Source organism: Camellia sinensis, chromosome 2 (assembly GCF_055761805.1).
Source record: "Camellia sinensis isolate YWXY chromosome 2, ASM5576180v1, whole genome shotgun sequence".
NCBI classification, from domain to species: domain Eukaryota; kingdom Viridiplantae; phylum Streptophyta; class Magnoliopsida; order Ericales; family Theaceae; genus Camellia; species Camellia sinensis.
In genome coordinates, this window is record NC_138962.1 from 228,753,362 (window position 1) to 228,817,554 (window position 64,193).

At 36.9% G+C, this 64,193-nt stretch overlaps 2 protein-coding genes and 1 long non-coding RNA gene across 14 annotated transcripts; 2 read left to right on the forward strand and 1 right to left on the reverse strand.

Annotated features, from left to right (window-relative positions):
- Positions 1-40,522: 40,522 nt before the first annotated feature.
- LOC145819470 (uncharacterized) lies at positions 40,523-42,233 on the forward strand. The gene is made up of 2 exons (XM_082913471.1): positions 40,523-40,801; positions 41,628-42,233. The coding sequence occupies exons 1-2, from the start codon at positions 40,523-40,525 to the stop codon at positions 42,231-42,233; spliced, it is 885 nt and encodes a 294-aa protein (XP_082769597.1).
- A 1,865-nt stretch (positions 42,234-44,098) lies between these two features.
- Positions 44,099-60,687, forward strand: LOC114319660 (uncharacterized). Of its 11 annotated transcripts, none has more exons than XR_014362779.1 (10): positions 44,099-44,536; positions 44,733-44,816; positions 44,948-44,997; positions 47,553-47,639; positions 47,828-48,008; positions 54,425-54,496; positions 54,671-54,780; positions 54,941-54,991; positions 58,965-59,056; positions 60,258-60,687. XR_014362779.1 is itself a non-coding variant. In XM_028266695.2 (10 exons), the coding sequence occupies exons 2-7, from the start codon at positions 44,750-44,752 to the stop codon at positions 54,773-54,775; spliced, it is 453 nt and encodes a 150-aa protein (XP_028122496.2). In that variant the 5' UTR covers positions 44,099-44,536; positions 44,733-44,749; the 3' UTR covers positions 54,776-54,780; positions 54,941-54,991; positions 58,627-59,056; positions 60,258-60,687. The 11 variants fall into 11 exon arrangements, 8 of the variants coding, with proteins under 8 accessions (XP_028122496.2, XP_028122497.2, XP_028122502.2 ...); XM_028266695.2 differs by lacking the exon at positions 47,828-48,008 and adding an exon at positions 54,252-54,307 and having other exon boundaries at positions 54,425-54,512; positions 58,627-59,056; XM_028266696.2 differs by lacking the exon at positions 47,828-48,008 and adding an exon at positions 54,252-54,307 and having other exon boundaries at positions 54,425-54,512.
- On the reverse strand, positions 49,934-53,277 carry LOC145820704 (uncharacterized). Of its 2 annotated transcripts, none has more exons than XR_014362781.1 (3): positions 52,813-53,277; positions 51,140-51,251; positions 49,934-51,040 (listed from the first exon to the last, which is right to left on the reverse strand). It is a non-coding gene; the product is annotated as an uncharacterized LOC145820704 (long non-coding RNA). The 2 variants fall into 2 exon arrangements; XR_014362782.1 differs by lacking the exon at positions 52,813-53,277 and adding an exon at positions 51,341-51,474.
- Positions 60,688-64,193: the final 3,506 nt, after the last annotated feature.

The following is a 64,193-nucleotide window of genomic DNA, read 5'->3' on the forward strand; positions in this document are numbered from 1 at the left end:
TTGCTATTTTATCCTCACAACCAGTTCCAATGTCAAACACACCAACACCAACACCAACACCACCAAATGCAGCTGAATGACCCCTGACATACCCATTCGCGTTGTCCACAGTCAGATCTTCTACTTCATCCACGTTTTCAACAAACTCTAATGCAGGCTTCGCGCTAGCCTTCACTCGAGCTGTAGGAGATGATAGATGCTGTGCAATTTCCTCACTTGTGTCGTTGCCTGTCCCATCCATTTTTCTAGAATGACTGTTAGAAGGTGTTTGCTGATTGGATCCTTCATTCGCAACGGATTGCGTCACCTCGTACACCTCACGATCATCAAGATTGTCCTCCAACTTGGCTATTGTATCTTTCAACTATTCGACCAGGGTGTTAAAGTGTGCAATTTCAACATCCTTTCCAACGATAACGCTGTCAAACCCTATAAACAAATTAGCAGCTTGTGCCCCAAGCATCTTCTCCATCGATTCGACCCGATGTTCCAATTCATATACCCGTGTTGTCTTCAATTTAATTTCCTTTTCCAACTCATTAATTCTCTCATTAGCTTTTCCCAACTCATTCTTCTGGCCCTCTGGTTCGATGTTCACCTTATCATCCTCTAGTGTGCATGACAAGTCTAGCAGATCTGGAAACAACACCGGCCATGATTCTCCGGTTGCAAGGGTCTTCCTACCTGTACTTTTCTTAACATCCGGCGGCCTACTATTGAAGTTCTCATTTTCACATACTCCATTCATTTCAACGTTACCACCGTTAGGTGAGTCAGGCTGCCACCAATCAAAGCTTTGCTCCACATCAGTCATACCGACATCAGCCCCATGTCGTATCCACACATTAACTGGATCCACATCAATCACAATCTCCTCACTCCGGTTTGCCTCATTACCAATCTATGCCGGTTTAAATAAGTAACACTCATTACTTGTCCCAATAATTTTATCACAATTAACTTGTAAAATGTCAATAGTATCGCACACATAATTATTAACTTATGGGCAATTAAAACAACCATTTTGGAGATGTTTCGTGCCATACCTTAATTGAACCTTTCGCCGTCAAGTTTACCCCTTTCAACCTCCCTACGAGTGTGCAATGTTCCGTTTGCAAAATCAAGGTGTCACATTACTGTGCTTCGGCGTCATGATGTTTGAATGCTCACAAATAAGAAACTAGAATAACAGTGACAGGGGAAAAACATTAGATGCAGAAGCAAGACAAATACAACTGTGTTTTTGGAGAAATAGATATGTCTACGATTGTTTATTTGGTATACGTACCAGCAACGAAACCACACATCCTGTAACCCTCTCTGGCCTGTCGTGCATTTCATTGAGTGAACTGATCAGGGTGTTACGGATTGCTGCAGCTCAGTCGTATAACCTTAAGCTTTCCAGTTTGTCAATTACACGCACAAACACCCATCATATATGCTCACTCGTAGTTTCGAAAAATAATTTAGCACAAATATAAAGGGAAAGCAGCTTCGCTATGTCTTCTTCGTCTCATTCCGTACGACCACAAGTTGCCTCCATGAGCAAATCCTTAATTACTTTTGAAGACATCTGACCAACGTTTGGACACCAGCTTTGTATAAAATCTAATGAACCTTTCACACCTTGAGCCAAATCTAATTTGTCTTTCCTACATTATATTCCAAACATGAATCGAATGTCATTGTTTTTCAAGGGAAGTCCACTTCCACCAATGTAAAATTTCTCATCCTTCAACTGGTACGTTTGAATTATCCAGCACACCATGGAATCACACTTCATGTACGCTCTTGGATCTAACTTGTGGACACGGATAGCATCAATCATTGGCCAGAACGGTGTTTTCTTCAATTGCTAAATATGCCTATCACCCAACTCTAACTCAAACACATTCTTGATAACCCCCGAAATATTGGACCAGTACATTAGTCTCGCCAAGTCGATTTCAAAATTTATAACTGCAACAATGTTTACTTTCTATTTCTTCAATGGCAGTCTAGTTTGCCTCTTTGTGGCCAACCTAGTTGACGTGTTGCCGGTATGTTGCGAACATGGTGGGCTGTTATTCACGACCCTTTTCCCATGTTGCCGGCCAATGCTACCTACCAATAGTGTCACACACTAGTCATCATTACAATAAAAATTAACAAATTGTCACCACCAATCACAATATCACACAAACATGCAACTACAAATGCAAACTGAATTAAATTCGCAATGGTGACACAACGTTAGTAGTTAAACCAAGTACACATGATGTACACACCCATCACACATCAACTGTCACTATTCCAATGCCACAGTACACCCTACCACTTAGTCACAAACCAACATGCACAAACCCATCGTGTGCAAACAACAACGTACCCTATTTAAAAAAAAATAAAATTACATGTACTACTAACAACTCCACCGAATGTCAACACAAGTCAAAACAATATAATTACGTCGGATATGTAAATATTGTTTTCATTTGCCATCGTGTAATTCGTTGTACACATTTTTCTACATTAATGTAATAGAGTTACGCCGCGTTCATACAACGCGCATCTATGTCATATATTTTCTAAACAACTCATGCACAAACATAACCACCAACCAAAACCAAGTGCTTCTAATGAACATAACATCCAACATCCACTGCCACTACTACAATACCACATTGCACACTACCAATCAGTCACAGACCAACATGCAAGGGACAATCGTGTTCACACAACAACATACCCTCCCCAAGACAAATTAAATGTTCTACAAATAAGTCATCCGGATTTCATCACAGTACAAAACAATGTACTTAAGTCGGCTACATAATTCTTGTTTTCATATCCTGCCTTATAATTCATGGTATACGTTGTTGTAATTGAGTTACGTTCCGCTCATGATGCATGCATCTACGTCAAATATTTTCAAACCAACTCCTGTTCAAACATTGCCGACAACCAAAATGCAGTCCCACCAACATCACAACACACATTCCCACCAGCATAACCCCACAACAAAAACAACTACTCAACCCTCACACATCAAGCCTCCTAATTATATTATGACACGGAATATGATAACGTCCCAACATTACACAACGCAATAAAAATGCTCCAATCTCCTAATTCTACAAAAACCATTTACAATACAAAATTACCATAACCTAATTTATACCAAACCAAAAACAAAGGAATTCTCCCCCTTGTCCCTACAATGAGAAAAACCACATCAATTGCTTCTAATGTAAATTACCTCCATATCGAAAAACCCAAACCACACCTTAATATAACTAGGTACCAGAAGACAACAACAAAAGAGAGGAATCAAAATGAACATCTAACTAGCCCCACCATCAACACTACCCATTAATATCAACAATCTGTACACTTGGATAACTTACTACACACTTCAAACAAAATCCACAAATCAAACTAAACAATACGGACAATATCGTGAGTACACATACATAACGGAGCAACTTACCTGTTGCCATTTGCTGATGACACAACCATTGGCGATGACTTATGGAGTTTTTCCTCATCACACGAGCACACAACGTTGCAATGGCCTCTCCACCTTTACGATGCAAACGTATAGCCAAAATATAAGGATTTGTATGTTTCTAGGGTTTACGAATAAAAGGAATGTTTAAATTAGTGTACCAATCCACATTGACTCAATGTTATCCCTTCAAGATAGATCACTAACACACCAAACAAAATCCCATTAACATCGGAACGCATCACAAATTTCCTTATACGACTCTTCTGTTTTGATTGTTTTGGAGGCAAATCAAATTTCCCCAAAACGAAATATTTAGGGCAGAGACGTAAATTCAATATAAGCAAAACCCACAAATACCCTTACATTACTGTTGCTCGGCTTTTCGTGCTCCCTTTCGGAAGAATGAATAGCCGTTACAGTTCGGACTCCACTTGTGTGTTGGTTTTGATTCTGATTTCACAATTGCAATGTGAAATAGTGAAAGCATAAAAAGAGTCCAAATCCAGCAATTTCTTTTGGAAAATTAATGTTTGAATCAAATGCCAAAAATAGACTACTTTGCCAGATATCAGAGTCGCCACCTAAATATTTATTTTGAGAAATTTAGGAAACCCGTGACTCAAGCCAAAGGCAATTAGTCCATCGTTATCAAAGTGTCTTGGTTCGGGAACTTAGGTATGAGAGGGGAAGGTCAATAATTGAACACCCCACTCACCCGATCAAAGATCGGCCTCTACTAATCATGATATGATTTTTATGTACAGTATATGTTCTTGTTCTATATGTAACATACAAATATAGACCAATTTCACGAAAAGTTGGAACGTTTGATTTCATGTTTGTTTTGACAAAAGTGTTTTGAATATGTATCACTTAAAATGGTGATCTCATATATACAAGAATCAAGTATCCCAATTCAAGTGATTAGCCTTCATCCACAGGCATTGAAACAGGTATATCAAATAAGCAGTTAGCCTCATGGTAGTATGTTTGATATGACAACATTTACACTTATGCAATATGCTAAAGCAAAAATGCTTACCTTAACGTCCGAAGGCGAGTCCAAAAAGAAAGCAAATAGTTAGGAATAAAATGCATGATCCTAATTTTAATGACTAATGCAACACATGCAATGTGCAATTAAGGTTCAGTTACTAGTATGGCATGTGAGTCAATTCAAGCCATGTAATAGCGCATGTGTGCAAGTAAGGAGTTAGAATTTGACAATTGAATAATATGATGAGCCGAACTTTTATGCATGTAAACAAATGGATGTAAATCATGGAAGATACTAATTAAACATGATGTCCCTAATCTAACCATCATAAGAAGTGAAATAAAAGGGAGAAAGAATGGGGGTTGGAAGACATACAACTTATTACATATTTGTCCTCGCGAAGGAGGGTCTGAATGTCCAAATGTCCAAATGTCCGAATAAAAAATTATTACAAAACCGAATGAATAATAAATGAAAGGGGTTGTCTAATTTATTACAATAAGCCCTGACTCAATAAACTCAGTATAACGTTTGACCGAATTCAATTAATCATATTGGTTCTTTATGTCGGTTATAATATAATTTTAACCAATTTTATTAGCCTTTTTTATTACCTTTCCATTTCTTTATCTTTTCTCCTGTTTGTGAAAAAGTGATATTTACGTCCACTAAGTCCAAAACGCAATAAAGAGAAACAAGCATGAACTTAACCCGAGAAAATTTTCTTCGGGGGAAATTACAAAGGAAGAGTCAAACTTATTTACACGCGATAAGGGATTCCAAGTCAAACTCAAGATGCACAACAAGGACTAGTCAAACTCAAAAGAGTGATAATGACATAGAAAACCCAAACTTGAGTGATAATGACTTGAAATCCAAATGTGATAATAAGTGATAATGACACTTTCCTTGGTGATTTCCAAGGGTCAATTAGTCCCTTAAAAGTAAGCACATTGATGAATAAAGAGAACTGAAAAAGAAAAGATTGTGCTTTAGTATAAGAACATGTATACATTTGGGGTAGTGAACCTCCAAAGAATTTAAACCGTTAATTATAGAGCGTTTTATGCTTTTGGTAGTAAATCTCCTAAGAGATTAAATCAGTAAGCATAGAGTTCCTTTCTTATACTTGAACCACAATCTTAATTTTTCACAACTTTTTAATCGAAATAAGCAAAACAGGGAGGGAGGTTGCAGAGATGATAATGCGAAGTTGATTAATTGGTTAGCACAGACAAACTTGATATTTAAAATATAAATTATTGAAATAAATTAAACAGCCCCCTAAATAGCATACAATAGTGCTGAAATTAAGCTATAGAAAGCAAGCAAAATGAAATAACCGGAGGTACTATTCACCACCGGAGGTTACTATCCACCGCTGGAGGTACTATTCATCGTCGGAGGTTACTATTCATCAGGTGGGGTAGGTTATTTAAAGTAATAAATTACAACAGTTTATATATAATATTTAAATTATAGCAGATATGTGGGTGGTGCAGCCATCTCGTTAAAGCGATAAAAAAAAACAGTTATGAAAAGAAGTAATTGAAGTATTTAAACAAATATATCACACTTTAAAATTAAATGAAAATTTGCAAAAACTCACCTTTTAGGAAATGATGAATTTTCTGAGTTACAAATTTTCTTTTGATTACTCTCAAGTCTGTGGAATGCGTTCTCAATTCTTAGTCTAAAATTTGGAATTAGAGTCTTAGTAGTTGGTTTTTCAATAGTGTATTGATGAAATGGAAATAAAAATATCAAAGAAAATATTTTATTTTCCCTCTCTCTCTTTTCAAAGTCTCTCGCACCACTTCTTTTTTCCCTCTCTGATTCTCTAATCTAATTCTCAGACCCTTCCCATTTTTTTTCTTTTTTTCTCTTTATGATAAGCCTCCCTCATCTCCTTTTGATTCTCTCAGACTTTTCCTTTTTTCTTCTCTGCTGGGACTCCTACTCCTATGTCTTTATATAAGGGAATTATAATAATATAATAATATAAATCTTATATAATGCAAAGCAATGCAAAGTTTGATTTGGATGTCGGTTGCTGACATCAAAATAATTATATATTTTTTTTATAATAATACAAATCTAATAATATATATATATATATATATATTATAATTAATGGTATCAACCTATTTAATGGTTTATATATATATATACATATATGCAAAGTTATGCAAAGTTTGATTTGAATGTTGGTTGCCGACATCAAAATAATTTTTTTATTATTATATTTTTTTATAATATATATATATATATATATATATATATAATATAACATATAAAATATCTAAAATATATAATTTATACCAATTTATATAAAAACGTCAAAAATATGAACAAACACATAAAATTATGCAAAATGACAAAATACTAAACTAATGAAATATTTAATAGTTTAAAACAATTTAGCCATCATGATGAAAGTTAGGATTAAAATTCAAATTCCATCTCTTTTACTAAGGATTCTGTGAGAAACACATTCTAATTGTCATCATCGGGTAATTAAAAGAAAGCGACCAAGTCTTAGGGCCGGTCAAAATTGGGGTGTCTACAATTACGTGATAAAACATGGGCCAATTGGTCTTTAACACTGGGGTGGGACTTATTGGTTCATAAGATTAAAGTTAGGACTAAATGGATCAAAAGATTGGAATTTGGGATTTGTTGGTGCATCTCCCCAATTATAAATTATAAAAATTAAAAAAAAAATTAAAAAAAAACATAACAACCTAAATTTGCTATTTTTTTTAATTTTAAAAATATTTAAAAATAATACTATTGGCTAACGAAGTAACTATAGATTTCAAATAATAAAAAAAAAATCGAATTATAAGTTCCTAAAATCTCTCCCTTAATATTTATCTCACTAGAGGAAATTAGGGATTTAACGGCGTTTTATTAAACGTCACTTTTTCTAATAATTAACGGCGTTTTTTAAATGTCACATTTGATATGAATCAAAACGACCCCATTTTATGAATAGAAGATGCTTTGAAATGCCTCCAAATTCTGTCTCCCTCCAAACCCTATTTTGTCTCTCCAACCCTTTATTTTCAAAACCCACCGCCGTCTAGTTTGAATCTATCACTCACTCAAATCTCTCACTTTCTTGCTCTCTCTCGATTCTTCTTCAGAGCGATTGCGATTTTGAAATTTCTCAGAGCCAACCTATCTGCATCCGTATGGCTTCAATCTCGTAGTTTCTCAGAGCGATTGCGATTTCAAAGTTCGATTTTGAGCACTGCCATCTATAATCTTAGAAAAACCAATCGAATCCTTCAAAATTTGCTTCAGCTCTGTGATATCTCAGAATGACATCTCGGCGATTTCGATTTTGATTTTGAAGCTCTCTCTGTCTCTCAATTTCAAAGGTCTCTCTCTCTCTCTCTCTCTCTCTCTCTCTCTCTCGATTTCGAAGGTCTCTCTGTTGATTTGATTGTTGATTTTCGTTTGTGCAAATCAAAGCATTGCATTTGCGGAGATCAAGATATTGAGAGAAGGCAGAAAGGTTCAGATCTATCCCTTTCTCTCTCTCTCTCTCTCTTTCTCTATATAGACATGATTATTGTAAATCTGATTCAATGATTTTATTTTGTTTGTGTTGGTTCAGTGATTCTATATATATACACACACTATAACCCTCTTATGTTTTGTTGATTTGGTTGTTGCCAAGTAATTGTATAAATGTGTATATATTTGTATCTACTACATAATCAAAATACCACATCATAATCTCTGTTTCAGTGATTGATGTTTTGTTTGTCTGAAATGTTTTGATGCTGCTAGTTAACTTGGTTTATCATGAATTTGCCAATGTTCAATGATCCACTAATCTAGTTATAGTTGGTTTATCATGAATTTGGAGACTATTTCTTTATTGCCTTGTGAATCTTCTTCTGTAGGAATGGCAATCCAAGTCCGATTACTTGAGTACCTGCCTGCTCTTCCATCTAATGTGTGGGTTTAGGACTACATAACCAAGCCTGACTCGGGTTTGGGATGGGATCAATATAAGGGTTGCTTGCCCCTCCACACCCTATTATATTTCTAATTTATAAGAATGTGTATTTACTTTAAAATTTCAAAGTCGTGTATCGGTTACCCAAGTGCACATGAATTTGTGGCATCGATCAGCCCCTCTTCTCCAGAGCCAATCAAGAAGAGGCATCGCAATGAGAAGAAGAAGGCCCAACGCAGGAAGATATTCCACTTCCAATGCGGATGTTTGATATTCCATACGAACGGATGTATCGAATCACATCCACTGGAGAGAAAAGATGCTGTCAGGGGTCTTCTACGACACTTTGAGCAACGCGATGTGGTTCAGAGCCATAGACACGTCCCGACCTGGGAATCACGGGATCTACAAGATAGAATGCCTGTTCAATTACAACCTCCGGAAAACACTGGGAGTCTGGACGTTCACTGCGACAATGTATACATGGCTGACATACAGTGGTCTCAGAAGCCTGACGGAGAATGTATTTACCCAGCTTATTGCACGCAGGATGACGAACAAATTATCCAGCTTTGGAATTATTAGCCCTGTAAATTATTGTCTCACACTGACCATTGTACTCGACGAGCTTGCATATTATGTAAAAGATTGGCGGTGGAAAAATATTTATGTACATTTTCACGATTAAATAATAAAATGTTAAGATATATTTAATTAATGTGATTATTGTTTTGGATCATAAACAATAACATAAATGGGCCCAATTACACTGTTGCAAATTAAGAGGCCCAGAGGTCCAACGGCCCATATAACATGACAAAGCTTATAACATATCCAATGATTTTCATAGGCCCACTATACATAGGCCCATCAACACTATGAAAGAAGTGGACACTAGAATGGATCAACGCGGCCCAGTAATGCAATATAATACACAACAGGATAGGACTTTGAACAAATTATTTATTTTGGAATAGTAATAATTATACAATTATGATAATTAGGAAATTGTGTCACTATTCCTATGTGTGTCTGCACATCGCTCAATCGTCTGCATGGATGGAGCCATCGCCTGGGTTTCTAATTCGAAAACCGCTTTCAGACCGGCGAATAGAGCATCTTCTTGCCGCTATAAGGCGTTGATGAGCCGAATTAAATTTTTGGCGTTGTTTTCGCCGACGACCAACAAGGACCAGTGCAGCAGTAAAAGATCCGGCTCGTATTTTGAAATCAACTGCCTAAATTGACCTAGATCTCCGAGATCCATTGCAAAATAATATAAAATCCCCAATTATTTTGGTTTATATAATTTCCCGCTTGCGCTTGCCACCGTTTAAATTAAAATTCCCACCAGCGCTTGCCTTTTTAGATCTTTTAATCTTGGCCGCAGATCTGGGAGCGGAGCGGAGCCCCTACTCAACAACTGATACACAAATTGGTTTATCATGAATTTGATGTTGCTAGTTGACTTGGTTTATCATGAATTTGCTAATGTTCAATGATCCACTAATCTAGTTATAGTTGGTTTAGCATGAATTTGGAGACTATTTCTTTATTGTCTTGTGAATCTTCTTCAGTAGGAATGGCAATCCAAGTTCGATTACTTGAGTACCTGCCTGCTCTTCCATCTAATGTGTGGGTTTAGGACTACATAAGCAGGCCTGACTCGGGTTTGGGATGGGATCAATATAAGGGTTGCTTGCCCCTCCACACCCTATTATATTTCTAATTTATAAGAATGTGTATTTACTTTAAAATTTCAAAGTCGTGTATCGGTTACCCAAGTACACACATGACTATAACTTTGTTGACGTTAGTTTCTTGCAAAGGCTAGCAAATGCAACTCAGCTGTGGGGATCAAGAACAAGCATTTGCTCAATTTTTATGCAGTAACCTTTTTCAAAAAAAAAATTATTTATTATTCTGACTTATAATGTGAAGCTTTTACATTTGTTATTCTTTAGAGAAGCTTCCTAGAAACTTGTTCATTTGTTTCTTGTGAGGTTTGGAGCTTGACTAATTTCTACTTACAGAAATGCTTTAGAGGAAGAAAGGCAGTGGAAGCTGAACGTCTGAGGGTGAGGGAGCATTTCTTTATGACTTATGGGAAGCATTGCCAAAATGTGGACAGGTATTATTCTTGGATCCTCACCCTCAAGTTAGTACATGGTTTTACTTCTCTACTTTTTTATATTTTTTTTTCTCTCTTTGTAATTGTGGCTTCTACTAATGTCCACATGGTAACTTGATTTGGTGATGTGCTTGCTCCAAATTGAATCTCCATTATCTTTTTGAATCCACCTGATCTTACATTTTTGTTCGATGTCTCTTTACATCCAAGCATTCTTTTGGACTAGATTCTGATTTTCTCTGCCAGTTACTTTTCTTCTTTAATCCATAAAAAAGATATATGCATTAGGATTTGAAACAACAAATTTTAATTGAACTTAAGTGAACTTCAAAAAAGATAATTACGACCTAATAGACTTGTGAACGTTATGACCATTAATTATATTTGTGAATCAAACTAATCTAATTCAATGCATAAAACTTATATGAAGAAATCAAATATGACTCAGGAACTCTCACATCATGCTACTTTAGTAGTGAGACTACAAGAATTATATTGCATTACTTTAGCTTGAACAATCAGCTGCTAAAGTAATCCTTTAGTCAACTTGAACTTTCTCCTCTTTCTATATTAATACAAGTAAACTCTTCTTTGTATGATACCCAAGGCTTCACATTGGGACTTTTCCCCTTGACCAATTGGTTTCCTGATAAGCATTTGGTGCGGAACTGTGGTTGTAAACTTCTAACTTCTGTTTTTTTCTTTTATTATCAAAAGAAATAGAAAGAGAAATCTCATATTTAAGCAGTTGATATCCATGACATTATGGCCACTCATTCCTCATTATGGATGATGGCAGTCATAAATTTGAGTGGTTTTGTGGTTCAATCTAAGTTGGATAACCTAACCTTGTTACTGATAAGGTTTAGCTTGGACTAGTTCTTTGATTTTGTTGTTTATTGAAGCTTTGACCCCGTTAAACTTGTTAGCATATTTCATTGTAAGGTTTGTTGCTTGCATACATTTTCAGTCAATTTTTTTTATTGATTATAGAAGTATGAGGTAGAATTATATCTCTGTGCAAATAATCAACTTGTTGAATCTTGTATTGATGTTCAATTTTTGTCAACATACATAGCTAAGTTTCTAATATTGAAACATGTTTAGCTATATTTGATATAAAGCCATTAGAAATTGTTACTTTGATCACTTTGGTGTGGAACCATAAACTTGTTGATGCAGTTTTTATGTTTTAGTTGCTTTGAAACAGAAACTTGCTTACTAGAGGTTTTTCTATTAGCATAAATCAGTTGAAGGATCAACTGTTTATGATGTCTGATAAATCTAGTACATCAACAATCCTCTTATTAGAGGCAGTCGTTATGTTGATTGACTACTTTGATGCTGTGTTCTCAATTTTGTAGAAAGTATAAAATTTCAAGATTTTGTTGGGAAGATATCTTCACTGGAGAGTATCCTTGCCCTCATTAGACCTCATGTTGGTTAGAGATCATGTGTTTGTGCTAATATTGATCCCCGATGGAGTTTATCATCACAAATTCTTACAATTCCTTTCTTGTGGAAGCTTTTTCCATATCTAAAAGTGGTAGTTTGGTTTTCTCAGTCCCCACATTGCAATATTATGCTTTTATGTTTTAGATTTCACTAGGGTCTAGTGGGGCAGAATCTCTCTTTCTCCTGTTAATTTTGTTGCCAAAAAGTTTTATTTCAAACATTTATTACCTTGTTATAAAAACTTTAAAATTTTCTTCCTTTATTTATCCAAATTTTTGCGACACAGGGGCTGAGTGTACATTGCATTCATCAGATGGAATTATGTGTGCAAAATCATGCTAATGTTTTACCTAATGATATAGCAACTAAATTTCCGGGTTATGCCTGCCTTCTTGGAAATATATTGGAAATGGCTGGAGTTGCTTTTTGTCAGTCTGACTGTTCATTTGATATGGTAAGGAAATGATGTGATTTCATAATGTACTAGTATTGTTTGTTTGCTTCTCATTTAGACTCTTTGGATTTGTATTAATAACGAGTTTGGTGAAATGTTTATTGTTGTTTTTTTTTTTTAGATGCCAAAATTCAATAAAGTCTTGTTCTCCCCTTGTTTTCTTTTCTTGATCAGGCTATAGACTTTGTAGCTATTGCGACATTTTTGTTGAAGGCGCTTCCTCCTATGCAATCATCAAACAAAGAAAGTAAAGAAGGTATTCCTTTAACATAATATACTTTTCTTTTTTTGTCCTTGTTTTGTGTATGTTTAGGGCATTTTTTTATACTTAATTCTCTTATTTTCTTTTGATTAATTTGTGTGTATTATAGAACCCGATTAAACTATGCAATTTTTCTCAATTGCTTATTAAATTGTATATTTGTGTGCCCATGGTACTTCTGATTACTTAGTGAACGAGGATGAAATAATCATTGGTGATGAAATGATGGAACTAATTTTATGGGTTCATTCAAAATAGGGAAGATGGAGCAGTAAATTATTAGAGATTTTGTGAATAATGCTGGACATCATATATCTATATAAAATGATGCTGCTAGCTATTCATATATTTATAGGCAAATCAGCCACATAGTTTTATATAATAACCTAGAGAATAGTACCTTGAAAAAAATCCAAATCTTGTGGGATATTTGGTAATATTCTGTGCCTTTTGGTTGATGCAGCAAGTAGCTGAGTGGGTAATGACAATGGTGCAAGGTTTAGGTGGTAAGACGATGAATTATTTGAATACTTTCACATTGTTAATTATGTAAACCTTGTCATCATATTTGGAGTCCGCTTTTTGAATAAAATTATAGTCAATTGAGTTTAGCTTCATGTTCTAATTGTAACGCCCCAAAATTTTCAACATCATTTAGGTACATCAACCAACATTCATTCAAGAATAATAGCAATTGTCCAATCATCATATCATTGATCATTAAAGTTTGTACAAAATAGTCCCACATGCAATTTATACATTTAATGATATCAAATACATGAATCTATAGCATGTAGAACATCAATTCCAAAAATAAATAAAATGCCCTCAAGGGGCTTACATATTCCAAGGCTTAAGCCCGGTTACACAAAAATGGTCTCTCGGACCCAAACAGTTATAGCCCTAGGCTTACAAAAATACAATCACAACAAAACAAAGCCTTGTGCTCTAGATACATACATCCACGCCTTAGATTGGCCGGTTCATCACGTCCTTTCCTGCACCAAAATCTTATAGGGGTGAGCATAAAGCCCAGTAGAGAATTCTTAACAAAGTATATACATTTTATGCAAGCTTCCCAAAAATGAAATGCACATGCCATGTTATGCCTTTTGAAAGAAGATCACATCTACATCGTTTTAAATAAACCATCATGCTCAATGATAACTTGAAATCTCAACAATTCATAAATTTACAATTTAATTCAAAGGGGATGGTAAATACGACTCAGGTAATCCCTAGGTTAGTGTCTGCAAGTAGGCATAACTAGCACTACCAAAACCCCACTTTACCAGTTGCTAACTGGAAGGGAAGTGGTACCTCCTCCGCGCGTGTTTTCGGTCTTTCACCCCAGACACTCAGGCCAACTTAATCAATTTCATTTACACCTCCTATCCGGACTTACCAACGTATTTATCCCAAAACAATTCCATGAAAACTTATTTCACAATGTGCTTTTCTCAATGCAAAAGTTTTCAAATCCAATAATCAAAATTTACCATAATCAAATGAATTGAGATGAAAATGCAACAATCATCAATATAATGCAATATCCCTTCCATTTACAATTCCACCCAATGATTCAACCATGAAGATCCATAACACCAATTTCCTCATTTCCAAGGTGATTTCACAAGATAACCATCTATCTATCCAAGTTCATCAAAAATAACAATGTTTCCACGTTTCTCGTGTTTCCAACAAATTAGTCATTTCAAGACTAAAATAACATTTGAACAACAACTTCCAATATCAAGACATTTTCATTTTTCATGAAACTCATCACCACACACACACACACACACACACACACACACACACATATATATATATAAGAAATTTCCTCATCCTTTACTCTTTTTGACACACAAAATAGTATTTATACAATGTCAACCATGTATCTCAACATATTTTAAAAACCCCTAAATTCTAGGTTTTTCTCACCACAATAACACACACCCAAATCACTTGTAGGAATTTCTTCAAAAACAACTCTTCCTCAATCAATGTAGTTCAAGGCCCTCAAGAAATTATTTCAAAAGAAACATGAAACCAAATATACTCCCAAACTACCCACATTGTTAAGCCAACCATCAAGTTTCAAAATTCATAAGAGAAAATCTGAAAATTCAACCAAAATCTTGCAAAAATATATATATAACTCTAAGAAATCCCTTATCTTAAGTTTTGATGAAGAGATGAGATGAAACCCCAAAATCAATAGTGTAGAAATTCGATATCCACCACACAAAGTGAAGCCCTCGTTTAGCTCTCCAAAGTTTGTGAAGGATGATGGATCAAAACCCCAGTGGATTCGAAGAGATCAAGTGTTTATGGTGTTTGGTGGGTGTTTTTAGAGAGAAGTGAGAGGAAATGATATTCTTAGAGAGAGAGACGTGTAAAAAGTGAAATGTGCACAACCCCAAAAGAGAAGAAAAACAGAATTTTCGGACTCAGCCAACTCCTACACGTGCGGCACCCATTCCCGCACCTCCTTTTCGCACATGTCTTTATTGCAGTAGCCAACCCTGGGCCTTCCCTGTTTCCCGCACATACGGCCCCTCTCATGCACGTGCGGCCCAAGGCCCCGCACGTGCAGCTCTATCCTCCAGCCCAGAAAATTTCCAGCTCAACACCGAACACTCCGGATCCAAACCCATACCTTCCGAAACATGTGGATCTTGACACAAAAATGAACAAAGACAAGGATTTTGAGAAAAACTTTTCAAATGCAACAAACCTCAAACTGCCAACTAGACTCCCGGTTAAACCCGATACTCTAACAAGGCAAACCCAAGTTTAAACAAAGGAAACAAGGCAGACAGCATATCTGGTCATCACACTGATTGTTTTGACTTTATCAGCCAGTTTATGGACTAGTCCTGATTGTTTTGACTTTATCAATTTCATGTTCGAGCTTGTAAATGAGTGAGAAACTAAACTCAAAGTGGCTGTACTAATATTTATCTAATGTTGAAACATCTCTATTGTAAATTCTCAGTTTTGCTTGTATGATACTTGGGAGCAAATGATGTAGAATAAAAGACAAACCTAGCAGCTATTATTGTGGTGACAAATGAAGATAAATAATTGGCAATTTCTCAACACAGAAATGAGCCCAAATGGAGGTCACTTGAGTAGAGGATGTAAATAACTCTGCTAGGAAAAGGACTTGGGAGTCTCTTCACTTGAGCAGACATTTTTTTTTAATAGTTCTGTTTGGTCTCTGCAAATGCCCCACTTGGGAGTCACTTATGTAAGATCTTTATCTTTTTAATAGTTGTTGTTGCTGCTTTGTGTTTGTGTTTGTTCATCTTTAAAGAAGGAGCTAAGATGATAGCCTTGAAGGTTGTGATTACTAAAACAACTTATGGGGTTCTATGTAAATTTTTTTGGCAAATCACCTCTTTTAAATGTTGTTCATCTCACATTGATGAGAGCTACTGTCACGACCCCAAACCGCCCCTAGTAGTTTGGTGCCGTGATGGCCAGTAATCCGAGATTACCGAAGGCCAACTATAAGAGCAGTGCATAAGTAAAATGGAATGGCATACATCTTTACATAGCCTTAAAACTTGAATACAAATAAAATGAAGTACAAAAATACATATTACATTTTAACAAAAGGGCTTCACAAGCCGACATGAACAAAATACATGAAATACAACTATAAGCATTATCTTCAGGATTGCCGACGTCCTCACTGCCGACATAACATACATACAAAACACACACACCTCGGCGAGGTCGACTTCTCTCTTGTTACCTACATACATACATAGGGAGGGTGAGCTTGGATACTCAGTGAATGGTACAAGTAATAAAGGGGTTAAATGAATGATACCCGAGATCTTTTCAAAACAATACATAGTGTATCCTTGTCAAAACCATACATAACGAAGCTTTACTTGGCTTGAAACAAAACATCAATCGAACCTTGGTCTTTCAAAACTTACTTACTTAATTAACACACGTCAAATCTTAAAACATGGGGTGATGACATTCCGACAAAACAAAAGCATGACCTCGGCATCGAGCACACCTGTTCATAGTTCGTCGGTGGCCGATATATTAACAAGGGTGCTACTTAGGCTTAACGTCCCCTAGCACGAAAGGATGGTGCTACCTAGGCTTAAAGTCCCCTAGCACGGAAGGACCCTCAAAACAAGATGTGCAGTTGCATTATAGTCCCCTGACACTAAGGACTTTCAAAACAAGATGTGCAGTTGCATTATAGTCCCCTGGCACTAAGGACCCTCAAAACAAGATGTGCAGTTGCATTATAGTCCCCTGACACTAAGGACTTTCAAAATAAGATGTACAGTTTCATTATGGTCCCCTGGCACTAAGGACCCTCAAAACAAGATGTGCAGTTGCATTATAGTCCCCTGACACTAAGGACTTTCAAAACAAGATGTGCAGTTGCATTATAGCCCCCTGGCACTAAGGACTTTCCGAGAATGTCATCAAAACAAAGCTTATACTTGATATACAAAATAGGGGTAATCATTCATGCTTGATCAAATACTTTTATCAAAACGAAACATGACTTTATCAAATCTTTATAACATAACTTTATTAAAAATACCACACACTTAGTTCTTGGGACATCGGGGTCAAGGCAAAGGTCCAGGTCCTACAAACACATGGCAAAGCATACTGAACGTACTTCTCAAAACAAGTCTTACATGCATGCAAATGATCTCGGGAAAACATGCTGGAAGTCAAAACACTGTTTTTCATGTCAGGAAGACATGCTGGGTACCAACCAGGTCTTTGCCGAGGTCCCACACCTCCTGGCCGAGGTGTGGCTACCTAGGCTTCAGCATGCTGCTGCATGCCGAGGTGCGCACAAGACAAACTAAAGGTGTAAGTGATCATGCAAGGTAGGCCACAGTGAAATATGATGCTTGGCCTAAGTGTGAGGTCTAGGTAAGAGTGATCTCGGCGACTACACCTCGGGAAGTGAGGTCTGGAGATCTGGGTTTCCACCCGTGAAGAACAGGAAGAACATGAACATGAAGAACATGGATGCCAAAATCATAACTTCTTTATTTACAAAATCTAGGATTTCATGCTATGAGTTCGAACACATGGACCTGGGTATCCATACTTGAAAATCATATGAAAACAAACACAAAAACATGAATCTTGGCATGAGGTTTCGGATCAAAACATGACTTTTCTTGAAGAACACATGAATGCTATTTTCTCTTTCTAAAACCGAACTTCAAAGCAATGCATGGCTTACAAATCATATTCAATCATGTAATGCAATAACATAAACATAAAGAACGACAAGAGCAGATCAAGAATCTAACCTGAGAACACGAATCTAACGGCTCGATCTCTAGGAATCAAGCTTAGAAATCCACTCTCCCTCAAGAACTCCTCTCCCTCTTCTAGAGCTTCTCTCTCCTCTTCAAAACAAAGATATAGAAATGATAGGTTTTCTCTCTCTGCCGGCTGACTTAACACTCAGCTCGGACACGTGGCAACGGCTGGTTGCCTCTCCTCAAAAAGGTGATAGATTGACAAGACAAGACTATGACAAAGTATATCTAACAAGCTACCCGGTAAGGCACTCCGGCAAGGGGTGACATCAGGTAAGGACAAAGCTTCGGCAACTAAGGTGACAATGACCTCGGCTAGGAAGGACAACACTTGACTAAGTTGTGCCACACCTTGGCCTAGATGTGCCATACCTCGGTCTAGATGTGCCATACCACTCCAGGACAAGATCACTTCGGTGCAAAGGTAACATCTCAGCCTAGATAATACACATCTCGGCCTTGGTGATGAACACCTCGGCCTAGATAATGACATCTTGGCCAATATGTCAAGGCGAAGGTGGAGGTCAAACAAAGTGGTTCCAAGGCAATTTCTAGACTGAAGGTGACCTCGGCTCGGAATGATCTAGGCTTAACATAACTTAGGCTTGAGACACCAAGGAAGGAACAAAGCATGCACACAACACTTAGGCAAATCACATAAACACAGAACGAGACAAGATTCATGAATGCACACTTAACAAGGCAAGGTTATGTAAATGAACATGAATATGACTACAACATGAATATGGGTTGTTACAGCAACTTAACATGGCAAAACATATAAACGCAAGCTTAACGAGTCATAATCATACAAATGCTCATGAACATGACTAAGACATAAATGTGGGTTGTTACATCCTTCTCCTCTTAAAGAAGTTTGGTCCCCAAACTTCGCTTACCTTGTTCCCAAAACGACACCGGATGTCGAGTTCCTTATCTCTTCTTATCTTTTCTAGCTTTTACCCTTGGACAGTCCTTCACACGGTGACCCATCTCGCCACATTCAAAGCAAGCCCCTGATGTCCAATAACAACCTCCAAAATGTCGCTTCCCGCAACTTGTACATGTCGGCTTAGCATTACCTTCCTGCTTTGAGTTGCTGGAACTACCCATGTTCGCATTTCTCTTAGCATTGAACGGTACTTTGCGATTCTCGTAGTGCTGTCTCTTTTTCTATTTCTCCCTCCAGTTCTGACTCTTGTTCAAGTTGGTTTCTGCCAGGATGGCCTTGTCTAGCACTCCGACATACGTCAGCATGCTGAGCAATGTGCTACCTCCATACGAGGCCAACTGCGGTTGCACTTGTGGTACTGGAGGAGGTGGAGGTGGTACTGCTTGTCGGTCATCTGTCTGCTCGGCCTGAGTGGATGCGGTATCAGTGTTCTGTTGTCTCACCTACCTTAACTCGTGTGCTAACCCTTCGACCAGTCTTTCTAATCTGTTTATTCTGTCCGCGGATTGATCTCGGCCAACTGGGGGTCTACCTCTTCTCATGATGCTAAGAGTATGCAGGATGTGACTCTTAGAACAAAATGAACAAATGAGCATGTATGCAAGTGAACATGATCATGCCGATGTAACAAATGCTCATGCCGAGATGATGCACACCTTGTCAAGTAGCAAGCAATATGATGCAATCCTAAGATCATTCTAAGGGACATCCTATGCTCTTTAGGACTCAAAGTGTGTGAATAACATACTATAAGGAACTTGTGCTCTGATACCATTCTGTCACGACCCCAAACCGCCCCTAGTAGTTTGGTGCCGTGATGGCCAATAATCCGAGATTACCGAAGGCCAACTTTCAAAATTCACACACAATCAGAGTATAAATATATGGGGCTCACAAGTGCGGAAGCAATAATTTAAAATACAAGTGGTCCATAAGAGCAGTGCATAAGTAAAATGGAATGGCATACATCTTTACATAGCCTTAAAACTTGAATACAAATAAAATGAAGTACAAAAATATATATTACATTTTAACAAAAGGGCTTCACAAGCCGACATGAACAAAATACATGAAATACAACTATAAGCATAATCTTCAGGATTGCCGACATCCTCGCTGCCGACATAGCATACATACAAAACACACACACCTCGGCGAGGCCGACTTCTCTCTTGTTACCTACATACATACATAGGGAGGGTGAGCTTGGATACTCAGTGAATGGTACAAGTAATAAAGGGGTTAAATGAATGATACCCGAGATCTTTTCAAAACAATACATAGTGTATCCTTGTCAAAACCATACATAACAAAGCTTTACTTGGCTTGAAACAAAACATCAATCGAACCTTGGTCTTTCAAAACTTACTTACTTAATTAACATACGTCAAATCTTAAAACATGGGGTGATGACATTCCGACAAAACAAAAGCATGACCTCGGCATCGAGCACACCCGTTCATAGTCCGTCGGTGGCCGATATCTTAACAAGGGTGCTACTTAGGCTTAACGTCCCCTAGCATGAAAGGACGGTGCTACCTAGGCTTAAAGTCCCCTAGCACGGAAGGACCCTCAAAACAAGATGTGCAGTTGCATTATAGTACCCTGACACTAAGGACTTTCAAAACAAGATGTGCAGTTGCATTATAGTCCCCTGGCACTAAGGACCCTCAAAACAAGATGTACAGTTGCATTATGGTCCCCTGGCACTAAGGACCCTCAAAACAAGATGTGCAGTTGCATTATAGTCCCTTGACACTAAGGACTTTCAAAACAAGATGTGCAGTTGCATTATAGTCCCCTGGCACTAAGGACTTTCCGAGAATGTCATCAAAACAAAGCTTATACTTGATATACAAAATAGGGGTAATCATTCATGCTTGATCAAATATTTTTATCAAAACGAAACAAGGCTTTATCAAATCTTTATAACATAACTTTATTAAAAATACTACTCACTTAGTTCTTGGGACGTCGGGGTCAAGGCAAAGGTCCAGGTCCTACAAACACATGGCAAAGCATACTGAACGTACTTCTCAAAACAAGTCTTACATGCATGCAAATGATCTCAGGAAAACATACTGGAAGTCAAAACACTGTTTTACATGTCAGGAAGACATGCTGGGTACCAACCAGGTCTTTGCCGAGGTCCCACACCTCCTGGCCGAGGTGTGGCTACCTAGGCTTCAGCATGCTGCTGCATGCCGAGGTGCGCACAAGACAAACTAAAGGTGTAAGTGATCATGCAAGGTAGGCCACAGTGAAATATGATGCTTGGCCTAAGTGTGAGGTCTAGGTAAGAGTGATCTCGGCGACTACACCTCGGGAAGTGAGGTCTGGAGATCTGGGTTTCCACCCGTGAAGAACAGGAAGAACATGAACATGAAGAACATGGATGCCAAAATCATAACTTCTTTATTTACAAAATCTAGGATTTCATGCTATGAGTTCGAACACATGGACCTGGGTATCCATACTTGAAAATCATATGAAAACAAACACAAAAACATGAATCTTGGCATGAGGTTTCGGATCAAAACATGACTTTTCTTGAAGAACACATGAATGCTATTTTCTCTTTCTAAAACCGAACTTCAAAGCAATGCATGGCTTACAAATCATATTCAATCATGTAATGCAATAACATAAACATAAAGAACGACAAGAGCAGATCAAGAATCTAACCTGAGAACACGAATCTAACGGCTCGATCTCTAGGAATCAAGCTTAGAAATCCACTCTCCCTCAAGAACTCCTCTCCCTCTTCTAGAGCTTCTCTCTCCTCTTCAAAACAAAGATATAGAAATGATAGGTTTTCTCTCTCTGCCGGCTGACTTAACACTCAGCTCGGACATGCGGCAACGGCTAGTTGGCTCTCCTAAAAAAGGTGATAGATTGACATGACAAGACAAGACTATGACAAAGTGTATCTAACAAGCTACCCGGTAAGGCACTCCGGCAAGGGGTGACATCGGCTAAGGACAAAGCTTCGGCAACTAAGGTGACAATGACCTCGGCTAGGAAGGACAACACTTGACTAAGTTGTGCCACACCTTGGCCTAGATGTGCCATACCTCGATCTAGGTCATACCACTCCAGGACAAGATCACTTCGGTGCAAAGGTAACATCTCGGCCTAGATAATACACATCTCGGCCTTGGTGATGAACACCTCGGCCTAGATAATGACATCTCGGCCAATATGTCAAGGCGAAGGTGGAGGTCAAACAAAGTGGTTCCAAGGCAATTTCTAGGCTGAAGGTGACCTCGGCTCGCAATGATCTAGGCTTAACATAACTTAGGCTTGAGACACCAAGGAAGGAACAAAGCATGCACACAACACTTAGGCAAATTACATAAACACAGAACGAGACAAGATTCATGAATGCACACTTAACAAGGCAAGGTTATGTAAATGAACATGAATATGACTACAACATGAATATGGGTTGTTACAGCAACTTAACATGGCAAAACATATAAATGCAAGCTTAACGAGTCATAATCATACAAATGCTAATGAACATGACTAAGACATAAATATGGGTTGTTACAGCTACTCTTGAAGTTTAAGTAATTTGACTTCTTCTTGACATTTTGATTTTCATTGATGTATTTAAATTGTTTCTATTCTTGGGTATGCAATGCATTGTTTCTTATTTTTAATTTTGTTTTCAAGCTTAGTTTATTTATTACTTTAATATACATCAATTATTAGTTCTTAATAATTGTTTATGACAGGTATGAATATATGTCGCTATATTTAAATGTCAACCTTAGCACAATAAAAAAAAAAGAGGCTATGGCGGCGTTTTTTAAACATCCCTATATTCCAACCCCAATTGCTAGATTTTTAAAATGTATAAATATCTATGACGGCGTTTCAAAAACGTTGCTAAATATCATAGTGACGTTGTAGTACCATTAGGGTAGGACATTTGGCAACATTTATAAAAATGCCGCCTATACTAATATAACGACGTTTTTTAAACGCCGTAAAGCTATAGCGATAGCCGCGTTGTCAGTGTTTGGTGCTAAACGTCACAAAAAGAATTAGCGATGTTTTTAGTATCTATAGCAGCATTTTTTAAATGCCAATAAAAGTGCATTTTCCAACAGTGTCTCTTTCCTAAATCTCATAATCTATCTATCTATACTATATTATACCAAAGTGACTTTTCATCTTAGAGGCTCTAAGTGTTTCAACACCTTAAATCTAATTTTTTGAACTTTTGATTTATAAAAAAAAATTAAAACATTTATTGGCTATTCCAAGGACATAAATATTAACCTTCAAAAAAATTTAATGCAAATATATTGCCGGTCAATACCCACAAAAAAAAATTTAAAAAAAAAAAAGAAAAGAAAGAAAGAGAGAAAGAAAAAATCACACAATTCTTAACCTCCCTCTCCCTCTCAAAATAAATCAAACATTTATTTAAAAAAAAATATAAATCTCATACAATCTTCTCTCTCCTAAATCTAATAAAAAGAATACTTTCTCACCTCCTATAAAATATATACTATTAATATATTTCATAATTTGTGTGATCTATATAAACCTAAAATTACGGCTAACAAAAAATAAAAATTAAATCTCATATCTAGATTCTCTCCCTATTCCATAATTAAATACAATTTTATTCCCAAATAAAGCATATCAATACTATATATAATTTTTTTAAATCTCATAATTTATTATTTTTCATAATAATTTCATGATTTTTTGTGCACTCTTCTTTAACCAATTATTTCTCCTTTCCCAAAAACCTAACCATCATACATTATAGTTTTTTAAAGTCATTCATATCTTCCTCGCCCTATAAATATTGCATTCATGGAACAATGGAACGATGAAACTCATATTGTTTTTTAACTTTCTTTACGAGACAATTTGAAGGTTAGTTTATCTTTAGTCTATTGTATTCTTCAAACATATTGTTTCATTCTTTAGGTACACTATTTTTTGTTTTTATATCTCATATTTTGTGTGTCATTTCTTTCTCCTCTCTACCAACCATTATCTGTTTTTTGTTTATAACTATTTTTTGTTGGTTAATATCGTTTTACTAGAATTTTTATACTAAAATGGCCTGACAGAGTCATTTGTATAATAAAAAATATATCACTCATTATAAAGTGATAGATCAAAATGCAAACAAAATCATTATTAATAAGTTTTTTGTATTGATTTTATATTTGTATATAATTACTTTGATAAAAAAAAAATTACTTTTAATTTTTTTTGATATCATAATGTGTTAATTGATAGTTAGTGTAGATCATTACTTCAAAAGCATATACTAATAGTTTTTCAAAACTATAAAAAGAATATATATTATTTTTAATTTATTTTTTTAAAACTATTAAGGGTGATAGTCAATTATTTAATTATTTATCTTTAATATATGTAGCTCCTCCCTTTCTTTATGGTACTTTTCTCCCTACTCAACTGTGAGTTTTGGGTTTGTTTGGTTTGTATCTCAAGACATAATTTTTGAGAAAAATTTTCAAAATTTTTTTGGTTCAAATTTTTTGAAATTTTTTTCTAAAATCACTTTCTCTCTCCTGTGCATCATTTTTTTTTTCTCTCATTTCTCATTCTCAAACACTTTTTCTCTCACACATGTCTATTCAACTACAACAAAATATTAAATCATCTCAAACTTTCAAACTATTTTCAATATATACAACCAAACAAAGCAAAAAAATTTCTAAACTCTCTCTCTCTTTTTTTTTTTTTTGAAAGTTTATTTCAAAACACAAACCAAACACAATGTTTTTAGAAAAAAATCATATGTAATTTAAAATTTTGAATCTTTTTCTATAGGAAGTTAAAAAATAAATTTTGGAATTTAAAATATAACTATACAAAACCATATCCTTTTAAATATAGCTATATTTATAATTAATTTTGATATACCTTTACCTATCCTTATTTATATTATTATATAAATAAAAATATTCTACGATAATTGAAATTGAAAGTCCTAATCTATTATTTTTCAAAATTTAAAATTGTTGAAATGCATATGTCGCAATATCATTATTTTCTTCCTCTTATAAATTTTATTTTAAATCTTATGAGATTTGTTCAATGACTAATATTCAATTTTTGTAAAAAAATTCAATATATCCTTCCAAAAGTTAATATAGCAAGTTTACAAAATCATATTTTAAAACTCAAAATTATTAATATTTTTATTTATTTTTATTTTTGTTTTAAATAAGCATGTTAAAGTATAAATAGATATCCAAATAAAATTATACTTATTAATAAATATGGCATTAGTTTTAATTGTAATCACATCTTTTTAAAGTCCTAATTTATTTTTTTAACTTTTTGTTTGATATTTTAAATTACATGTTACGATAATTCTTTCTTACTCATTAAGTTTTTAAAATTTCTTTAATTATTTCCCTCTTAAAAACTAATATGACAATTTTTTAAAATTCATATATTTTTATTCTAAAATAGTGAAGTATTAGAACTGTGTGAGTGATTTTCTGACCACACTACCCGCTTAGTAACTAGCTGGAGAGCACCGGCAGAATAGATGGCACCTGGCTGACCTGCAACAGAAAGAGAAGATTCTAGCGGTGGTTCGTCCACCCGGGGGCACTCCGACGATCAAGTCAGTATATTTCTCAAAGATAAATCAAGTGCTAAACTCACAAGCTTGAGTATCAAAAGCATACATTAGACCCATAGGGATGCCTCCTTTTTATAGCCAACACAATCCTAGTCCCAATAGGAGCCTAGCTCTAATGGACTTAAGATTACTGCTAATCTTGGACTCCCAGTAAAATTAGGATAAACTCTCTAACAGTCTCATCTTTACCCAAACTGAAGTCTTCTCTCATTCTAGGACTCTTGTCCCTTATCTGCTTATCTCGGATTCCGGTATCTTCGGAGATAACCTCGGCCTTGCCGAGATCACCTCAGCTTCATAATCAGGACACGTGGCACATCGGCTGGCACTTCGGTGACACCTCGGCCACGTGTCGTTATTCAAAATTTTATGTCCCCACAAGAACAATGTCATTTTTTTTATAACAAAGCATAATTTTAATTATTAATTGTCAATACAAGAATTTTAATCTATCTATACTATATATTATGGTAAAGGAACATTTGAAACAAAACTGTTAAACTTATATATAAAATTTTATCTACAAAAGACAAAATACAAAAAAAATAAATATAATTATTGTATTTTTAATAAATAATATATTATTTTATCCCGTGCATAGCACAGGTGACATACTAGTAATACTAAAAATGAAAAGTTTTTTTTTTTTTAAAAAAATAATAATAATAATATGATTAACTGATTAAACCATTTAGACATCTGGCCAACTCATGCGCTGGCTTAATTATGGAGCAATGAACCTTCGATACAGTTAAAAACTAAAAAAACTTGCTAAAATACTTAATATCCGAAACAACATTAGAAACTTGCCAATCCAAATGCGAATAGCCGAACAAAGTATCTACCAAAACTTGACTATATGTGAAAATAGGTACTCATGATAGTCTTCATGTCGCAGCCCATTTGGTAGCCCTCAAATATGCCTGCGATTCAGCTACCAAAGGGGACGACAGATTCATTTGACTGGCCTACTGTGCTACCTTCTGTTGATTGCTGTGAATACACAACCATGCTATTCCTCCCAATTGCTATGTTGCTGTCCATGATCCATCAATGACCATATATAGTCCATATCTGAAATTATGAACTGTTAGTGAGTAAACTACCCAAAATGCAACAATTCGCTTTCATATGATTTGTGTACGGGAAAGAAATACACCTTCTCGTATAATCCTGTTGACAAAGTCTGCGCTCCTTCGTACGACGTCGCTTTTTCACCTGAAAACACAAACGTGAGCTAGCCGGCGGGTGTGTGCCGGAAACCTCTCCGATGCCTAAGTCAGTAAGCTTGACAAATAGACAAGAAGCTCTATGTGAAAAGCAAAGTTATGTGTTGTATTCTGTTACCTCCTCCGAGGTGATGTTTGTGAGCTTTTATAGGTTTCGAGTGGCACAATCCTAGTAGGACTCATACTCATCCATGCAGAGTCCTCCTAGGATTCATACTCCTGAAAGATAATGCTTATCCTTCAACACCCCCCTCACTGCTTAAACCAAGTGAGATGGTTTGTACCATGGCCGAACTATAACATGACCGAAATAAACTTGACTATGCAGAGCCACTAAGTAGGCCGAACTACCTTAGTTCGGTTCTGCTTTTACTCCTCCTTATCTCGGTCCTCTCTTGCTCAACCCATGGCACGGTTGGACCAAACTTAACAAAATTACGACCGGTATAACTCCTAGGTCGGTCTAACTCAAAGGTACTGCCAGACCGACCTATTCAGGATACATCATGACCGGACTAACTCAGACCAGCCTAGCTCCAACTTGCCCGGACCAAAGTAACTTTACTATTCTTGGGCCAAAGTAACTTTACCTCTTTTGGGCTGGAGTAACTTTTACATTTCTTGGGCCAGAGTAACTTTTACATTTCTATTGGGCCTTTTTGCCTAGTCCGTCGTACTTTGGGCCACAAAGTCCATCTCACAGCTCGGCCCAATTTTTACCAAAAATTACCCTCTCAATTGCCCCTTAATTCCATCTGCACAGCATGATTGGGATTACCAGTCTATCAGCCGAGCTAGAGTTTTTTAAGCATTTCCAGCCGAGCTAAAAAACAGTTTAGCCTCTCCAGCCGAGCTAAAAAACTCTTAAGCCTTCCAGCCGAGCTACTTTCACTCCGGGCTCTGCTTGTCCGGTCAAAACGTCTCTTCAATCACAGCGTCTGTAACGCTTCCCTTTCCAATGACACGTGGCGGGCTCTGATAGGCTGGGGGCAGCTGTCACGCCGCCCTCGTACTACGAAATTTTTGAACAGTCCCGCCCTTTTTCCTTTCATCCTTCTCACAAAACAACCCTTCTATCCTCGAATCATTCACCCACGTTTTTTACCTTCTCTCTCTGTGCCTCTACTTCTTCAATCCTGAGTTCGTGCTCTTCATTTGCTGCTACTGTTTCCAACTCCTGTCCCCTTTTCTTCAATCTGGTAAGCAAAATCCATTTCCCTTCCCTGTTTTTGCTTTCGTATTTGGTCTATGCATTTTGTTTATTGTATTTTTGCAAAACATTTTCTTCCATTTCTGATTCGCTTCTGTACTTTTATGGAAAAACATAACCATAGAACACTTGAATATATGCAATATCCTGTAGAAAACTAGCTTTCGATCTATAATCTTGTCCCAACCGAACTAGAGTCTGTTTGTGCTATATACAGATTAATTCAAACAATAACCGAACTAGGACCGTAGAAATAACAAAAGTTTCAACGAGTCACCAACCCCTGATTCACTTTAGCCGAGATGAGATTCCCCAACGAAGTTTAGACTAGGAACTTCGATCTTCAACCGAGCTAAGCCTTTGGGGCAAAGCCAGCTTTCTGTTTCTGATCCAGAATTCAGAAAGCTGCCCTTAGAAGCTCAACCGAAGTAAGAAAACACATAGTTTAGCCGAATTAGGCCTTTGGGGCTAAGCCAGCTTTCTTAGTTTCTTAGACCGAACTCAGAAAGCTTCCCCTAGACGATGAACCGGTCTAATAAGAAACCTGCTCAAACCGAGCTTACCAAACCTTTTGATGATCCGAGGTAGAACCAGTTCACAAGGCCGAAGTAGGGCTGTTATACCTTGCTTTTTAATTTGTAGCACGGTCCAATGATCTGTGCTTAACCCCTTTGTTTTCTACTTTGCAGACTTAGGTTGCCCAGGCACTCCTACGTGCGCTCAACCGAGCTACTAAGCACAACTTTTGCACTGATCTAACTTATTCTTAATTTATACCAGAAATGGGTAAGTATAGGTATCTAGTAGATACTCCGGGCGGCCTGGCCGAATTTAGAAAAGATTACAACATACCCGACGACGTCCACTTGTCTTTAGCCAAAAAAGATGTCATTCCATGAGACAATGAAGGCTTTGTCCCCTTCACCCTTTTATCCATTATAGAAACCGGACTACAGTTTCCAATCCAACCATTGATCTGTGAATTTCTTAGGCAAACTAGGCTATGCCCAACCCAACTATCCACCAATTCATACCGCATAATAATGGGAGTAGCCGAACTGAACCGCCAAGTCGGACTAAACCTTGGCCTTGCTGAAATCTTTCACCAATACTCCATTGGTTCAAAGGAAGATGGATGGGTCTATTACTTAAGAATACGTCGCCACCGAGAGAAAATAATAAAACATACACTGGATAAGGACCTAAACGACGACGATTTTTTCTGAGTCTTTAGAAACTTTGAGGATTTTCAAGCCCCAATTCCTGGCCGACCTATAAATTGGAAAAAAGGAGAGCCCGGTAATTTGACTTCGGTCTTCTTCCTTGTATTTTTTTTTTTATTTCGGTTTGTTAGTCTATCAACCGAACTAACAGTTTCTTCTTTCGCAGATTCTACCCACCTTCATTCGTTATACAGCTATCCAAACCTTGCAATTTTGCGAGCCGCACTACGATATCCTGAACGTAGTTGGGCCAAATTGCTGAAATTCGAGCCGACCTACCGATACAGTGGTCGCCGTAAAGCCAGAGTAACTGACTTTCTTCTCGAAGACGCCCCAGAGCCGGACCCAACCTTGCCACAAATAAGATTAATTCCATTAACCGCTGAAGAGGAAATGGCCAAGAAGAACAGACTAAGGGCGCTTCTGACCGAGACAAGCAAGCCCGAAGTACCGTTACCAAGCCAAACGCAGCCTGCCGTTGTGGCCCTCCCCTCTCAACAGCCATCTTCATCGCGCTGAACCAAGCGCGCCCGAACCACCGAGTTTGAACCAAGTTTGGTAGAAGATGAGACTGTTGTTCCACCGATTCTGCCACCGAGCCCCCAACCGCAGCCTACCGACCGAACTATCACCAACTAGGCACCAAAGCTTAGCTTCAACGACCGAGATATCCTAGATACTGATTCGGTTGTCGCCGAAAAAGATCACCAGTTGGCCTTTAGCCTGGCCAAGAGTGTGTGCCTCCCCAAGGATATGGAGCACCACCAAGTATTGCAATGCTGCCAAGGAGCTGTTCTTCAAGTGTGGCTGGAGGGCGGCTGTTGAGAAGCTCGGTCACAATCCACAGACCGAGGTTTTCAACCCTCCAGCCTACTTTATACCGAGCTCCCTTGCGGAGTACGCTAACGTCATGCAACAGCAGTTTCTTGAAGGCTCAGACTCTGACTCTGACGAAGACTCTGCTTCTGAAGATACTCCGGTTGTCAGTGTGGACCAGACAATTCGGTTGGAGCCCACGGTGGAAGATCTGACTACTGATCTTCCAGGTGAAACCGTGGTTCCAACCGAAACCACTCTCTCAACCGTGAGTGAGCTCCCGTCTGAAGCCGGTCTTCATGTTGATGCTGATGCTGATGCAGCTTTTGATGCCGAAATTGAAGACCTTTTTAACTGAATTTGTACTTTTTCCTTTGTAACCGGGCTGCGGCCCCTTCTTTGTACCTGTTTTGATCTTAAATGAAAATTTTCTTTTGTGCATAACTCTTATTTCGGTTGCGATTCGTATGCTTGCACTTGTAATGTCTTGAATGAAAATTTTGTTTGAACTCTTATTCCGATTTTAGCTAGTTAAACTATGCTTACCAGCCAACCACTCCTTAGCCGATATATTTACTTCGGCTAAGGAGTACACAGAATTTGTTTAATCCAGCCAACCACTCTTCAGCCATAACCTTACGTCGGCTGAAGAGTAACAAGAGTTGGGTTATTCCAGCCAACCATTCTTCAGTCATACCCTTACATCGGCTGAAGAGTACAAAGAGTTGGTTTATTCCAGCCAACCACTCTTCAGTCATACCCTTACTTCGGCTGAAGAGTACAAGAGTTGGTTTATTCCAGCCAACCACTCTTCAGTCATGCCCTTACTTTGACTGAAGAGTAACAAGAGTTGGTTTATTCCAGCCAACCACTCTTCAGCCATACCCTTACTTTGGCTGAAGAGTAAGAAGAGTTGGTTTTTCCCAACCAACCACTCTTCAGCCATGCCCTTACTTCGGCTGAAGAGTAACAAGAGTTGGTTTATTCCAGCCAACCACTCTTCAGCCATGCCCTTACTTCGGCTGAAGAGTAACAAGAGTTGGTTTAATCCAGCCAACCACTCTTCAGCCATGCCCTTACTTCGGCTGAAGAGTAACAAGAGTTGGTTTATTCCAGCCAACCACTCTTCAGCCATGCCCTTACTTCGGCTGAAGAGTAACAAGAGTTGGTTTAATCCAGCCAACCACTCTTCAGCCATACCCTTACTTCGGCTGAAGAGTAACAAGAGTTGGTTTATTCCAGCCAACCACTCTTCAGCCATACCCTTACTTCGGCTGAAGAGTAACAAGAGTTGGTTTATTCCAGCCAACCTCTAAGTTAGTTTTTCCAGCCAACTTAGAATAATGTTTGGTTGTTCCGACCAAACGTCCTGCAGCCTGGATCCTTATCCTGGGCTTAGGAGGGATGTTGGTTTAATCCAGCCAACCTCTAAGTTTTTCCAGCCAACTTAGAATAAAAATGCTTTGCAATGTACCTAATTTCTACTAAAGCTAACTTTTACAGAGAACAACTCATGCTGAAAAGAATTGTTTGTTTTATTGAAAAAAGAAAAAATTACACATGTTTTGAAAAAAGAAAAGCTAAAAGTAGAATAACTTGAGATTGGCCGTGTTCCATGGCCTAGGGTTTGCTTTGCCATCCTTGTCTTCTAGGTGGTATGCCCCTTTGCCTGCTAACCCAACCACCTTGTAAGGACCTTCTCAGTTTGGCCCTAACTTGCCGTCTCCTGGTATCAAGGTGTTCCCCATTACTTTGCGTAGTACCCAATCCCCAATCTTGAATTGTCTTGGATGCACTGTTTTGTTGTATTTTTTGATTAACTCTCGTTGGTATGAGGCAATGTGAACCAGTGCTTTTTCTCTTCTTTCTTCCGTAAGGTCAAGTTCCAATGTTATGGCTTCTCCATTTAAGTCTGGATCAAAATTTTCGGTTCGAATTGTGGGGAGGCCAACTTCCAGTGGGATTACTACTTCCATTCCATAGGCTAAGGAGAATGGTGTCTCTCCTGTTGATCGTCGAGGTGTGGTGCGGTAAGCCCATAAAACATGAGGAAGTTCGTCCGCCCATTTGCCTTTTGCTTTCTCTAATCTTTTCTTAAGTCCATCCAAGACGACTTTATTTGATACTTCTGCTTGGCCATTTGCTTGAGGATATGCCGGTGTAGAATTGTAGAACTCTATCTTGTATTCTTCACAAAAGTTTCTGAAGATTCTGCCGTCGAACTGAGTACCATTGTCTGAGATTAGGGCTTTTGGTATGCCAAACCGAGTGATGATATTCTGCCAAACGAACTTTTTTATATCTTTTTCTTTGATTGATGCCAATGCTTCTGCTTCCACCCACTTTGTGAAGTAGTCTGTGGCTGCGACAAAGAACTTCCTGCCGCCGGGTGCTGTTGGAAGTGGTCCTACTATGTCCAAGCCCCACATTGCGAAAGGCCATGGGCTAGTTAATGGTAGGAGTTCTCTAGCTGGTTGATGTATTTGGTGCGCGAATTTTTGGCATTTTTCACACTTCTTCACATATTTCTCTGAGTCTGCCTGCATATATGGCCACCAATATCCTTGCGAAATGGCCCTGTAAGCTAGCGATCTTCCCCCTTGATGGCTTCCGCACACCCCTTCATGTATTTCGAACAAGAATGCTTCCACTTTGCTAGGATGAACGCACTTTCGGTAAGGTCCTGAGAACGACTTTTTATACAATGCCAAGGATAGGGAAAGCCAAAATCGCTGTGACTTTGCTCTTATTCTGTTGGCTTCTTTTTTCTCTTCTGGTAGGATGCCGTCTTTTAGGAACAGGATGATGGGATCCATCCAAGAGGGGCCCAATTCTGCGCAACATACCTCTTTTGCTTCAGGGTCTTCTATGCTTGGTCTTGGTAAGTAATCGATGAGCAATGGATGAGGGATGGATGCATCTGCCATTGAGGCAAAGCCTGCTAGTTCGTCTGCTCTGCTATTTTCCTCCCTGCCAATTTGTTCTATCCTTACTACATCAAACTTCTTGATCTCTGTTCTGACCAGTTCTTGGTACTTGGCCATTCTGTCATCCTTTGCTTCGTAGTCGCCAGAAACTTGGTTTACCACCAGCAGTGAATCGCTGTATACCATTAGTTCGGTGGCCTTCATGTAGTATGCCGATTTGAGTCCTGCAAGAAGCGCTTCATACTCCGCTTCATTGTTGGATGCTGGGAAGCCAAGGTTGATTGCTTGCTCTATAACCAGGCCGTCTGGAGAGATGAGGACTATGCCAAGTCCTGCACCATGCCGGTTGGATGCTCCATCCACAAAGAGCTTCCACACCTCTCCAACGAACAACTTCCAGCAAGTGGAAGGGTCAGATGATGTCGTGGGGACAAGAGTGGTATTTTCTTCAATGTCCATGCTTGCTGTCTGCCCCTCGGCATCTGATTGGACTGTTGGTGAGTCTAGGTTTGCTTGGTTTGCTTCTTCCTTGCTGTCTTTAGTCTGGTCTGCCTTAGAGTCTGACTGAGTGTTTTCTGCTAGGGGTTGCGCTATTCCGGCGTCAACTTCCATCCCTAGTTCGGTTGTGTCAGTTAGGTCGACTGGGCAGATATGATGACTTCCAGGAGTAAACTCTGCGACGAAGTCTGCCAAGGATTAGGCTTTTACTGCGGTTCTGGGTTGGAATTTGATGTCGAATTGTCCCAACTCTACTGCCCATTTCAAGATTCGCCCAGAAAAGTTTGCCCTCTCAAACAAAGCTTTTAGTGGAAAAGCTGTGAGGACAACTATGGTGTGGGCATGAAAGTAGTGCGCCAATTTCCTAGAGGCCATCATTAAGGCCAATGCTAATTTTTCCAAGGGCAAGTATCTTGTTTCGGCTCCCAATAATGTCTTGCTGACATAATAGATGGGGAGATGTTGGATTCCTTCTGTACGAACCAACACTACGCTGACTGCGTGTTGAGAGACTGCCAGGTACAAGAAGAGTTCTTCACCAGGTACTGGGGTAACAAGCAGTGGTGGGGAAGACATGTATTCCTTCAAGCTTTCCAGAGCTTGGTCGCATTCTTCATCCCATTCAAACTTGGCCTTTAAGGCCTGAAAGAATGGTCGCAATCTGTCTGACGACTTGCTTATGAAACGGTTGAGCGCAGCCACCATGCCGGTGAGATGTTGCACTTCTTTGACTGAGTTTGGTCTCTCCAACTCCTAGATTGCTTTGATCTGGGAGGGGTCAGCTTCTATACCCCGGTTGGTCACAAGGAAGCCCAAGAATTTGCCAGATCCTACACCGAACGCACACTTGGATGCATTGAGGCGCAACTTGTGCTTCTTCAAGACTTCAAACATCTCTCCTAAGTCCTTAAGATGGTCATTCTCATCCTTGCTTTTGACCACCATGTCGTCGATGTAAGCCTCCATTGTTCTGCCTAACAATGGTTCAAACATCTTGGTGACCATCCGTTGGAATGTTGCCCCTGCGTTTTTCAGGCCAAAGGGCATGACCTTGTAGCAGTACAGTCCTCTTGGAGTTGTAAAGGATGTGACCTCCTGGTCTGGTTCATGCATAGCGATCTGGTGGTAGCCTCTGTATGCATCCAGAAAGCTAAGTCGATTGTGCCCTGCCGTTAGGTCTACTAGTTGATCTATCCTTGGTAGAGGAAAGCTGTCTTTTGGGCACGCCTTGTTGACTGTTTTGTAGTCGACGCAGACACGTCACTTACCATTCTTTTTCGGCACTACGACTGTGTTGGAGATCTACCTTGGGTAGTGCACTTCTCTAATCGCTCCTGCCTCCAGCAGGTTACCTACTTCTTCTGTCACTCTTTCGGCATGGTGAAGTGCCGATCTGCGAGTGCGCTGAATGACCGGTCTGGCTGATGGGTGGACATTGAGTTGGTGACAGATGAAGTTTGGATCAATGCCTGGCATGTCGTAGGGCGTCCAGGCGAACACTTCGATGTTAGAGGTTAAGAATTCTAAGACCTCTAATCTCTCAGTGCTGGACAACGACGAACCGAGCAAAAAGAACTTATCCGGGTTCTTTTTATCTATTTTTACCTCTACCAAGTCCTCCACTTCTTTCTGATCCGCTGCTTTGCCGACATCTACGAATAGCTCATTACTTTCTGGTTCTTCCACCGAATCAGCGCGGCTGCCATTCACCGTGGCGAAGCATTGTTTTGACATGATCTGATCTCCATAGACTTCTTCAATTATGCCGGTGTCGTTGGGGAACCGCATTACCTGGTGGTAGGATGACGCCACCGAACGCATGGCGTGCAACCATGTTCTGCCCAAGATGATGTTGTAAGTGGAGGGGACCTTCAATACCCAGAACTCCACTTGTTTTGTTACACTTCCTGCTCTGACTGGAAGAATTATTTTGCCGACAGGCCACTCTGGCATGGAGTTGAATCCAATTAGGGGAGATACTGCAGGCGCCAAGTCTTTGTCTTGTAGCTTTAGTTGTTTAAATGTGTCGTAGTACATGATCTCACATGAACTACCCTAGTCAATCAGAATCCGCTTGACGTCAAAATCCTTGACTCGGAGAGTGACGACCAGAGCATCATTGTGAGGATAGTATATTCGATCCAAGTCCTTATCCGAAAAGGACATAACATTTGTTGCCTCTGTCTTTCCCTTCTTGATGGCAGGTTGGGCACTTAGCACCTCTCTAAAGTGCTCAGCCTTCTTGATTAATCCCCTGAGCTCGCATACACGCTCAGGTTCAAAGACTCCATGTATTACATTGATAATGCCTTGAGGTGGGGCGTCGATTGGCATTCTGTTGGGGTTATTGTGATCCTGGGGGGCTGGTTGCGTCCCTCCTTCAATGTATTTGTCCAAGTGGCCCGCTGCCACTAATTCTTCCAGGTGTTATCTCAATGGTGTGCAATTCTCCGTGCGGTGTCCCTTTTCTTTGTGGAAGGTGCACCGTGATCTTTCGTCATAGTCCTTCTGGGCTTCTCCTAGCTTGGCTGGCCACTTAACGAAAGGTTCATCTCTTATTTCGCTAAGAATCCGATATATCGGTTTCTTGAACACCGTGGTTATGGCAGTGCAGATTCTCAACCATCTTTTATCCGGGTCTTCTCCGTTATCTCGTCTGCCACGCCCGTTTTTGCTCTGACGATCTACTGTATTGACCTTTGCTGAGGTCTTCTTTTCTGGTATCGCGGTCGCACTAGATTTTGCTTTTGCTCGTGCGCCATCCTCTTCTACCCTGATGTGTTGATGCACTCTTTCCATCAGGGCTTCCATAGTGAGGGGTGGCGTCATGGTGATCGAGTCCCTCAGTCTGTTCCCAACTGGAAGGCCTCTTTTATACTGTGCAATGGCGAGATTGGTGGGGCAGTCCCCAATCTGATTGAATGTCTCCCAGTAGCGACTGTTGTAGGATCTTAGGGTCTCTTTGTCGCCCATGTCGATGGAGAGTAGCTGGTCAATCTCCACCGGGGTTTTAGTGTTCGTTCGGAACCTTGTTACGAATGCTTCTGCCAATTGAGCCCAGGAGGCTATGCTGCCCTCTGGAAGCTTTTCGAACCAAGTCAAGCCTAGGTCGCCAAGGCTTGATGGGAAGAGTATGCACATTAAAGCCTCGTTTCGCCTGTATACGGCCATGACTTGGCGAAAGTGGCGAAAGTGTGAGTAGGGGTCCGTCTTCCCTTCATATGTAGTGAATTTCGGCTGAAGGAAGCCTGATGGTAGGGGCGCGTTTTCAATCGCTGGAACAAACGGCGAAGTCTGCAGCCTTGCCAATGCTTTGTCCGTTGGTTCATAGGCTGGGTGCGATATTGGCATTCCAACCTCGACGCTTCCATGCGTCCGAGGAGCCAACTGCTGTAAGGCAGAAACTCTATGTGGATCCCTCGCCCTGGCATCCTCCTTGCTTCGTGCTTTTTCTTCGAGCACGGTTCGTAAGTCGGATGACCTGGGTAACTCCGTCTGTCTAGATCTGGTTTGGTGCGAATGTGAGGGCCAATATGTGCTTCCTTCAGTGTATGATCTCTCAGATCTCATCCTCTCAGACCTGGAGTGACGAGTTCTGGAAGACCAGGATTGAGCGTCGCCTGTCCTGAGGCTTCTACTCTCTCCTTGTGAGGGTGTAGTATTCCTACTACGATTTTCTGAGTGGCGAGGGGGCGTCTTGTTTTTGCGCCCCTCTCCTGTCGCCACTTATTTTTTCTTCATCTGGCGTTTCAAGGCCTCCATGTCCGCCGCCATCTTCTTTATCAATTCATCTTGCTCTTTCACGCGATCTTCCAGAGCTTGAGGGTCAATCCTCCGTCTTTGCCTGTTGGGACTTTGAGAATGGGATTGACGGGGGCTGTGAATCCGTCTCCCCCTAGCATCCCTCCTGGAGGTACGTCTTTGGGGCTCCAAGTCCGCCATGGGAGGGACAACAAGTAATCCTTCACGCCTTGCACCCCCATCTGGAGTTAGTCCATCGACGGCGGACTGCGGCAATTCTTCAATGTGTGCCATTGATTGTAAAGGGGAGAAGCTTTTAATCAAGAGGTTTTGTTCTGTCTGGCTTTCCCACAGACGGCGCCAATTGTACGAGAAAGAAATACACCTTCTCGTATAATCCTGTTGACTAAGTCTGAGCTCCTCCGTACGACGTCGCTTTTTCACCTGAAAACACAAACGTGAGCTAGCCGGTGGGTGTGTGCCGGAAACCTCTCCGATGCCTAAGTCAGTAAGCTTGACAAATAGACAAGAAGCTCTGTGTGAAAAGCAAAGTTATGTGTTGTATTCTGTTACCTCCTCCGAGGTGATGTTTGTGAGCTTTTATAGGTTTCGAGTGGCACAATCCTAGTAGGACTCATACTCATCCATGCAGAGTCCTCCTGGGATTCATACTCCTGAAAGATAATGCTTATCCTTTAACACCCCCCTCACTGCTTAAACCAAGTGAGATGGTTTGTACCATGGCCGAACTATAACATGACCGAAATAAACTTGACTATGCAGAGCCACTGAGTAGGCCGAACTACCTTAGTTCGGTTCTGCTTTTACTCCTCCTTATCTCGGTCCTCTCTTGCTCAACCCATGGCACGGTTGGACCAAACTTAACAAAATTACGACCGGTATAACTCCTAGGTCGGTCTAACTCAAAGGTACTGCCAGACCGACCTATTCAGGATACATCATGACCGGACTAACTCAGACCAGCCTAGCTCCAACTTGCCCGGACCAAAGTAACTTTACTATTCTTGGGCCGAAGTAACTTTACCTCTTTTGGGCCGGAGTAACTTTTACATTTCTTGGGCCGGAGTAACTTTTACATTTCTATTGGGCCTTTTTGCCTAGTCCGTCGTACTTTGGGCCACAAAGTCCATCTCACAGCTCGGCCCAATTTTTACCAAAAATTACCCTCTCAATTTGTTTCCTTCAGATTGTCATGTATGTAGACAGCAAATAATAATTGGAAAAGATAGCATGATTTCTTTGTAACCAAATGGCCCATAAAATCGCAATGGACTGTATAACTATCTCTTCATCGCACACACTGTCAATCCATCTTCGAAACCAATCTCCAAAAGGTAATGATTTCCCTTGCGAGAAGTCCAAGCCCAATGAGGTACCTCGCCATACTCGCTGTGATACTTCACATTCAAAGAAAACATGCTCAATTGTTTCAATGCTAGAAAAACATCTTGGGCATTGCACATCAGTTGTGATACCCCCTTCTATGAAGATTCCTCCTGATTGGGAGAATGTTGTGTAAGCATTTCCAAAGGAAAGTACGTAGCCCAATTATGCCCTCAGATTTTTTGTCAGATGCTAGTCACATGCTTGTGGTTGGTTCAATGTTTGGAATAAATTATATAAGGAAAAAAGAATTAAAGAATGTACGCTATGAATATGAAATAAAATAGTTTAAAAGTGATATATAACCAGTGGCAGAGGGACATGTGGGCGAGGGGGTCACGTGTCCCCTCGACTTTTCAATTTTTTTTTTTGGTGAAGTCTTGCTTACACACAGTACCCCTCCTATACATAATATACATTCCTCCCAATTTACCCAAACACATTGACACACCACACACACTCATGTTTTTTTTTTGAATCCCAATCTCAACCAAACGCTGACACACAACTTATTTTTGGGTGAGTGCACACAACTACAATTATAGCAAAGCTAAAACCCTAAAAATATATGAAATTTTTTATTTTTTTATTTATTCATAGTATTTGTTAAGTGTCTTCGTATTTTCTTTGTCTCCCTTTGTTACTTTGCAATTTACCAACTCGTGATTCACTAAATTAGGATCACACAACATAGATTTGAGATCATACTGCAACTTTGGTATCTTCTCTTCATTATTTACAAGTAACTTTATCTATTATTTTTTACTTTTAAATAAAAATTATGAGTATTAATTTATAATTATTTGTTAAGTTTTGATTTGTAAATTTTTTTTTATTTTTTATTATTTATGCTAAAATAAGATATTTTAATATGCTACAATTATGAATCTTAACTGGTGGTAATTTATATTAAAATTAGGAATTTTGGTTTGTTGTTGTTTGTGCTAAAATTAGAGATTTAATTTGTGCTAAAATTAAAAATATTAATTTTCACTGATTAATATTTAAATTAGGAATTTTGATTTGTTATAATTTGTGCTAAAATTAGAAATTTTGATTTGTTGTGATTTGTGCTAAATTTAAATTTTTTTATTTGTATTAGAAGTTGAGATTTTGATTTGTGGCAGTTTGTGATTTTGATTATGAATTTTAGTTTTTTCAAACAGTCATGGAGAAATATTTCAAAAGAAAATCAAATTTGGAATCATGAAGATGATAATTATTCTTCTGCAAAACAAAGTCGTATAGAAATCAACTTAGTAGACCTGCAAATCCAAGACTAAAGCCTTGTATTATGGACTATAATGCTAATGATCGAGACCAAATTCGTAGGGCATATCTATAAAAAGGTTATTGTCAACCTCATGATCATAATTTTCCACAAAAATCATTTGGACAAAAACTTCGGCTATTTAATCAGGCTTGGTTTAGTGAATTTCCTAATTGGTTGCAGTATAGCGTAGCAAAAGATGCAGCATTTTGTTTATGTTGTTATGTTTTCAAACCCGATATTGGAGATCAAGCTGGTGGTGATTCTTTTGTTGGTGAGGGTTTCTCAAATTGGAAGAAAAAAGAAAAAAGAAAAAAATTAGACTCATGTTGAAGGTCCCAATAGTGCTCATAATCAAGTTTTGAGTAAATGTCAAGACTTGTTAAACCAAAACCAACATATTCAAACGATTTTTTTCAAAAAATTTAATCAAGCTTGAATTGAGTATCGAACCCGTTTGAATGCATTGGTTGATTGTGTCAAATTTCTTCTAAGACAATGACTTATGTTTCGTGGGCATGACGAATCTGAAAATTCAAGTAACCAAGGAAATTTTCTTGAACTTCTCAAGTTTCTTGTTGATCATAATGAAGATGTCAAAGTGGTTGCATTGAGCAATGCTAATGCTCCACAAAATCTCAAGTTGACATCTCCTAATATTCAAAAAGACATTATAAATGTGGCCGCATTTAAAATTATCAATGTGATTATTAGAGATCTAGGTGATGCACTTTTTTCTATTTTGATTGATAAAACCCGTGACATATCAATCAAGGAGCAAATGGTAATTGTAATACGATATGTTGACAAAAAAGGCTAAGTGCTTGAGCGCTTTTTGGGTATTGAGCATGTTGCTAATACAAATGCTCTCTTACTCAAACAAGCTGTGGAAAATTTATTCTGCAGACTTGGATTGAGTATTTCCAGATTGCGGGGTCAAGGATATAATGGGGCGAGTAATATGTAAGGTGAGTTTAATGGTCTTCAAACACTTATACTGAAAGAGAATCCTTGTGCATATTATGTTTATTGTTTTGCTCATCAATTGAAATTTGCACTTGTAGCCATGGCAAAGAATCATAATCAAATTGCTTTACATTTCACTTTGGTTTCTAATGTGGTGAATGTTGTTGGAGTATCATGTAAACGCCGAGATATTGTTAGGGAGAAGCAAGCTACAAAAGTTGCTGAGGCACTTAATACTAGAGAACTATCTAGTGGGCAAGGCTTAAATCAATAAACCAATCTTAAACGTGCTAGTGATACATGTTGGGGTTCACACTATAGTACTTTAGTCAGCTTGGCTAGTATGTTTTCAACAGTGATTGATATGCTTGAAATGATTTCGGAGGATAGTTCAAATTCAGAACAACAAGCATAAGCAAAATGTATTGTTGGACTCAATTCAACCATTTGAGTTTGTATTCAACCTTCATTTGATGAAAACGATATTGGCCATTACAAGTGAGTTATCGCAAGCATTACAAAGGAAAGATCAACATATTGTTAATGCCGTGAATTTAGTTCAAACTTATAAAGTTCGGCTCCAAAAGATGAGAGAGAGTGGGTGGACATCTTTACTTGATGATATTTTGTCTTTTTGTGAAAAGCATGAAATTGATGTTCCCCAAATGGATGATATGTTTGTAGCTCAAGGGAGAAAAAGGCACAATGCTCAAGAAATTACAAACTTACATCATTATCGTGCTAAGTTATTCTACATTGTTTTGGATATGCAAATTCAAGAACTAAATGTTCGTTTCACTGAGTTGTTACTTTGTGTGGCATGTTTGAATCCATCTAACTCTTTCTCTAGTTTTGACAGAAAAAAGTTAATTCATCTTGAAAAATTTTATCCCAAAGAATATTCCTCATTGGAACTCATGGTACTTAATGATCAACTTGATACATATATTATCGACATGCTATCCAGTAGTGAGTTCTCAATGTTGAATGGAATTGCCGATCTTGCTAAGAAAATGGTAGAGACTGGAAGAGACAAAGTATATCCATTGGTGTATTTGCTCTGGACTTTAGCATTAATTTTACCAATTGCAAATGCTACTGTTGAAAGTGTATTTTCAGCTATGAATATTGTGAAGAATTGGTTGCGAAACCAAATGAGTGATGAATGGATGAATGATAGCTTGGTTGTGTACATTGAGAGAGATATTTTTGACGGCATTGGCAATGATACTATCATGGAAAGATTTTAAAAGATGAAAACTCATCGGGGTCAATTGTAAAAGTTTAAAATCAAAAACTTTTTGTAATGAATATTAATTTTTAATGTTTAATATTAGCTCAAAAAATTATTATTATGTTATTGTTATTGATTGGGGAAGAAAAATTTTGAGATTATAATTAATAGGTGTTCGCCTATATTAAATTCCTGACTCCACTACTGTATATAACACTCTTTAGAATATTACCACCATCACGTTTTTGTATGATTTTTTGTATAAAAAAGTTGAATGCTTAGGAGAATGAACTTAGGGGTGGCAAGTAGAGACACACATCTCTACAATCTATATATAAATGAAAATATCTTTATTGCATTAGTTTTAGTTATTAATTATCACTAAATTGTCGATCCTTCTATATTGATGTATACAAAAGTGTTAATTAATACATAATAAAAATATTTTTAATTATATTTTGATTTTAAAAAGAAAATTGGGCTACGATATGCTAGGCTGCCTCATTTTGTGTTTCGGTTTGGGCCTAATATTTGCTAAGGTGAGCCTAATCTTGGGGCACAGTAGATTTGTGTTGTGATTGATTTGTGAGCACACATGACACAACACAACCTTTCCATAGCATGGCACAACCAAGAAGTTCAACAACTTACTTGCCTGTTAAGTTCCAAGGGTTCGTGAACTATATATGAATTGTGAACTTCACTTTTAAGATATAATTATATATATATATATATATATTTTTATAATACTTCAAGTAATCGTCATATTTACATATTGATTTAAAAAGCAACATACAATGATCGCGTGACGTCATACGTCTTTGCATTGATTTTATATATTTTTTATTTTTTCTAGAGGAAGAGCTAGCGCTAATGGATTCTATACTTGAATATCCCAAGCTGCCTCCACTTCCTCGAGTATGCCTTCATGAAGCCTAGCACGATCTCAAAGTCTATTCCCATCTTCATTGTTTAGCCAAATAAGTAAGCACTCTGAGACGGTAATCCTTTGCAACACCTTCCAATTTTTCTTTTTGTTACTTTTTTATTTACTTTTTAAGTAAGCTTGTTTAGCAACCTTACTAGCGCTTTATCTTTTTAACACAAAATAACTAATGTGTTTTTCATAAGAAAGCATTATCATGCACTTGAACAATTATTATTGAAGAAAAATTATAAAAACACCAATGCCACATAGGCTATTTAATTGACAGCTTCTAAATGCACAAATTTAATTTCATTATACATGTGGACTCAGTTTGTTTGAACATAAAATATTTTACCCAAATTATAGTGTTTGGTTGAACAAAATCTTCCACCAAAGAAGCTTAAAATGACTTTAGTTTCTTGAGAGGTTAATTTAAATAGCCAAATTAGGCCGACTTAGGTTGGAGTGGTGGTTGAAGATGTTCGATCAAATTAGTAAATGCCCATATTTTTGGACCTAGCTACTTCCTAGTGGCAGTTAACGCCATGGCCGAGCTACCAAGCAAGGTACACTACAACAATTTAAAATTTTGGCGACTAAAAGGAATTTAGTTGCCAAAAGTGCAATTTTTGGCAATTAAAAAATGCATTAGTCGGCGTTCGTTTAGGATTTAGCTACTAAATTTTTTTAGTTGGAGTATATTATTTATTGGCAACCAAAAAAAATTTTAGTCGCTAAATAGGCCATAATAGGCAACCAAAATAAAAATTAGTCGGCGTTAGTCTAGTTTTTAGGCTACTAAAGTCTGTTTTAGTCATGATATGCTAATTTTTGTAGACTAAATAGCAGTCAAAATTTTATTTTTACCCTTTGGCGATCAAAAAATTGGTTGGCAAATATAAAGTTTTGGCGACTAAAGAAAAATTAGTAGTGGTACATTCATTTTTCCCGACGAAAGAAAAATTAGTCGCCAAATTTCTACTTTTGGTGACTAACACGCCGTTAGAGTTGATTTGTCTACTACATAATTTAGTTGTTATTACTTAAATTTTTGCCGACAAAATTTGACATTTGTCGCCAAAGGTGCCAAAATTTTAGTGGGAATGTATAACCTATTGGCGCCCGCCACCGCCGCAAATCACCACCGCCACTGCCGCAATACCAGGTTATCTCTCGCTCTCTCTCGCAGTCTCGCGCTCGCTCTCGAGCTTGCCGTATCTCCAAACCGTATAAAACTTGCCCTATCCCCTTTCACTCTAATTTTCCAAATCTGTCTCGATTTTGCTCTCTCTATCTCTCTCGATTGTGCTCTGTTTCTCGCTCTATAAATCGCTATGGTCGTTTGAAGAATAGACCTCCAACTGTATGAACTCCCTCAACTTCTTTATCTGGTAATCTCTTCGTTCTCCTCCTTTCTCTCTCGGATCTCCTCTCTCTTTGTTTCTTCTTATTTTATGATCTGAATCTACTTCTAGGGTTTGGATCTAAACATTAAAGGTCTTTGGATGACCAGTTATGTTTGACGAGTTATGTTTTGATGAAATTTAATCTCTTTTTTTTTTTTTTTTTTTTTTTTGCATTCTATAGGTCGTTGGATTCATGCGATGGGATGCTCACTGTTGGTGAGCATGGCTTCCCTCATTTGTTTGATAATTTTGCCTATAATATTTGGTAAGTTGTTTAGCTGTACACACTGACGTATTTTCTAGACTTCAGCAGTTGTTTTTGCTGAATTCATTCTTGTTTTCTATTGAAGATACCTCTCTCCATATACTAATTTTAACTTTTCTGGTTTGTTTCAGTACAAGGAAAACCATCAAAGGCAGTTGTGGACTCATTGGCTTTATTTGGGGTCTGCTTCTTCCTGCCTTTTATTTTATTTTATTTATTTGTAATTTTTTATAATTTTTTTTCATGTTCTTTGAGTTGATGGATTTGAATTGCTGTTTTCTTCTACGTTTTTGGCTGTTACATCTGTTGAGTACATGGTTTTTTTTTCTTTTTTCTATTTTGTTCAAGGAAAAATGGTTGGGAGCACTAATTAGTGGTCCCACTAATTAGGTGGCAGTGGGTCCCGCCATTAATGATTTGATGTTTTGGTCTTGGAGTTGTATTTTTATTTTATTTTTTTTATTTTTTTAATGCATTAGTGCTATTAGTGGTGATGTTTTTAGTGGGATGAATCATTGTTGTTTGTTCAAGAAGCTATTTGAATTGCTTGATTTTTTTGTCACTTCAATAATTATAATGATGGATTACTTTCTAATTTGGGACTACTACTTGGATTACTGAATGTGCTAATACTTCAATTAGTTGTATACTACTACATAAATTTTGGATATCTAGTATTCAATGTTGCAATAAAATTTGTCCATAGCTAATCCAGAAAAGGTTAGATGACTTCCACACTTTGATTGTTAGTTTTTAATCTCATCTGTTTAAAATTTGTTGTTATTACATAGTCTTGGTTCTGTTACTATTATTATTTTTTGTTTATTTTATTGGGGAGAATCATAGGATGTTACTTTCACTGGATAAGATATTTAATGTTTTCACAAGCTAAGTTTTTTGATTTGTGCAGTATGGTGTATAGATTAGTGATGCAATAAATAGAGGTGTCGCCATGTACTTGAGATGATTATTTTGAGGCACTGCTTTTACTTGAATTACTGTACCCAACTGTTTCTGAAGTGGACCCTACTTATATTGGCACATATTTGGGAAATATACATTAGAATTGGTTGATACTTGGATAAAGATGCAGGGTAGATGGTTGTCCTGACTGCAAGGAAGAACCCTATCTAGAATATGAACCTTGGAAGGAAAATACCTATCAAACTGATCACAAGAATACCAGTCACAATACCTAGTAGCCAGAGAAGAATCTCCTCTAGTGATTTGATAAAAGTAATATGAATAGCATTCCATTGCAAATCACTTGACAAATCTTTTATATTGTCTTCTGAGAGCTTTTTCTCCTGCTAGAATTGATCACCTAAGTTCGTTGATGCTTATGCTCTATTTTTTCCCTTCTACTGCTTCAGATTCATACAATTGATGAGAGGTAATTTTAGTGTTTCGTATATGTTTGTGACGTCATTGAATAGAAATAATGAAGAGATTGAATATATCTGAGTGATCTGTTTGTTTTATCCACAAAACCTAGGATGTCTAAGAAATTTTTTGCATTGAAATAGATTGAATTAATTTTTCTTAGGTTTTGTATCTAAAGAAAAATGTTTTGTATATAAATTATAGTTTAAATTGAATATAAATGCTAGGTTTTGTTTGTGGTTAGAAATTGATTGGTTGAAGAACTTAATGCCCTGTTAGATAGAGCATCTCCAATCCTAATGCATGATTTAAAATGTTGACAATATGAGAACTCTAATATTTTGTCACTTTAGTGTTCATTACAGAACATAAAACAAGGGGGAGAAAATGAATTGGGCTCAATTGATTTGAATCCGATTCTATTTCTAAACTTTGCAGATTCTATTAAAATTTTATGATATATAATACTAGCTATTACTGTCTATGATAGAGGCTTTTAGAGCTCTAAAATTATATAAAAAAATTTACATGGCTCACGAGATTTTTAAACAAATTTATACCAAAAACTCAAACCTTACAATACATCTAAATTCATATAACTCATCAATGAGAGAGTGAGGGTAGGGAGAGGGGGAGACAGAGAGAAGAGAGCAAGAGTTAGAGAGGTGTGACAGAGAGGGGGAGAGAGAGAGAGAGAGAGCTTGAGAGACCAGTGAGAAAGTCAGAGAGGAGTGAGAAAGAAAAGAGATTGTATGAGAGAGGGAGGGTGTGATGGAGAGATGACAAGGTTTAGTGGCCAAGTGAGATGGGGACTTTCTTTTGAATCAATGAGAGTCAGACATCTATTATTTTGTTATAACAATCAATGAGAATGAGACTTCAGTGGTATTTATCAACGAAAAAAAAATGGAGAACTCATTAGTGAGAAACCTTGTATAAATGTGCTACTATCTTGATAGTTCTTCTTGTTGAAATCAACAAATTCTATGGAGTGGTGAAGTCTTATGATCCTCGAAAAAAGAAACATGTGGTAAGCTGTACTATTCTGTCCTTTTTTAAAAGAAAATTTAATTTTAAATACTCATAGCTAGTCATGCTTTGGAGATGCTTTTCATCAATCAAATTATAATTGTAACTCATATAATTTCATTGGCTAAGAGGATCTTCATGAGATGTAAGGATAATTCTTTTATACCTATTCTCTTGAGTTGTGAGAGTTTTACTTTCTTTATAGACTAGGTAGCTTGATTCTTGAAGCATCTCATTTAACCTGTCTGTAATATATATTTTTTAATATAAAATTTCTTTACTTACCGAAAAAAGAAGTTTTCTCTGATCAATTTTGTGTTAAAGGTACAATATGATAATGGAGATGTGGAAGTACTCTGTTTAGATAAAGAGTGCTGGGAGCTTATTGACAATGGTCACGAGCCTAGGAAGGTTAGATTTCTAGTGTCTCCTATGTGTGAAGCTATAAACTTGTAGATAATCTAAGGAGAAAAATAAGTTTTTGAGCAGTTCACAGAAAAACAAAAAAATCAATTGATATGTGAGTTGGAGATTTCATTCCATGTGCTGTTTTGAAAAAAATATAAAACTAATACTTTGTGGTTTTCATTCTTATGAAGGCTGTTCAGCTCAACAAATTTGATTATAGACTTTCAAGTAGGTTGGATACAGATTACAAAAGCTTAGATGCAGAGTTAACTATCATGCCTTGAAGTTCACTGATCCTATAATTGAAATGGGTGAACAATTGGTCCATAGAATGAGGATGAGAAGCAAGCATTTTATTGCCCTTCACCTAAGGTAATCACTCTCTCTTTCTCTCTCCTCTTCCTCCTTGTTTAGGTTCTGGTTGCTGTTTGATTCTTATGGGCTACTAATTGCTGATATGGGTTCATCAACATGTTTTCTTTTCTTTATGCCCTCCTACTGCTATTATTCTTAATGCGTACAAAATAATAATATGTTCCCTGGATCTCTGATAGAGGCATTTTAGTTATTACTGCATAGTTCAACTTGATTTCTCACTAATTGAAATGGAGCAGATTTGGAATGAGGTTGCCACGGGGTGATTTTGATCTTCTCTGTTCTGAAGTACCATTTATCTTTTAGGAGTTTAGTTCAGAAGTTCTATATTAGAAAATTTCTATCATGCCATATTCTATTTAAATTGTTTCACAACCATTTAGTTCAAAAGTTCTCTATTTCTTCCGCTTCTTCTTCCCTTGCTCTGCTCTCATTGAGCCATCCAATTACAGAGAAGCCCTTCAAACTCCTTAATGGACCAAACCTATGCTTGAAGGGTATCAGGCCTTACTCAAGCAAAGGGACCTGGTCTCTTGTGCCCCTTCATGTTGGTAAATCAGCTATTGGTTGTAAGTGGATTTTCAGGCTCAAAAAGGATTCAGATGGGTCTATTGCTTGCCATAAAGCTCGACTAGTTGCTAAGGGCTACTTACAAGAGGAGGGCATTGATTTTGTAGAGACTTTCAGTCTTGTTGCTAAGCAACCCACCATCAGAGTTCTTTCTTTGACATCATCACTGGCCCATTAAACAACTCAACATCTCCAATGCTTTCTTACATGGAAAATTGGAGGAGGAAGTTTACTTATGTCAGCCTCCTGGGTTTATCAGTTCTGCTCTTCCTCATCATGTTTGTAAGTTGCACAAGGCTTTATATGGGCTTAAACAAGCTCCACAGGCTTGGTTCTCCACTTTTCATGCCCGTCTGACTTCCGTTGGCTTCAGGGCTAGTCATTGTGATAACTCCTTGTTTGTTAAACAGTCTTCTACCTCGTTCACTGTGGCCTTAATCTATGTGGATGACATCCTCATCACTGGATCAGATTCGTCCTTTATTTCCTCTTTAATCATCCTCGTGCATGGTGCTTTCTATGAAGGAATTGGGGGATGTTAATTACTTTTTAGGTATCTCCATTCAGGCAACTAACTCTGGCTATTTCCTCTCTCAGTCCAAGTATGTCATTGACATTTATCCAAAGGGGGCATGTTGGGTTGCAAGCCTTGTTCTTCCCCAATTTCTCTCAAAACTTCAGTGCAAGAATCTGATCTGCTCCCTTTTTCTAATCCATCTTTATACGAAAGCTTAGTTGGTGCCTTACAATACCTTTTATTATTATCAGACCTGACCTCTCATTGGCAGTTAACAGTGCTTTATCAGTTCTAATCCTGTTTTCCATGCCCACCGCACCAAGCACATATCATTTTGTTTGTGAGAAAGTTCTTGCCAAATCCCTTGCTGTCAGATTTGTTCCCACTCATCTCTAACTGGCTGATATTTTTACCAAACCTCTTCCCACTGTCGAGTTTCAGTTTTTAAAATCCAAGCTCATGGTGGTTCCAACCGCCATTCAGATCAAGCTAAGCAAGGCTGCAGCATAAGTAAATCTGTGATTAGCTGTCACAAGGAGTGTGCAACTGATTCACCAAAATTAGTTAGAACTACACCTGAGTAACTACAGTTAGTTAGGTTTGGTTAAGTTTGTTAGTATGTTAGTTAGGAGCTTTAAAAGAGGAAATACACCTCAGCTGATGTATATATATATATGATGTAAGACTACTGTATTGATTGATTGAGAATAAGAAATTCATTGATTTTTCCTTTTCTTTACATAACTGGCAGTTGATGGGTTATTGGCTTTGAAAATGCCTGAACTATTTCCCTTTTTCTTAAAAGCTTGTACCAAGTTCAATTAAAGAAGCTTAACAGATATTGTACCAAAATTAACCAAAACATGTGGGTCAGTAGGGATGGCAATGGGGGTTAATGGAGTGGATATTAATTTCCCATCTCCATTCCCCTATAATAAATTTTCCCCATTCCCCATGAGTACTACCTTCCCCATCTCTTAATGGGTTTGGATTTTTCCCAACCCAACTTGACCTTTTTTTTATTTTTTTATTTTATTTTTTATTTTTTTAAGGTTAACACCCATTTTTTTTTCTCTTTTTTTTATTATTATTTATTATTTTTTTTATTTTTTTGAAAGGTTCACAACCAAAGCTAAATATACATTTAATCTTATTTTATTTTATTTGGTTCAACAACAAAATCAAATACACATTAATTAATTACTTAATTAAAAAGTTTGTTTTTAAAAAAATCAAATATATAATTTTGAGACAATCAAATAAGTTTTAGTAATTGAACAAAAAATGTGAAAGAACATGAAAGATTTAAAAAAAAAAAAAAAAATTACAACCATCTCTCTCTCTCTCTCTCTCCCTTCCCCCTTACAATGTTACAATGTTATAAGAGCCTGTTTGAAGAAATAAAATGTGGAAGAACCTGTTTGAAGAAAGTGTTATAAGATCCATATTAAATTGCATCAAGGCATAAATAAGGAATTGATTGCTAATCTCTACCAACCAACACTAATACAGAGCTAACCATGTTCATCCCAACGGTAGCGCACACAAAAAAATAAAAAAATTATAACAAATCAAAATGCACAGCAAAGATACTAATGATAGAACCAACAAAATAATGTCAAAAAATTCTCTGCCAACCAAAACCCACATATCGATAACACTCTAAATACACATGTATGTCAAAGTATCTATTTGTGTAATTCTAAACATCATAAATGAATTGCACAAAATTATTAAAGTAGTTAGATGTTTATAGTAAGGCTTAATTCAGCTAGAAGGAAAACACACTAAACTCCCAATGCACATTCTTTGACATTTCAGCTCCCAATTCAACAAAGTGCATTCTTTGACATTTTAACTCTAATTTTTTACAAGTTTCTTGCAGCAACAACACTCCAGCAGCAACAACATTCCAACAGCAGCAACACTCAAACAACAAAACCTACACAAGGATAATAAAGATCAAAGAAAAAAATGTTGCTCGACTCTGATTCACATCCATATACTGAAAGACAATGTATAACATGTAAAATGATCCTACCATGAAAGTTTGAGCTGTTCAACAAGAGAAATGCTAAAAAAAGATCAACTCTGATTCACATCCATCTCATCATATATAGTAGCATAACCAACTGATTCCAATGTTGAATTACCTGAAAAATAAAAAAAGAAATTAAGTACCGAGACTTCAATGAAAATATATTTATTTTAAAAATAATTACATATTGATTTATTTAAGTACCTTGCATCCCTATAGCCCACAATTTACTCTGTGCACACATCAATGCTTCCAAAGTATCTGGATGAAGCCTACTCCGATACAGGCTCACTAACCTACCATTAGTGCTAAATGCAGACTTAGAAGCAACAGTGGATACCGGAATGGCTAAAAAATCCCTAGCTATTGCTTGTAAGGTTGGATACTTCGATGCATTTGATTTCCACCAAGCCAACACATCAAAATTGGGGGTTCTTGACACAACATCATCTTCTAAATAATGGTCCATCTCTGATGCTACATTGTTGACTTTTTTTTCTTCGCTTTCTACTAATAAACAAATCATAATATGAAACTACCTCTGAATCCCCAAAATTTGAACTTGTAGAAGATTCAACATTGGCATTAGTCCCCAAACAAAGTTTTCTTTGATACTCTTGCAACAAATCATAACAAAGTTGGCGAATCTTCGCAATTTCCTCTTCCGCTGTATCTCCATAAAGTTTATCAAAATAAAACTTCAACACACTAAGTTTGTACCTAGGATCAAGCACAACAGCAAAACCTATAAGACCATGTATAACAACTCAATATTTATCGAACTTTCTCAACATTTTTGATGCCATTAACCTAACCACCTCAATTGAACAAGAGAGCCATTGAGAGATTGTTATCCTAATCTCACATAAATTTGGAAAAGCAACATTGGCCATGGGATATTTAATTCCAGAAAACAATTCAGTTGCTCTATAAAATATCTTGAATCTTCCACAAATTTCTCTAGCAAACTCTCACTCCTCTTCACTTTGCAATGTTGTATATTGGGTCTCTTTATATTTCAGGTGGTAAAATACATCCTAATACAACAAGGCAGTTTGAAGCATCAAGTACGTTGAATTCCACGTAGTTGCACAATCAAGTCTTATCTTTTTAGTATTCAAATTTTTTACTTGATGAGCTGTTTCTTCAAATTTTTCTACTCTTTTAAGAGTTGTTGTCCAATAAACTACACTATCCCGAATATTCTCTACACCTACTCTTATCACATCAAATCCATCTTTGACAATCAAATTGAGAATGTGCGCAACAATGCATATGAAACAAAGTCCCACCCAAAAGAAGAGAAATACTATCCAATTTATCCAACAAAATGTTAATCATCACATCATTGGTGGAACAATTATCACAAAGGACTTCTATCAAGATCCCAATCCATCACAGGGATAGCAGATACTTTTCTATCAAGATCCCAATCCATCAAACAATTGAGCAAAGTATCACAAAGAACTTTTTTTGTGTGTGGACATGGAACATAAATGAAACTAAAATTATAAATTAAAACAAAATTTCGATCAACAAAACATTATGAATAGCTTCCATTGTAATTGTTCAACACCAAAAGCACATCAAGACATGTTTTCAGTAGAATGTATATAATATATGATGCAACAACAATCTGTAATAAAACATAGATTAATTTATATGCAAAAATATACCTCAAAATTCGGCTTTGCAATGTCCAAGAACCATCATCAATAAAGTGTGTCGTGACCGCCATGAACCCTTTCTTTGATTACTAAAAGTCCACATATCAGTTGTGATTGCCACTTTACTTTGATTGCTTTGTACCAATCTCATTATCTTCTCCTTCTCATTGTCATAGATCTTCAAACTATCACTTTTCATTGTCTTTCGAGAAGGTATTTTAAACAATGGTTGAAGTGCCATCAAATATCTTTTAAACCCAATATGATCCACAATAGACAAAGGGTATTCATGCAAGATTATGGCATTTGAAAGCTCTTTCCTAGCAATATCTTCATCAAAACTATAAGAGACTTCTGGGCTCGCCTTGTTAAAGTTGCTAGTTAAAACTCTTCGCCTCATGTCCATTCCCTCCATTTTCTTAAGACAACTCCTATAGTGATCACACAAATGTGAAGTTCCATGTTTCAGATAACCCCCAAGATGCTTCTTACAATAATTACATATTGCCTTCCATACCCATCAATTTCTTCCTTCTTAAAGTGTTGCCACACAAAACTTGGGGTTTTTTCTAGTAGCTAGACTAGAATCAGAATCATCTACATCAAGGACATTTTGATTTGGGAGGGGAGGTTGTGATGGTAGAGAGGTCTCACTCTCAACCGATATTGATGGTTGTAAACCATCAACGGGTAGTTGGGAGTTTGCTTGAGAGTTTGCTCCAATTTTAGACATTATCAATGCTTAAAAATCCTGGAGAACATAAATAAATAAATAAATAAGACTAGGAATTGCAAACGCATATGACTAAACTCAACTCCAGAAAATACGCATGCAAATGTCAAATAAAGTGAAGAAGCAAGTGAATGATATTATGAATTAGCAAAAAAAACTAAAATGAATGATAATATGACTATTCCATAACTGCAGTTTTTAAGGCAATGGTTAAGGTCTAATCCATCATCCAATTGTAGCTATTGAGTCTACTTCTGTCAAAATTTTATAAAAAACATCCTTTGTGCTTGCTAGTTTTGAGGTTATAGTTTAATACGTTTTCCACCATGAGGATCCGCACCTGCAGCTGATATACTGAAAGAGTTGTGGCTCTATTCCGATTTGTTAGTTACTCTCTTTCAATCGCATTTAGGAGGACTTCAGTTTAATAAATTTAGAAATTTTTGCTTATAAAAAAACTAGAATATCCCTTCCTACCAAATCAGAAGTATATTAGTATGTATGTTGATGGCATTTGTATGGTCAGGTGGTTATGGAGGTGGAATTTATATTCTCTAGCCCATAAAGTCTTTGGTAGCTAATTGTGTAATATAATTTATTGAAACTTGTGCAGTTTGTATCGAGTTATCTTATCTAGTGTGTGCTTCACTTCATTTAATTATTTTGCAATAATTTTAAAGCATATTGAAGATGACAAGAATGTTTTTGATTTCAGTATCTCATAAAGAATGGAATATATGACTTTTGGAATTGGTTTGATGACCAGACGTGGTAATTTTTATTCAAGTGGTTGATTAGTTCGTTTGACGAAACTCTTGTTTACTTATTCTACTATAGGTTGTTGTTTAATGAATGTAAAGTGACACTGTATATTTAACTTGTTCTAAGGTATCCTCTTGGATGTGTGATTGGTGGAACTGTTTACCCTGGATTGACATTGACAGCAGGCACCATGTGGTGGTGTGTATTTAAGATTGTGAGATTAAGGACATTAGATTTCTTTGTGTCCTTTGCTAAATGATTGAATTCTGTAAATTTGGTTTTCCTAATACTACAAAACAATCAGAAGGGTGAATGTGAGTGAGTTCTGCTGTAGTTATTTTTGATACTTTTTTTTTTTTCTTCTCATGGCAGGATACTGAATTCTTTGAATATTCCTGTATCATTGGATGGAAACCGTTTGTGTATTTACGGCTCCAATATTCTTGGCTAATGCTGCATGGGCAACCAATCTGCTAACAAAGGTTCACTTTCTGGCTAGATTTATTTGTCTTTTGGAACATATTATTTTTGCTTTTATTATTATTTTTGATATGTTGGAACATATATATATATATATTGTTTTTACTGTGAATTTTCTACAAACTGATATTTGTCAATCTTGTTCATTTGCCCTTCATGTAGGAAGTTAAGGGCACTGGTGCTGGACTGACTGCAGCAGCTCTTTTGGCTATGGTAAATTATATACAGGATATTTTTACCTTTATTTTTTTTTTGTTCATTTCATGGAATCTTGACTTTGAGCAGCAGTTTCCAACATATAGCATGCATGTTCTTTTTTATTTTGTTTTAGTTTGTGTTTTTAAATAACTTGCCCTTCTGTTATATCAAATTATATATTAATATATACTCTGTTACTTATCCCCAAATATATATATATTTTTTTAAAGTTAGTAAATGACATATAGGCAGAGGAAATTTACTTAATAGTTTATTTCATTATGCCTTGTTAGTCTATAGTTAACTTCCTGCTCTATTATACCTTTTTTAAATTCCTTGGGTTTTGTTTAGTTTCATGGTTCCATTAAACTTATTCTAGCCATAGAATTTGAAATGACTCTGCAGTTTGGATTATTATGAAGTACCTTTAGATAACCATTTCATTAGAATTTGGTGTGTTTCCAATGATTAGATGCTGTCGACCAAAGAGTTCTTTCAGTTTCTCCCTATTACACACATTTCATTAGAAATTTGTTCATTGTTAGTTTTACGCAGAACAATGTGGGGTTCTGGACAGAGATCAGAGGCTCTGGTTGGAGTCTTAATCTGTTGCTGGTTACCTCTTATGGATGATTTCAAAGTCAAACTTCTAAGCCAAAAATTTACTCTCAAGTTTTACAACTTCTGATCCTAATTATTAATACATAATTATTATTGAATCTTAACTGAGTACAAAATAAATAAATAAAACAATCAAATACCAACCAAACAATGTAACAACTCAAAGAATTAAATCCCATGCAAGAAGACCCTCGAAATATATCAAATTGATACTGAAATGAGTAAATTTATGGGCTAATTTGTTCATACAATCATCAAATAAGCTCTTTTTCAGCCGAAATTTGCAATTTTTTTAGGTACCCATTAAAAAACAAAACACTGAAGATCTCAAATTCAGCTGCTAGTATGAATTGGGAAAGAGGGGAATTTGGGGATACCTTCGTATTGATTTTTTCTGTTGCAGATCAGCTAAGAACAATGAACTCAACTTCCACTTGAGTTCAAGGGGAAAATTGGGATGGAATCGGGGACAGATTTCTGATCAGATCAGAAAATCCAGATGCGAAACAAAAGCTTGTGATGTGGTTTATGCTTTCAAGGAATCAAACAACACACGCAAACCCAAAAGCTTGTGATGTTGTTTAGGATTTTTAGACCCAGTGTATACATTCAGTATTTGAACGAGAGAGCGAGAAAGAGAAAGAGAAAGAGAACACCACGCCGGAGAACCACTGTGGTAAGTGTCGATGGAGATCGCCACCGCTAGATTGTCGCCGTCGCAAATTGCCGTTGATGCAGCGAGAGGATGAGAGAGTGAGAGTTAGAACCCTAGTTGTAAATAGAGTATTGAAAACATAAGGGGAAATGGGTGGGTACCTATCCCCAACATATCCCCAGTGGAGGTTTAAAGAACACCACTTACTTACCCGACAGGTAAGAAAAAAGGAGAAACCCCATGTATTTGGATCGAGTCTCCATGGATATCCACAGGGTAGGTTATCCATTGCCATTTCTACGGGTCAGGAGATTTTTGACTTGCAGAGCAGTAGTGTTTGACTTTTTGTCAATCAGTATTTCCCAGCATTGACTATTAATATCTGAAACATGTACAGAGTGTTAATAGGTATCTGAAACGTGTAATTCAAGAGGATGGTCCCATACAATACAGGCCTTTAAAATGTAAAACTCCTAGTTTTGTTCTCATATGCATCAGATATCTTGTGGAAGAAGTGATGCTGGGTCAATTCTCTTCTTTCTTTTTGTGTGTTTGTGCGTGCGATCACAATTATAGTAGAATATGGTGCTAAGGTAGTTTGGATTTATGTCAAGGAGAGGGAAAGAACTTTGTAGTCGGTTTTGTTTGATCCAAATGCTAATATACACATGTATGTGTGTGTGTGTGTGTGTGTGTGTGATATGCATTGTTTTGTTTGACATTTTCTATGAAGCACGGATACTTCAAAAAGGGTAACGTATCCGTATCGGATACTTATCGGATACCGATACTCCTCGGATACTCGCGGATACGTATCGGATACTTCTTAAAAGTATCGGATACTTCTTAATTTTGAAGTATTAGATATTTAATTTTGAAGTATCGGATACTCGAAGTTACATATTACTTATAATATTTTGTTTAGTTCTTTCATAAGAGGAATATAGTGAGAGCTAAAGTAATAGAATTTGTCAAATTGATGTATTCTTGTTGTCTCTCTCACTTCTCTCTCGCTTTCTCACTCTCTCACGTTTCTTCTCTCTGCTCTCATTCTTTTTTTGGTGTTGGCATGTAAGGATGATGTTTAATTTGCATTTGCATTTGCTTTTGCTTTTGCTTTTAGTTTTGGATGTTTTATGAATGTTTGAGCACTTTTAGGTTAATAGGAATCCCTATCTTTATTTATTAATTTACTTTAAGTTTTATTTTCATGCATATTACATTATTAAAATTATAAAAAAAAAAAAAAAATTTATGAATGTATCCCCGCTGTACCCGTATCATACTTTTTCAAATTTTGACATATCGCCATATCCACATCCCCATATCACCATATTCGTATCCGTGCTTCCTAGGCCATCATTGATGACTTAAAAAAGTATATTTGCTGAAATTTTTATTTAAGAATGGTTTTTTGGCTTTGGCTTTGGCTTTAGCTAAGGTCTTGTGATATTCACTGATGAAGGGGAACAAATTGAAGCTATTGATCTTGAAGACTCTTAGTTTTGTAGGAATCTTTCTTCTTTATCAAGTTGTCTTTTGCTTTAAGTTTTATTTTTATGCATACTGCATTACTAAAAATTGTTAAAATAATATTTTTTACGAACGTATCCCCTCCTTACCCGTATCCTAGTTTTTCAAATTTTGTCGTATCGCCGTATCGTATCGTATCCGTATCCGTATCCCGTATCCGTATCCGTGCTTCCTAGGACATTTTTCACTTAAAATAGATGTTGACCCTTTCTATCGTGGTTTGCCCTTGCCCGTAGCTATTATGTAAAGTACAAATGAATTTGATTGTGATCTGTTAATTATGTTTAATGTTGCTGAACACGAGTTTACGAGGATAGTCCGGTGGTGTGGGCCTTGACTCCTTCCTTGCTCATCTGCTGGGGTTTGAACGTCAACTTCCCCTCCCGCTCTTCCTCAAGATAATATAATATCTTATTATTCGGATGTATCAAAAAAAAAAATGTTGAGCCATGGTTGAGTAAAAAATACGTTTGGTACTGAGATTGTCTCTGCTATTCTAGAATTTGTTTTAACAAGGCTATAATTTTGACAGAATTATGAAGTGTTCTATCTTAAGATCTTACATAGTCATGATAAAAGAAAATGTTAAAATCAATGTTGTTTGAATTATTGAATACTCGTTACATTTGCTTTGCCAAAATCCAACCATGCTCTAACAATCATGCATAGCCAAGATAGTTAAAATATTTGGAGAGAGAGAGAGAGAGAGAGAGAGAATCAGTGATGCTTATAAGTTGACAATACCAATAATATATTGAAACAATTTATCATATTACATCCTTGGGGCACAAGCATTTGCACAATTGCACATCTGACTATTATAAAGCCCCTTTTTTCTCAGTTTAGCACTGGACTTCAACTTCAAAGCATCGGCACCAAACCCACCACAATGAATCACCAACAAAATCCCACCAACATCAAAAAGAGTGAAACAACAAAAAAGACAACAAATGTTGAAAGCCCCAACTGATATATGAGCATATTGTGAGTCTAGAGATTACAATTACAGCGGGGCTTCGCGTAGAAAGTATTTGTAAAGTTTCCACAACACAGTTAACAGTTTCTAACTCTACCGTCTTCAGATTCTCTAGAGATTACAATTACAGCATGGCTTCACGTAGGTAGTGTTTGTAAAGTTTCCACAACACAGTTAACAGTTTCTAACTCTTCCGTCTTCAGATTTGCTGTCAATTGTTGACAGAAACCAATTATGCAGTAACAACACCAGAGACCAATGGAACAGTCACGGGCACATTTGGGTGGGAGTTCCTGTAAGATTCCGAATACTTGTCTTTGAAATTCACTCTGTGTTTTTCCACCTGTGTTATAAAGATCAGAGCAAGAACAACCAAAAATTCAGATGAAATTAATGTTAAATTGCAAAATAGTTCGGCCTTGTTTGGTGAAGCTTATGGGGCTGCTTATGGCATTCCTTTATTATGAAAATTTGTGCCCAGAGTGTTTAGTGCAGCTTTTATTTACAACTTGTTAGGCAAAATAGCTTAAATAAAGCAGGAGCAACAGTGCTTTTAGCTTTGCTTCTAATTATTAGGTTTTATTTAAAAAAGAGAACTTAATGACTTCGTAAGAAGGTACACCAATGCTTACATATTTCAGCCAGCACTCCATATGTTTGTGTTCATAAATGTCGGGCGAATAGCACCCTGTCTCTGATGGGCAATATACCCATGTATTGCATTTCTTTTCACCTGGTCTGGCACGTTTTGAATGATCCAAGCAAGCCTGACAACAGTCATATGCACTTTCTTTATGGTGGGAAAGGCCCCATCTAACCGCAGCACCATCATAATCCCATATGAATTTTTTTAGAACTTAACAAGTTTTACACTTGAATTATCATTGCTATGCTTATTAATTAATTTCATCGAAAAAACTAGACTACAAGCATGAGAGAAACACATCCAAGCCATAGAGAACCCATCTTGTTCCTCCCTGTTTCTCTGATCTCTGTTGGTGTGAATGGACCTCTATGGTCTAATAGCTCTGGTATATGCACCTTAAAAGTTCAAGTGTTCCCCTTTTTTTTTTCTTCTTTTTAGTTGTTGAACTTACATAATATGCTTTTCATAATTGATTATATTAAATCTGGAACAAACAAGGATTGGCTATATATATAATGAAATTTGGGAATTGAAAAATAAGTGAAAAGAAAAATGGGTAATAAAGAAAGTTCATAATGGAATTTGTCGTATGATGATTATGTTTTTTTGAGTATATATTAGTTACTATGGTAATGGAAAGAAGTATGGGTAATAAAGAAAGTTCATGGTGATTTTTTGTTGTTTGATTATCTAAATGTTGATTGATGAAACTCACCTTAAAGATCTTATTATACAGGGATATATATGTTCTTATTATAATGGTGATTTATGTATTAGCTTTTATCTCTTCATTGTTGTAGATTTTCTTCAAAAGGATTATAATTTGCAATTGCTATTTATTTATGTGTAGGTGAAAAGGATAATTTTACTGAGAGCAAGATCTGATTCTAGATGTAAGAGGAATTGCAGTTTGTTTTTGTTTTTGTTTTGTTTTGTTTTGTTTGTTTGTTTTTGTTTTTTCGTTTTTTTGTTTTTTTGTTTTTTTGTTTTTGTAACAGGCCCAACATTGAAATCTTGTTAGAAATTTAGACAAAAAAATGTGAAAAAAATTTAATGTGCAAATATTTGCATAAAAAAATTACCTGACATTATTTCTTTTTTTCTTTGATGCAAATGGATGAACTTGTGCACGAAGCTGAATTGTACAGAACTAGTTGGCACTTGTTACATTTTTTGAAAGATTATATATTTTTGGATAGATGTGTATAGACCATATTTGGGTAAACTACTAGTTATATTTTTTGATGGATGCGTATGGATAAAAATTTAAAATATAATAACAATTTCGTGTTATGTTTTAAATTTTTATGCTAGATGAATGTGACTTGAATGGTTATATAGATTACAAGTGGATTTTTAATTGGAAGAATATATAGTTTGGAATTATTTGTGGATGAAAACTTATAAAAGTTGATGATTTTAATTAAACAAATTCGGGATTGGATGATTTATGTATTTTATTGAATGTTCATGATTCAGTTGATTTTGTTGGTTTGAATGATTATTACAAATTACAGATTATATTGAATAGATTGGATGAATTATTATAAATTACAGGTTGATTTTGTTAGATGTTGGCGACCAAATTTGGTTTTGTTTTTCCTCTTTTCGTGACCAAGTGATTAATCGAGAAACATCAATAAATAATTTGCCGACTAAATAAGGTAGTCGGTGTATGACTCACTTTTGGCGATCAAAATATTGGTAGGGGAGAGGGTACATTTTGTGACTAAATAATTAGTCGATAAAATTATTAATTTTGGCAATCAAAGGGTTTGGTCGCCAATAGGTCTATTGCAGACTGAAGTAATGACTGCGCAAACATTACTTTTGGCGACTAACGTGTTTAGTCATGGCATGTGACTTTTGGCAACTAACATGTTTCGTTGTGGAATGTAACAATTGGCGACTAACATGTTTCATTGTGGAATGTGACAATTGGCGACTAATATATTTAGTTGAGAAAATATCACTTTTGGTGATTAAACTGTTTTAGTTACAAAATGGTTAGTCGTGGTAAATATATATTTAGCGACCAAAAATTTAGTTGGCAAATAGAACCTTTTTCCTGACTAAAAAAAATTTTAGTCGCTAATTACTTTTCCCGATCCTCCATTGGTGACCAAAAAATTTAGTCGCAGAAAATTTTTGCCGACTAAAAATAGACTTTTGCCAACTAAATTTTTGGTCGGCCAAAGTGCAATTTCTTATAATGGTAGTCAAACAGAGAGGAGAGCCAAGCTAGGAGGAGAGCCGCGCAATGTTAGTTTAGTGGCACACCGTGTAAACATAACATTGCACGACGTTGCATGTTGCACGGCTAAGCCATTGGCGGATAGAGCAAAAATAGTCCGGTTACACGGTAGAAAGCCGAGTAAAAACTTGTGTCATCTTACTTAGCTTGCAGTGAGAAGGATGTTAAAAGATGAGCATTATCCTTCGGTAATGTGATTTCTAAGAGGACTCTTAACTCTATATAGGAGAGTTAGAGTCCTATTAAGATTGTGCCATGCGAAGTTTACAAAACCTCAAACTAAACCCTAATCTCAGATAGTATTACAATTCTTACTCCCGAATTGATAGAGTTTTGGTGTCTATTGTCTACTTGTTGACTTAGGCGTCAGAGGGGTTTTCGACACACACCCGCCAGCTAGCTCATTTTTGTGTTTTCAGGTAATTAGATGATGACGTTTGGAGGAATGCAAGTTTGATCAACATGATTATACGAGAAAGATTATTCCGCGCACGTACAATTCCAAAATCCGTAAGCAATTGTGGGTTGCTTAGGTTGAAAAGTTCAAGAGCAGAGAAAGCCATGTTGCCTTGACTCAAGATATTGAGATTTGATTTGAAAATATTATTTTGAATACCAACCAAACATTCGAAAATTTGACAACTATTTTTTTCATAAAATCCTTTTACATTAAAAATAATTTTTGTTATAAAATATTTTATGTCCAAATAAAAGGAGCCGTGCTAATTCAAGTAAATTTAGAAGTTTTTAAATGAGGGAAAAAAAAAGTTGGACTTATAAATTTATTTTGGGTCAAATGAAATTACCAAATGTTGCAAAAGTTATGTTTGGTTTCAATTTTCTAGAAATTAAATTTTTTATTTTTCATATTTTTTTTTATTTTTATAAATATTTTTAAAATTCAAAGTAATTTCTTTTACTTTTTTAAATGCACCTTACTTAGATGTATCTAAAAAGTAAAATATTTATAAAAAAAAATATTTAAAAAAAATTAATAAATACACAAAAATATGAAAAATATACTGAATTTTTATTTATTTATTTTTTTATATTTTTGGGATTTAGTGAATTTTTTGAACATTTTTTTTCACAAATATTATATACTTTTTAAGTGTATTTATGTTAAGGCCAAGTTTGGCAACCCAAAATAAGTACGCACGTTTTATCTTTTTATCTTCACATCATCTCTCTATTTTTCTGCATACATTTTCGTAAAAAGATAAAAAGTACACTTATTTACATTATTCCAAACAATTCCTAAAAATTAAAAAAATTACTTAAAATATTTTTAAAAATTAGTAAAAACAAAAAGCATGAAAAACAAAAAGTTTCAATTTTTTAAAAAGCGAATTCAGAAAATTCAAAGCAAACAGAAATTAAAAAAAATAAAAAGACCAAAAACCTCAACTTGTTAAATAGCAACACAAAGTACTTGGCCCATCTGTTATACAATTACACCAATCACATGGGTATTGGGCACCACCCCTGACAGCAATACCAAGAACAACCAATAAATTCATGTTATTAAAAGACATTACATGGTTGAAATTTGACAGAGCATGAGGTTTCCATGATGGTAGTGTTCTTCCATTTTTCACTTCATTTTTTCTGAAATTTTTCAGTGACCATTAATATGGAAGCAAAGACACTACATATTCAGAAAATAAAATCAGAAACATACTCAAAATCTTAAATTCATGGACAAGATTTATTGATGATGTATTCCCATAACAAAAGGAATAAATCTACACCGTAGATTCAAAGTTCTGATTCCTTTTTTAGTTGTTTTTCTGAAAGGTTAGACTTTCTGATATGGAAGTTGAAATTGACGTAGCAGTTTCACTATGAAACGTCATTGACAAATGTTAGAATAGCTTTAGCTTTATCATTATTAATTGTATAGCTTTATGATAGACTAGCTTTAGCTTTATATTATTAATTGTATAGCTTTACTTTTTGCTTTCGGTGGTAATGGTGGTATCCAATGCCCATATTTCTCTCTATAAAGAGAGACTTCATTCTCTTTGTAAATCAATCAATATACAAACATTTCAGAGTCTCTCTCTCACTCTATAGCTTTTCTCACTCTCTCAAACTAATCTTTCATGGTATCAGAGCCCAGTGTTACATTTCTGGCAATTTTCGATTTTGGTGTTTAGTCCCGTACACAGTGGCATACATCAAATCGCTCGGAATTTTCTCACGATTCCAACGGCACCTAGCCCGTTCTCAGAACAACCTCCACGCGTCCACACGCGCCGCCTTTACCTTCTGCGCGTCACCAGCTCTGCCACCACTCTCACACGCGCCCGCACGCGCCATCTGTTGCCACTCACCTCCGACACGCGCCTCCACGCGCCCACACAACCGCGGCTGACGTCAGCCCTGCCACTCCCGTACGCCGCGCCTGCTATTGTGCGCCTTTCGTGCGCCGCTTCACTACATTGCACCCGCGTGCGCCAAAACGGCTATTGTGCGCCGCGCCTGCGCCTGTTCGCTACCGTGCGCCGCCGCCTTTCTGCTAACGTGCTC

Bases quoted from the DNA above. Each gene is read 5' to 3' on its own strand.
- LOC145819470 (XM_082913471.1), top strand. From the start codon at position 40,523: ATGTTTCGTGGGCATGACGAATCTGAAAATTCAAGTAACCAAGGAAAT. The intron at 40,802-41,627 runs GTAATTGTAATA...TTTTGTGAAAAG, and splicing joins TATCAATCAAGGAGCAAATG to CATGAAATTGATGTTCCCCA.
- LOC114319660 (XM_028266695.2), top strand. From the start codon at position 44,750: ATGGGATGCTCACTGTTGGTGAGCATGGCTTCCCTCATTTGTTTGATA. The intron at 44,817-44,947 runs GTAAGTTGTTTA...GGTTTGTTTCAG, and splicing joins AATTTTGCCTATAATATTTG to TACAAGGAAAACCATCAAAG. The intron at 47,640-54,251 runs GTTAGATTTCTA...TTTTGATTTCAG, and splicing joins ATGGTCACGAGCCTAGGAAG to TATCTCATAAAGAATGGAAT.